At 49.1% G+C, this 60,948-nt stretch overlaps 2 protein-coding genes across 2 annotated transcripts; one reads left to right on the top strand and one right to left on the bottom strand.

The window, feature by feature from the left end:
- Positions 1–274: 274 nt before the first annotated feature.
- On the bottom strand, positions 275–33,206 carry LOC128848362 (zinc finger protein 883-like). Its single transcript, XM_054048343.1, has 4 exons — positions 33,108–33,206; positions 31,402–31,515; positions 26,116–27,179; positions 275–1,915 (listed from the first exon to the last, which is right to left on the bottom strand). Exons 2-4 carry the CDS (start codon positions 31,478–31,480, stop codon positions 1,148–1,150), a joined length of 1,911 nt encoding a protein of 636 aa, XP_053904318.1. The 5' UTR covers positions 31,481–31,515; positions 33,108–33,206; the 3' UTR covers positions 275–1,147.
- A 97-nt stretch (positions 33,207–33,303) lies between these two features.
- LOC128848321 (mediator of RNA polymerase II transcription subunit 15-like) lies at positions 33,304–36,188 on the top strand. Its single transcript, XM_054048276.1, has 2 exons — positions 33,304–34,664; positions 35,594–36,188. Exons 1-2 carry the CDS (start codon positions 34,118–34,120, stop codon positions 36,073–36,075), a joined length of 1,029 nt encoding a protein of 342 aa, XP_053904251.1. The 5' UTR covers positions 33,304–34,117; the 3' UTR covers positions 36,076–36,188.
- Positions 36,189–60,948: the final 24,760 nt, after the last annotated feature.

Here is a 60,948-nt window from a genome sequence, read left to right as displayed (position 1 = left end):
GGGCATCCAAATACTCTGTGCGGCTTTGAAACTCCCATCCGGCACTTCCTTTTTACAATTCATAGAGCTTAAGGCCAGAAGGGGCCATTCTGATCATCAAGTCTGATTTCTGGCATAACACAGACTGCAGAGTCTAACCCGACAATTCCTGCATCCAACCTATACCTTCTGATTGAGCCAGAAATCTTTTAGAAAGAGACACCTGATCTTGATATAAAGACTCCGGCTGATGGAGAATCAACTACATGCCTCGTTACATTGTTCTTCCAATGGCTAATAGTTTGTGTGTGCTTTAATAAAAGGATGAAATGCATTTCGTGATGGTCGTTACAATGGGTGTCTCCAGTCGTGACTTTAAGCAAACCACAATTAACCATTTAATGCTGTAACAGTAATACCAGGGTTCTATTAACCCCTTCAAGCCAATGCCAATACCACACAAAACCCACTCCTAGCGATGCAGGATCTTTAGAGTTACAAGCACAGTCTGTGGGGTTTGTAAACTCTTCTAGTTGAACCTGTAGGATTCAAGTAACTTGGGGAAGTATGTTTTTACATACTATTTTTCTTAAAATAGTAATAAAAAAAACAAGAAATTCCCATTTAAAACTTTGTTACAGTAGTTACTCTTGTGAATACGGTCCACTAATTGAAAACATAATGGTCAGAACTTGTTTGTTCTAATCAAGAAAGTTAGGTGAGGCATAGAAAACAGCTCTGGCCCTGCAATGCAGCATCATCAACCCAAAACGTTCAAAAATTATGAGTCAGGCCCCTTGCCCCCTCAAAAACTCAAGAGATTTGAAACAACAATACATTTGTGGTTCTTTTTTTTCCTTTGACTTCTGGTTCGTGAGCCCTCAAGAGTCATATTTTCTGGGTTTTCTCCACAACCATAAGGGTTAGAAACTCACTTTTTCTTTCTTTCTTTCTTTTTCCCCCTCTTTAAGTGAAAGTAGAGATTCTTGTGCAATGAACACAGGACTCTGTGAGCTGGGGCTTTATAAGAGAAACACCAAATATCAATAGAGCTGGTGACTCCAGGCAATGAGATCTCATGGGGGTTTCTTTTCTGCCTCCCTGCAGTCAGTCAGCTGAGGGGGGCAGCTGTTGCCCCGTGGCCCTGGGGCTGTGCCGAGCATTGTGGCTAGTAGATAGGTGCATCCTTGCCCAGGTGGGTCCTCTGGTGACGGGTGAGCGTGGAGCTCTCCCCGAAGCTCTTCCCACACTGGGCACACTGGAAGGGCCTGTCGCCAGTGTGGGTGCGGTGGTGCCGCAACAGGTCCGAGCTCTCGCCAAAGCGCTTGCCGCACTCGGTGCACTTGTAGGGCCGCTCACCCGTGTGCAGGGTGCGGTGCTTCACAAGGTAGGAGCTGAGGCTGAAGCTCTTGCCACAGTCGGCACAGCGGTAGGGCTTCTCTGCTGTGTGGGTGCGCTGGTGCCGCACGAAGGTGGAGCTGTCGATGAAGCCCTTCCCACAGGCAGGGCACTTGTAGGGGCGTTCGCCGCGGTGTATACGGTTGTGTGTGATGAGGTAGGAGCTGACGCTGAAGCTCTTGCCACAGTCGGGGCAGGTGTAGGGCTTCTCGCCGGTGTGGGTGCGCTGGTGGATGATGAAGGTGGAGTTCTGGCTGAAGCTCCTCCCGCAGTCCAGGCACTTGTAGGGCGTCTCCCCGGTGTGCAGCCGGTGGTGGGTCAGCAGCGTGGAGCTCTGGCTGAAGCTCCTCCCGCAGTCGGGGCAGGTGTAGGGCTTCTCGCCTGTGTGGGTGCGCTGGTGGCTGATCAATGTGGAGCTCTGGCTGAAGCGGCGCCCGCACTCGGAGCACTGGTAGGGCTTCTCACCTGTGTGGATGCGCTGGTGGATGATGAGGTGCGAGCGTCGGGAGAAGTGCTTCCCGCATTCGGCACAGATGTTCTGCTTCCCACCCACCTGCAGGGCCTGCTGGGCATCTCCAAGCTCTTGGTAGCTGCCCTCCCAGGGACTGGGCACAGCTAGTTTCTCCACCTGCTGCTCTTCTGACCTGTCCTCACTCTCACAGGCCTCTCCCTCGTCAGGGCTTTGGGAAACGTTCCCTTCACATTCTCCTGCTACCGACCTGTGCAGTTCCACTGGCTCGGGACTTTTCTGCTGAAGGTTCTCCTCCTCGTTCTCGCTCACCATCCCGTCACCTGCTGGGACAGAGAGAGAATCCAGACAGGAGTCAGTCCCTGTGCTGTGGGGAAGGAACCTCAGAAAGAGGAACAGGAGAGAAGGGAAAACAACAAAATAACTGATGGGGAGACTGAAAAACCACCCCCACCCTTCCCTCAAGGCAAGAGAAGAGGGAGTCAATTGGCTTCCACATCCCACCCGCACACTCAGAGGGGAAGGAGCTGGATGGGTGGGAATGCTGATTTTCAATAAGCCTTGGAGCACTGGGGAAGTTCCAGAAGATAGGAAGAAAGATAATGGTGGTAGTGTTGATGTAATATATTTAGACTTCTGTAAGGTGTTTGACTTGATACCACTCAACATTTTGATTAAAAAACTAGAACGGTATAAAATTAACATGGCACATTAAATGAATTAAAATCTAGCTAACTGATAGGTCTTAAAATGTAATTGTAAACAGGGAATCCTCATCAAGCAGCTGTGTTTCCAGTGAGGTCCCGCAGGGATTGGTTCTTGGGCCTGCACTATTTAACATTTTTATCAATGACCTGGAGGAAACCATAAAGAAATCACCGATGTTGTTTGTAGATCACACAAAAACTGGGGGAGTGGAAATAAAGAAGAGAACAGGTCACTGATATAGAGAGATCTGAACAGGTTCATAAACTGGGTGCAAACAGACAATATACATTTTAATGTGGCTAAATGTAACTATATCCATCCAGAATCAAAGAATGCAGGCCATACTTATGGGATGGGGGCTCTATTCTGGGAGCAGTGATTCTAAAAAAGTCTAAAAAGGGGTGGAGGTGAATGTGAGCTCTCAGTGTGACGCTGTGGCCAAAAGGGGTGCATAAACAAGGATATCTCAAGCAGGAACAGAGAGGTTATTTTACCTCTGTATTTGGTACTGGTGCCACCACTGCTGGAATCTTGTGTCCAGTTCTGGTGCCCTCAATTCAAAAAAATTAATGGAGATATCCCATCTCCTAGAACTGGAAGGGACCTTGAAAGGTCATCGAGTCCAGCCCCCTGCTTTCACTAGCAGGACCAAGTACTGATTTTGCCCCAGATCCCCAAGTGGCCCCCTCAAGGATTGAACTCACAACCCTGGGTTTAGCAGGCCAATGCTCAAACCACTGAGCTATCCCTCCCATCCTACAAGAAGGATGTAGATAAATAGGAGAGGGGTAAGAGAACAGTCACAAGAATGAGGGATAAAGAATTAGAAAACCTGCCTTATAATGACAGACTCAAAGAGTTCAGTCTATTTAGCTTAACAAAGGGAAGGTGAAGGGGTGACTTGATCACAGTCTATAATTACCTACATGGGGAACAAATGTTTGCTAGAGCTCATTATTAGAGAAAGGTCTAACACGATCCAATGGCTGGAAGTTGAAGCTAGACAAATTCAGACAGGAAATAAGGCACACATTTTTACTGATGACAGTAATTAACCACTGGAACAACCTACCAAGGGCTGTGGTGGATTCTCTATCACTGACAATGTTTACATCAGGATTGGATATTTTTCTAACAGATCTGCTCTAGGAACTGTCTAGCCTGTGTTATGCAAGAGGTCAGACTAGATGATCACAGTGGTCCCTTCTTGCCTTGGAATCTATGTAGCTAAGAGGAGCGATGTCTGCCATGAGGATCCAACCCGTGCTATTTGTCCTGAATGAGATGAGATAGAACCTGGGGAGCTCACAGGACTGTTGTGGAAATCACTCACCTGTGCTAGCATCACTTGGGATCTCCTCTTCCGAGGAGACCTGGAGATCCAGGACACATGGCTTTTCCTCTTGCTCCATCCAAGGGATCCTCTGAAGTTTAGGAAACTGAAACCCTGTTCATGGGAAGGACAATGGGTGAAGGTTCATTACATATTTCTGAGGATTCACTCCAAAAAAGTTCCTTGAAATGTAACCCATTCCTCTCTCATCACTGTGCTGATGCAGGAATGTTTCATCCTGAAACATGGACAAATGTTTACCAAGACCATAGCAAGAGTCACACTTGGGGTGTTTGTGCTATCAGACACAATTTCAGTAGGGAACAAAAGTGCAAAGACAAAGAAGAAATAGCAACCTAATAAGTTAGCATCATAACCTGAGTCACGCTCTGGACAAAGCTATACAGCTTGGTGCTGATGTGGTCCCATCACTGTAGCATCTGAGTGCCTCATACTCTGGCTAGGTCTTCTGGCCAGGTCTTCTGGCCCTGCAGTTTGGACTATGGGGCTGTGAACTGGAGAGGAGCAGTTTTAATAAACTGGTCACTTCATATATGTGACTAAATGGGAACTGAAAATACTGCAGCTTGCCCATGGACATGCTTGGCCAGGAGAGAATCCAGATCTCCGGAGACCCACTCCACAGGCTATTTTTGTCTCCTCTCATGCGCTCAGATCTGGATGATGAGCCAGTATGTCTTTGAAATAATTAGCCATGCCCCAAAGAGCACTGAGCATCAGTGATTTAGGCCCAGCACTAAGTGCTAAGAGTGACTTGAAGTATTCATCAACTTTATAATGAACTCTCTGACAACTTAAGTTTTGTTGAAAATAATCACCCTTGGAAACCTGGCCACCTTGATTACATTAGCCTCATTAGCACTACAAAAGTGATTTTTCCTCCCTTGGTATTCACCCCTTCTTGTCAACTGTTGAGACTAGCCCACTTCCACCTTAATTGAATTGGCTCGTTAGCACTGATCCCCCACTTGGTAAGGCAACTCCCATCTTTTCATGTGCTGTGTATTTATACCTGCCTCTGTATTTTCCACTCCATGCATCTGATGAAGTGGGTTTTAGCCCATGAAAGCTTATGCCCAAATAAATTTATTAGTCTCTAAGATGCCACACGGCATAAGTACCTGCTAAATACACTGTAAAAAGATCTAACTGGAAAGATGTCACCTGCACAGAAATGCATTTGAATCATCAAATTAGATTAATAAATTCATAGATTTTAAGGCCAGAAGGAAACATTATAGCCATCTGGTGTGCCCTGCGCAACGAGAATACTATCCACTGATTCCTGCATCAGGCTGGTATCTTCTGGCTGTGCTCTAGTTTTTTTGATAGACCCCCAGTCCTGATGGAAAGACACCATGTGATGGAGAAGCCACCACATCCCTAGTTTCAAGGGTTAATTTCCCTCAGTATTAAATATCTGCACCTCATTTCAGGTTCAAATTCCAGGCACTGGCTCTTGTTATACCCGTATCAGTTAAATCAAAAAGCCCACAAAGTACTGTACCTGCATGGAATGAAGGGGTCTGAATGTAGCTGGGACAAGGTCTGTCATTTACTGCAAGTTTGCTCAAAACAGTTGGTCCCTGGCCTAGGTGCTACCCCAATACAAAATAAATGATGTGTGTTCTCCCTGGCAGGGCTTTGGAGCGGAGCCCGGAGCTGGAGCGCAGAACAGCAGGTTTTTGCCTGGAGCTGGAGCGGAGCCAGAGCACAGCTCCAAAGCCCTGTACCCTGGGATTGCTTTTATACACTGACATAGGTAACTGGGGACAGGACTAGAAAGAGATTTTCTATAATACCTGAAAACTGGAAAACAAAATAGTGCCAATCTAAGGTCAAAGAAGCCAACAACTTAGGGGTGATCGGTCATGGCCTAGCGGATCTCCCCTCTTTGAAGTTACAGCTGATTACGAAGTTACAACTTTCTTCTCCAGTCGACCCCCGTTACACCGGGGTTAACTAATGGTCAGAGTTTCTGAAGCTTTGTCTATGTAAACAGCTTCCAGAAAAAAACAGTGTGAGAGTGAGAAAGAAACTGTCTGTATCATTCCCTAAGGTGGGATTTGGCACTTGTGCTCCCAAGTTGTCTGGACATTTGGCAAACCCGACTCCTATCCCCAGCTTTAGTTTCTGACTCCCCAACCCCTCCGGCAGGGAGACAGGGGGCATATTTCCAAGAGCTGAGCACCCAGAATTGGAGCCGGATTCGCCAAACCGCTCAGCTCCCACCGTGAACCCAACGCGCCGAGTTCTGAAAACTCTACCCGGGAGAGGTCCCTGGCTTGGCCCGGGTCGTTCGCTCTCCCGGAGCTGGTTCGGCTCCTGCAGGAGCTCAGGGGAGCAGAGCCTGGGGGGGTCAGGGAGGGCAGCAGCTCCGGGACTCGCAGACCCCGCCCGGGAGCGGAGCTCGGACGAGGAGGGGCCGTTGTTGCAGAGTCACTTTTCTGCCCGGCCCCAGCCCTTTCCCCCGGGTCTCTCCCCTCACCTGCAGGCTCCGGCTCAGGGGCTGGTGTCGGCAGAGCTCGGGGCTGCCCCAGGGGCTGGTTCCAGCCCCCGGAGAAAGTCCCCCCCGGCTGGGCACAGAGGGGCGCTAAGGAAGGACTCTCCCCGCTGGGGAGCAGCAGCTGTTTGTTACACAGATTCGGCAGCGTCTCTGACCCAGGAAGCTCAGCCCCCAATATCCGGAAAAAAAGAGGCAGATTATCTGGTCATAGAGAGAGTGGCCGCCCTCCCGTGGCCGTGGCCATGGCCCTCTGGTGGCCACAGCTGATGGACTCCCATCCCCAACCCCCGACCTGTGCTCCCCCTGGGACAGAAAGGGGGTTGGGGTATCGGCCAGGATCCTTCCCTCCTTTCTGAGCAGAGAGAAACCTCCAGAGAAACCTGTCCCTGCTGCCAGCCAGGGCTCTGGGCAGCCACTTGGCCAGGTGCCCTGTGCCCATCAGTCCTGGAGCTATTCACCGTATTGCCAGCTGCAGATGTTCAAAAATCATGAGTTGGGCTCACCAAAAACCATGAGATTCGGTAACAACAACAGCTTTGGGGTTCTTTTTATTTGCCTTCTGCTTTCTGAGCCTTTAGGGCAGGAGTGGGCAAACTTTTTGGGCCAAGGGCCATATCTGGGTGGAGAAATTGTATGCAGGGCCAGGGCAGGGGGTTGGGGTGTAGGAGGGAGTGAGGGGTGTGGGAGGAGGATGCGGTGTGCAGGAAGGGGCTCAGGGCAAGGGATTGGGGCAAAGGAGGGGTGCAGAGTGTATGAGGGGGCTCAGGGCAGGGGTGCAGACTGCAGGAGGAGGCACGGGGCAGGGGTTGGGGTGCAGGGTGTAGCGGGGGCTCAGGGAAGGGGGTTGGGGTGCACAGGGGTGCAGGGTGCAGCAGGAAGCTCAGTGCAGGGGGTTGGGGTTCAGGGTGTATGAGGGGACTCAGGGCAGGGGGTTGGGGTGTAGGAGAGGTGCGAGGTGCTGGAAGGGGGCTTAGGGCAGGGTGCAGGAGGGGTTCGAGCTCCAGCCCGGCACTGCTTACCTAAAGCGGCTCCGGGGTGGCAGCGGCGCGCACCGGTGCCAGGGCAGGCTCCCTGCCTGCCCTGTTCCCGGCCCCGCGCAACTCCAGAAACGCTGCAGCCCTGGGGGGGTGGAGGGCTCTGCATGCGCTGCCCTTGCCACACTTCCAGGTACCTCCCCCGAAGCTCCCATTGGCCGCGGTTCCCCATTCCTGGCCCATGGGAGCTGCAGGGGGCGGTGCCTGGAGGCAAGGGCAACGCATAGAGCCCTCTGCCCCCCCGCCTGGGGGGGCCGCTTCTGAGAGGGGGGCAGTCCGCGGGTCATTGTTTGCCCACCCCTGCTTTAGGAGTGCTGGGATGACATTTTGAAGCTTCCTCCACAGCCAGGAGGGCTAGAAACTTATTTTTTCTTTAAGAATGAAGGCTGAAATAATCATCACCTGACTCCAGGAGCTGGGGCTTTAAGGAAAACAATTATCACGAGACTCATGACAAAACCATGAGAGTTGGCAATGCTGCATTTATTTTGGGGACCCTCTGAGACAATCCCAAGTCCCCCAGAATCTCAGTCCCACCGCAGTCTCTGGAAGTCTCATTATTTTTATTGTTATTATTGGTGTTGGAGCACCTGGAGGCCCCACTCAGGGCCCAGTGTGCTCAGAACCACACACACAAAGAGATGGTGTCTGCCCCAAAGAACTTACCCAATCTAACTACAAGACTAGACACAACAGGATAATACAGACAGATGATGGAGGAGCACAAGGGAACAATGAGCCCATTCTGATCAGTGTGATAAGCAGCAGCTCCTAGCCATTGTCAGCACCAGCAGTAATGAGGTAACTTTTAGCAGGTGTTAGGGGAGCTGCTCCCCCTTCCCCATACTGGGGCAACATGGCAGGAAGCAGGGAGGTGCCAGTTGGGGGGGACAATGGAATACATGGGTGAGGAAGGCTGGTGTTACTGGCAGAGCAGATGCTGGGCTTGACCTTTCAATAGCATAGGAGGGTGATACATCAGCCAGGGAAGGGCCTTGCAATGAGTGATTTGTGTGTGATGCGGTGGAGAAGGGGAGCCAGCCAGGAGCTTGCAGAGAGGGGTGATGGGGTCACAGGAAAATGATCTTTGCAGCAGCAGGGTTCTGGACAGATGTAGGTGGGGTAAAAAGATGGGATCGGTCCTAGCCAGGGAGGAGGATGCTCAGTGATCAAGACGCAAGATGAAGGCCTGGATGAGAGGTTTAGCTGTGATGGAGGAGAGCTGGGTCTACCATAGAAAGGTGATGCAGGAAGCAGATTGAGACACAGCCAGGATGGGGCCACCAGCCATGTCAAAACAACACACACTTTGCTGGCCTATGTGACAGGGATGGTGGTTCACCCCAGTGACAGTGTATAGCAGACTGACTTGCCCCTTTATGGGTTTGCCTGGGCCCAGTCGACCCTGGTTACTAAGGAGGCACAGCTGAGCAGGAATCAACTTATTACTCCATTAAGAGCAGCAGGAAGCTGCAGGGTGAGTGTGTCTCAGGGAGAACAGAGCAGAGCGAAGAGGCAGTTGGGGGTGAATCTGCTCCAGCAGGGAAAGCTGGGACTTCAGGCAGGAAAGGCCTGAGCATGAACTGATAGAAGAGTAAATGGAGGGGCTTGGGAGGGACTTGAAAACGTTATCTTGCCAGTTTGTTATTTTAATAAAACCAGAACTTGAAACAGGCTATGAATGGACAACAGCCTGTGTGAATCATTGAAGAAGCTTCTTGAAAGGGGAAACTGAGGCAAGGGGCTGCTTGCAGGGCTGCCCTAAGGCTATGAGAGGGTGTATGGCAGTCAGCCCCCACTGACACTGGGAAAAGGACTCCATTTGGGGGAGAGGGTTGGTGAACCCAGCCACAGCTATCCCCTGTTTGACAGAACACCCTGCTGGAGGATGCAGTATGATGAGTGGAACTGGAGGACAGTCAGGTTTTGGGGGAATCTAATCTGGGATGACACCGAGGCTTGGCTTTGCCAATTGGTGGCCTGGCTACTGCTGGACAAAGCTTACCTAAGGTGCAGAAAAGTTCCCTCCATCCTGCATACAGAAGGGACAGACCCTGCCCCAGTGATGACAGTGGAGATAACTCTTCTGTCTGTAAAAAGAACAAGAGTACTGGTGGCACCTTAGAGACTAACAAATTTATTTCAGCATAAACTTTCGTGGGCTACAGCTCACTTCTTCAGATGCATAGAGTGAAACACACAGACAGAAGATATTTATACATACAGAGAACATGAAAAGGTGGAAGTACGCATACCAATTGTAAGAGGCCAATCAATTGAGATGAGCTATCAGTAGCAGCAGAAGAAAAAACTTTGAAGTGATAATCGAGATGACCCATAGAAGGTGTGAGGAGAACTTAACATGGGGGGAAAAAAAATTAAATTAGTGTAATGACCCAACCATTCCCAGTCTCTGTTTAGACCTAAGTTAATTGTGTCTAATTTGCATATTAATTTGAGTTCAGCAGGCTCTCTTTGGAGTCTGTTTTTGAAGTTTTTTTGTTGCAAAACTGACACCTTCAAGTCTGTCACTGAGTGATTAGAGAGGTTGAAGTGTTCTCCCACTGGTTTTTGAATGCTATGATTCCTGATGTCATATTTGCATCCATTTATTTTTTTGCTTAGAGACTGTCCAGTTTGGCCAATGTACATGGCAGAGGGGCATTGCTGGCACATGATGGCATATATCACGTTGGTAGATGTGCAGGTGAACGAGCCCCTGGTGGTGTGGCTGATGTGGTTAGGTCCTATGATGGTGTCACTTGAATAGATATGTGGACAGAGCTGGCATTGGGCTTTGTTGCAAGGATAGGTTCCTGGGTTAGTGTTTTTGTTGTATGGTGTGCGGTTGCTGGTGAGTATTTGCTTAAAGTTGGGAGGCTGTCTGTAAGCGAGGACTGGTCTGTCTCCCAAGATCTGTGAGAGTGAGGGATCATCTTTCAGGATAGGTTGTAGATCTTTGATGATGCGCTGGAGAGGTTTCAGTTGGGGGCTGAAGGTGGCGGCTAGAGGCGTTCTGTTATTTTCTTTGTTGGGCCTGTCCTGTAGTAGGTGGCTTCTGGGTACTCTTCTGGCTCTGTCAATCTGTTTTTTCACTTCAGCAGGTGGGTATTGTAGCTTTAAGAATGCTTGATAGAGATCTTGTAGGTGTTTATCTCTATCTTAGAGCTTGGCTGTAGACAATGGATCCTGTGGTGTGTCCTGGATGGAAGCTGAAGGCATGTAGGTAAGTATAGTAAGTATAGCGATCAGTGGGTTTCTGGTATAGGGTGGTGTTTATGTGACCATCTTCTGTCTGTGTGAGACATATGCAGTGTAGTTGCCAGGAGAGGTATGCAGTGTAGTTGTAGCCATGTGGGACCCAGGATATTAGAGGCAAAGAGGGTGAGGTAATATCTGTTATTGGCCCAACTTCTGTTGGTGCGAGAGACAAGCCTCCGGGCTGCACAGAGCTCTTCCTCAGGTCCTGATGAAAAGCTCTGTGTACGCTCGAAAGCTTCTCTCTCCCCAACAGAAGTTGGGCTAATAACAGATATTCCCCCCCCCCCCCCCCCCCCCGGTGTCTCTCTACAGCCAGGACAGACATTCTCTCGAATGGTGACAGCAGGAATATAACATGGCTGATGCTTGGAGCTGGTAGAATTTTTTAAAACAAAAACACTTAGTCCATCAAGGGCTTTTTAAAAATCCCCAGTTAGGTATTTCCAGCAGTTTTTAAAAGTTTTTCTATGGCAGTTTTTGATAGAGAAATTAGCCTTTTGGTTTTGAACAATGAATGAACTCTCCTGTTCCTGGCCGAGGGTTGCCGCCCCACTGCCAGCATGGCCTGGTGCCTTGGGCAACACACGTCGGCTATCCGATTGGGCTCCCCTGCAAAGCCGGGTGTGTGTCAGGGATGCAGGGAGCCCCAGGAACCTGCCAGATCTCCGTGTAGTCAGGGCTGGCTTTAGGCCGATTCCGGCGATTCCCCTGAATCGGGCCCTGCGCCTAAGAGGGCCCCGCACCCTTGCCGCCGCCTGTACGCAGTACCAGGGCGGGCAGCCGTCCAGGCTTCCCCAGGGGGCAATTTAAAGGGCCTGGGGCTCCCAGCAGCAGCTGGAGCCCCAGGCCCTTTAAATTGCCACCAGAGTTGAGCCCCATTTCTGGAGCCCTGGGGTAGGGCTGAGGGGCTCTGGGGGCTATTTAAAAAGTCCAGGGCTCCCCTTGCTTCTACCACCCCAGCCCTTTAAATAGCTGCAGGAGCCCCGCCGCTTCCCCAGGGCTCCCTCGGCTATTTAAAGGGCTGGGGCGGTAGAAGCAGGGGAGCCCCGGGCCCTTTAAATAGCCCCCAGAGCCCTGGGGTAGCGGGGGGCTCTATTTAAAGGGCCAGGGCTCCACCTGCCTCTGACACCCCGGTCATTTAAATAACCGCGGGAGCCCCGCTGCTTCCCCAAGGCTCCGGCAGCTATTTAAAGGGCCGGGGCAGTAAGGGAGCCCCTGCCCTGCCCACAGGCAGCCCCTGCTGCACCACCTGCCCGCATCAGCTCCGCACCCCGCACCTCCTGCCCTGCCTGCAGCAGCAGCCAGCCCCTGCTGCACCCCCTGCCCGCAACAACCCCGCACCCCCTGCCCTGCCCGCAGCCAGCCCGTCTCCAGCCAGCCCCGCACCCCCTGCACTGCCCACAGCCAGCCCGTCTCCAGCGCGGCTTCGGCTCCCCGGGGGCCGGACCAGGGCGGGGGGCCAGAGCCGAAGCTGCACTGCGGGGGCTGGGGGGCCGGAGCCAAAGCCGTGCCGCGGGCCGGCGCATTCAGCCGGAGCCCTTCTCGCGCCCCCCACCATCCCGGGTTATCTGGTGCTGTCTGCCCGCCCCTGCTTCTTTTCAGACTTCCCGCGAACCTCTGATTCGTGGGAAGCAGGGGAGGGGGTGGAGCAGGGGGCGGAGCATTCAGGGGAGGGGAAGAGGGGGAAGTGAGCTGGGGGCAGGGTGGAGAGCTGCGGCGCAGGGCCCTCTTAGCGCGGGGCCCAATTCAGCCAAATCAGCTGAATCGGCCTAAAGACGGCCCTGCTCACATCCAGCGCCAGCAGCCTGGTTCACAGCAAGCTGAAGGGCTTGTTGCAGAGTCCTAGCGCAGCATCAGATTGCATGGCCCCCGGAAGGTAGTTGGTCTGGCCCCAGAGGATGGATGGCCACGATGGGGAGCTGGTCTGGGTCATGGAGATTCAGGCCAAGCCCGGGAGGGTGCCATTTCAGGCATTGCTTCCCCTAACTGTGAATCCGGGGGAGGGAGGGTTAGTTATTTGGCTTTTGAGTCTTTATGGGGAAGCCACATACCTCCAAGTGTGTGTGAGCGTCTCAGTGTCAGAGTTCAACCTGCAATGCACATGCTGGCTGCTCTAGGGTGACCAGATGTCCCGATTTTATAGAGACAGTCCCGATATTTGGGGCTTTTTCTTGTATAGATGTCTATTACTCCCCACCCCCTGTCCCGATTTTTCACACTTGCTGTCTGGTCACCCTAGGCTGCTCAGAGGGGCTCTCTCCTAACCCCTGGGGTGGGGAACCTGCAATTTTACCCTTCTCCACTACCTTCATTGTCACTGCGCTGGCTCCCCCTGTACACACAACCCTGCACAGCACTGTGGGAACTCCAGGAGATTCCCCCTCCCACCAGGGCACTGCCCTAGGAGGCATTGGGCTAAATTTGGTTCCACATTCTGAGGCCTCATCTACATGACAAAGTTAAGTCACCATAAGTTGCACCGCATCGGCCTCTGTGTACATATGTCTACACTCAAATTTGTCTCCATCTGACATAAGTGCCCCATTATAGCAACACAGTCAAACCCGCCCCCCCCCCATGCCAAATGGCATCAACTCATAGTCGACCTGCTGAAGTTCGCACAGTGCATGTGTAGACATTGTGTTTGAGAGGCTTAAACCTCCTGAGACCCACCAGAGAGGTTAACCTCATGGAGAGGTTTGTTAACCTCTCCATGAGGTTAACAAACCAGGCAGGCTCAGCTCCCTGACTCCGCTGACATTGCTGACTCAGGCAGGTGTGGTGTTCACGCCCCATTGAGGTGAATGGCTGCAGAGCTCACTGCCCACTGGGAACCCCAAAAAGCAGCTAGCTAGCCTGGGGGCCTGGGACCTGGACAGCCTGGGCTGGGGCAGAGAGAAGTCATCATGTGTGACCCAGGGACCCCTTGGTGACAACTGACAGAGAGCACTGGGGGTACACAGGGATTACAGGGAGCCCTGGGTTGGATATACATATATGTAAGCAGAGTCAGGATGAGCCCTGACATCTGGTGGTGAATTATGGCGAGTGTGGAAAAGAACTCCAGGGGCTGATCTTGTTTGCATAGGCACACCCACTCGCCTGGCATGAAACAACAGCAACTCAAAGTGGTTACTTTGGCTGGTGTGGGATCCCCAGTTTTCTCTGTTATTGGGGCAGGAAGAATAAAGTTTTGTTACCCTGATTCTGTGAATCAAGGCCAGTGGAACTGTTGTATGACAGAAGGACCGAGTGAGTCCTTCACCATTACCTAAGTAGCACTTGCTTGACAAGGGGCATGGGTTACAAAATCCAGGGAATTGAGAAAGGAGGGGGGCAGGTATTTGTGTCTGATGGTATGGGCCCAAGCTGAGGGTTTGAAACACCAACCCTTCTCTTTCTACTGTTGAATGTCAGAGCTAACTTTGATTCCATTAGGAGTCTAGTTACAGGCTGCTGAGCTGAATTCACTTTGGACCACTGGTGCACTAGTACTGGGGCTCCCCTACTATGAGCTGAAATCACAAAAGAGCTAAAGTTATTAAGAGCTGGGATCACTGAGTGCTGTGTTAACTAGTGGGGGAGCCTGAAGCTATATTGCTAAGCAGCTGGTGGAGCAATTTGTGGGGACGACTGGAGGAGCGGTGTGGAGCCTTGTGGGGCCGGTTGGAGTGGCCCAAGGAACGGTGAGTGGAGCTGTTTGCAGGGACGGCTGGAGCGGCTCACAGCTTGTAGAGCGGAGCAGTTTGTGGGACGGCAGGAAGTGGACTGGCTCGTGGTGAAGGCTGTGGTGGAACCCCACGGAGAGATGGCCGCCGGCCTCGGATCACGTAAGGTGCCCCTTAACACCCTGCATGCCCCCCTTTTACTCTGGGGCTGCACTGACCAGGGACAGAGACTTTGGGGTCTGTGGGACCTTTGGGACTTTGGGTGGTTGCTGGACCCAAGAGACTTTGGGGTCTGTTGGACTTTTGGGACTTTGGGTGGTTTTTGGGTTGCTGGATTCAAGAACCAAAGGGAAAGGACACAGCCCAATTTGCTGGGGTGGGTTTTTTTTTTGCTCGTGGTTTGTGTTATGAATCCTGTTTGTGGTGTTTTTCCAATTTAATGCTGATGTCGTTTACCTCGTGTTATTAAAAATTTTCTGTTACACGCAGACTCCGTGCTTGCGAGAGGGGAAGTATTGCCTCTTAGAGGCACCCAGGGGGTGGTATGTAATTGTCCCAGGTCACTGGGTGGGGGCTCAAGCTGGTTTTGCATTGCGTTATTGAAACGGAACCCCTAGATACAGAACCCGGCCCTTGTTGTTGCCAACTTAGATGGGCAGAAGGGTTACATATACATAGTTCACCGAAAGCCATACCCACTAGTCGACATAATCACTGTGAGCTGTATGTACAGCTCTAGACTGACAATTATACTTTTGAGGTCTTGGTGTTAAGACAGGTCACCAGGAGGTGACAGACCTCGGGCATGTTCCGAGGCAGGAGGTAACACACACCTGTCTCCCTGTCTGGCCATTGGGGGGTTGTGTGCTGTGTGCCTCACACTGTAGGCCTGTTTGCACACTGAACTGGGTGTGGAAAGACAGACTACGAAGGCTACAAGAGGGGAATCTACAAGCTGAGACAAACAGCAGGGGGTGCCCTGTTCATGACTAAAGCCAAATTATGGGACTGGGGGGCAAGAAACACCCTGAATCCTTCACCACATTTGTCATATGAACGGTAGCTCACAGCCAGCTTGGCTGTAAAATGACTGGGTGACCCATAGTCTATATGACAGGGGAGTTGTTTGTTAGCCAGTCTGGGCTCTAGAATCCCCTTGTGGTTCCATTTGATACAGAACCATTTGTTTCCAGTATTTCAACTTGCTACTCCTGGAATCTCTGTGTCTTGTTACCTACCCTTAGCTCTGTGAAGAGTGAAATCAAGTGTGAGTGCAGGGAGCTGTGTGGGCGGTGATCTGAGTTGGAACCGGTCAGCTGGGGTGCACTGCTCCTCTGGAAGCAGAGACTTTATGAGTATTGTGAGTGTGGCTGGGCCCTGCAGGGAGCAGCTCGTAGGGATGGAGGGTAGCGTGCTCCTATCTAGAGGCACTGACTTTCTAGTGTGCCAGGGGCTGCTCAACCCCTGCTCTGCCCCAGACCCCAACTCCACTCCATCCCTTCCCCCAAATCCCCACCCATCTCTTCCTGCCCACGCTTCACCCCCCTGCCTCTTCCCGCCCTGTTCCGCCCCCTCCCCCAAGCATGCCCTGCACTCGCTCCGCCCCCCTCCCCCAGTGCCTCCTGCATGCTGCTAAACAACTGATCCATGGTGGGTGGAGGTGCTGGGAGGGAGGGGGAGGAGCTGATCAGTGGGATCACCGGTGGGCGGGAGGAGTTGATCAGGAGGGCTGCCCGTAGGTACTCAGCACCCACTATTTTTTTTCCCAGGTGCTCCAGGGCTGGAGCACCTATGGAGTCAGCACCTATGCTCTTATCACTCACCCATAACCACAGATTGTGTTGTCCATGGACAGTGGGATCGGAGAGCTGATCCTGGCAGGCCCAGGCCAGGCTCCCTCATGCACAGGGTAGGAACTAGGGAGGTGCCTCCGAGCTTTGGGTATCTCCGTCACACCAGGCCAGGAGCCTGAGTGACATGGCAGGCAACCACCAGCATCCCAAGATGAGCCTGCACCTGGGTGGGACTTCCCAGTGCACTGAACCCAGGTGCAGGGAGGTGGCTGCTGCCGAGATCACCAGCCTCCACTGACAGGAGACAGCTGTAAGCTGTGCAGGGAGGGAAGGTGGAAAGGAGCAGAATGAACCCAGGGCCCTTTGGTCCCTCAGTGGGACACTGAGGAGGGAGAGGTAAGGGGGGCACCACTCGGGGGGCGGTGCTCCAGGAAGGGGCTACCTGGGGATTCCCCCCTTCTAGACCCGGTAGAGGGCCCTTCCCACTTGTGATTTCACGCTCTAGTTACAAAGTGCCGACCAGGGGCCACAATCAGCCCTGCAGTGAGGCAGCCACCTGGGGTCTCTTTGCAGTTGCACCAGACAGGGGCTGCAGGGATACCTGCTGAGGCTTTGGGGAGGGCCGCTGCACCATGGGCAATGGCTGTGGAGGGGGATAAAATGGAGACGCTCTAAGGGGGGAATGGGTGGAACCTGCCCCTCTCCTGCTAAGCTTGTTCCAGCCCAGACAGTGCCAGACCCTCCCCCGGCTGCCTGGCTGGGGGCAAGGGAGGGGCAGCACCCTTGTTCCGTGCTGCAACACATTAATGCCTCCCAGAGGAGAGTGGGGAGTGCCGGGGCAGAGTTCTCTCCCTGGCTGGTGCCTCAAATAAAGGGGGAGGGTGAGAAACATTCTCATATTTTGTGCGTCTGTTGTCTCTGTTCCTCTTTGCACAACAGTGATAGGAAGGCAGGATCCCCAGTTCCAGGTCTTGTAGGCTCCACAGGGATGGCCGAGGGACTGAGGTCAGTGTGTGTGTGTCACAGGGACAGGTCTGGCTGTGGAGCTAGGGAGGGAAGTGGGAATGAAAAACGGAGTGTGGCCTAGTGGCTAGAGCACTGGACTGCAACTCAGGAAACTTGGATTCTATTGCCATCTGGCCTGCTGGGTGACCTTGGGCAAGTCACATCTGCACTCCATGGCTCAGTTTCCCCATCTGTACAATTGGGATAATGATACCGCCCTCCTGTGTAAAGTGCTTTCAGCTCTGGGGGTTGAAAAGTGGCAAGAAAAGAGGGAACAGTATTTCCCTCTCAGTTACTGTTCTCCCCTAGACCCAGCCTCGCCTCCTCCACCCCACTCATTCAGCATTTAGCCAGCTCAATCCCTCCTAGCTCAGAAACCACTCCCACTGTACATATCTCTCTCCTCCCAGGCTGAGAACTAACCCTCTTCTTACCTACCCATGGAGTTAAGAACTCTGCAGTATTCATCACCATATCATTTTGACAAGTTTCCAACCCTCCTTTTTTAGTTTATGTCCCATCCCCAGTCTCATACTTAGACATATACGCATTTGGCATAGTCAGCAATTTTGAAAAAGAAAATATTTTTCTATGGGGAACCTTAGGGCAGTTTGTGTGTGTCTTGTTATATCCCAGCGCTACCTCTAGGCAAATGCCGACAAGTCTCTGGCAAACCAGCCTCTTGGCTGGGCCAATCAGAAACTGTCCTATAGCTATGTCATAGAATTCATTTTCCTGAACCAATCAGAATGTCCCACATAACCACTGAGGTGTGGCTATTGACCACTGGTCTGTTTAAAAAACACAGCTCTTTAAACAACAAAGGAATGAATGGACAAACACTGTGCATAGCATAGCACAAGTTTTTGTAGAAATACACCAGCCTTTAAAAAACAGTGCTAGCTTGCTAGTTTTGCCTAAAGGACAGCTGCTGCCCTAAAAATTGCAAAGAAAGCTTTATGTTTACACACTTTATACAAATCACACAGGCTAATGTAAAAGGAATAGTAGCATATGTAAAAGAGTTAACACTTTTTAGCAACAATAAGAAGGCTATTTCTTCCGACACCGTTTTTCTTTCCTAACTTTTAAAAAAATCTAAATGCTGTTAAACCAAGTAAAGTTTTAACAAATACACACCAGCCTTTAAAGTTTTGGCTAAAGGAAAACTGTTCTAAAAACCTGCAATCTGTAAAGAAAGCTTCAGGTTTACACACTTTATACAAAACACATGCAGGCTAACATAAAAGAAAAACTAAAATGTAAAACAGTTAACACTTTTTACCATAGATAAGAAGGGTATTTTCCCCCATATGTTTTTAAAATCTAAATGCTGTTAAACCAAGTAAAGTTTTTTACAAACTTATAAAAGATCAAGCAAAAGGAGCATGTGTACAGGTTTCTTTAATTACAAAATGTATGTAAATTTAGCAGATATCCTTATTTGTTTTTAGTTTTGAGCAGAAATTAAATTACCTCTTTTTACATAAAGCCTTTAGCTTGGGTCTTTAAAAATGGTAGAAAGACTCTCATGAAACCTCATTATGTTTAACCTTTATATCAATTTCCCTTATTCCATTTGCTTAAAGGAATGTATTTTTAGAACCCTTGATTATTCTACCTCACCAGTTTTCAAAGAGCAGCCTCCTGCATGCCCCGTGTATTGGAAATTAAACTTTATACCTCAGTAATATTTTTTTTAAACAAAGGCTATTCTGTAAAAATAGTGCTTTTTAAAGTTTTGTCAGGGTGCAAAGCAACCCCAAACTGCTCTAAAGATGGAAAGACTAAAAGAGCTGACAACCCTTTTTACCAGAGATAAGATTTTGACTTTTTAAAAATGTCTTACCAAATTAACTTTTAAAAGATAGCATGGAAGCAGTTTTGTAGCTTTTAAAGGTAAAATAACCAAAATTCATGTTTTAGGGCTAATGAAATAAAATTGACATTTGTAAATTGTGGCGAAGCAAGCCCTTTTGCTAAAGAATTGAGCAACTTTAGTGAAGAAACATACCCCCCTTTTTTAAACTGTTAACTTTTGTAGCAAAAGAATTTTAACCACCCAGTACTGACATTAAACAAAGTGAGTATAAGCTATACTATCAGACATTTTAAAAATAATGTAAGCATGTTTTTACATTTTAAAAAGATGCTAATATTACTTAATTTCCATAAGTAAATAATTATCATCTCTGTGGCACAACTTAAATAAAGTATCAGAGGGGTAGCCGTGTTAGTCTGAATCTGTAAAAAGCAACAGAGGGTCCTGTAGCACCTTTGAGACTAACAGTTAGTCTCAAAGGTGCCACAAGGACCTTCTGTTGCAACTTAAATAAAGACTTCAGTAATTTTTTACCTAAATGACTTGCATAGTAAGAAAAAATCCTGAACAAATAGTTTACAAGAATATAAATTGTGAAGAAATAAGTTCCTGGGGAATAGCAATATTATGCAAAACCCTCATGTAAAGAAGGGTTTTACAATTTAAAAAAATGTAAAAAGACATGTCAGAGATTTCTAAGTTTGCTTTTTAGAATTTTGCCTAAATGAATTGACCAGAATATTAAAAAAATCAACAAAATAAAAACTGCTCTACTTGTAAATTGTAACAAAAGTTGTAAAATTTAGGATACAGTGTAAAACCCACAATTGATGATTTTTATAAATAAAAAAATAAAAATTTTAAAAGACAAAAGCCAGAGCTTTGTGACTGCAGGAAGTTCAGAGATAAAGCATCTGAAGAAATAGCCCCAACTCTCACCACTCTCCCTTCCCCCTCCTATCCTGTCTTTTTTCCCCCTCAGTTGGAAACAGTCATGTTCTTTTGCTAACATACAAATTTTAATCATATTAAGTAAAGTTTTTTTTAAACCTTTTAAAAGTTTAAGATGTAAAGCAGGCCATAGGGGATAAGAGAGCTGTTCTGGATTTTAGGGGAATGTTCATTACTGACTGAAATCTTCTTTAATGAAATAGTTTTGTAGGCAGACATTCTTTTTTAGTTGTCATATTTTGCCTCTAACCCCTGCCCCTCCCTCCTGCATCCCCAACCCCTGACCCTTCTGCGCCCCAACCCCTGCACTATGCCAACTTCGTCCCTAACCCCTGCACTCTCCTCCTGCGCCTATATGGGGCAACTGACCTGCATGCATGGAGCAATTGGAACTGCTGCTTGTTCCCCCCCTCAAGCACTGCTCCTCTGCACCCCCCATAGGAGGCATCTATGACACGGCCTGGGCAGTCCCGAAATTGTTTCTCTCTCAGGAAGTGCATGATGATTCTGTGCACAACTCATACAATTGCATGCGTGATGCTGGTAAACCAAGTGCCAACTCTGGCTAAGGCCATAGGTGTTAGCTAAGAATGGACACACTCATAGCTGGAAACCAGACCAGTTCACCTGTATGTTAATTTTGTTCAAAATAGGTATTAGTCTTGTAAGAATGTATTTCATGTTTAGATGCTATGAACTGCTTGTAAGTTGCTGCCTGCATTAATCTCACTTGTAATGTCGCTATTCCAGGCTATCAGGAAATATGTAAATTTTTCTTTAATATAACTTTGAAAATGTTTGCTCTGAACCTGTACATAACTCTCATTTCTTTTTCCTAGTTAATAAACCTTTAGATAGTTTATTACAGGACCGGCTACAGGCGTCCTTGGTGTAAGTGGTTCTCAAACTTTTTTTTCCCCACGGACCACGTGAAAATTGCTGAGGGTCTTGGCGGACCACTTAATGATCTTTCCAAATGTTGTTTGTACCGTTAGCTAACTATTGTAAAGTGCTTTGGATAAAAGCGCTATATTAAAAAAAACTTAATAATGTTTTTTGTTCTACAAATAAAAGCACACAACTCATATTTTAATATCAATAGTCTTACCTTTCTAATGTGATGGATATGCCCTCTCTCCCCCGCTGCAGCAGCCCCCGAGCTGGGGCTGGGAAGGAGGGGGGTCTCTCCCCTGCCACAGCAGCCACAGAGCTGAGGCTGGGAAGGAGGGCCATCTCTCACCCGCAGCTGCAGCCCTGGAGCTGGGGAAAGTCGCCTCTTTCTCTGGCCGCCACAGCCCTGCATGTCACAAGTTCCCCTCACCCCCTCTTCTCATCCCACTGCCTCCTCCCACCTACCCCCTATTCCCCCCAAGGCCACCACCTCACCTTACATGTGCATCTTCTCCAGGGTCCAGGCACCTAATTAGTGGAGCCATGCCTGCGCGGCTCCACTAATTAGGTGGGTGGCCCTTCATTCTCTAGTGTGCAGCCACCCAGGGAATGGAGGGAACTATCTGCAGACCACCTGAATGGAGCTCACGGACTGAGAACCTCTGATCTAGGATACCAATTGACTTGTGGTAAGTGACTGGGGTCTGGGAGCTACCTAAGTGCCGTGTGATTTTTGGTGTAAGTGTCCATTTATCACTAAGTCCAGTTTGTCTGGGTGGCAAAATAGGCTGGCGAGTCTAAGGGGACTATCCGTGACTCCATGGCAAGACTGATACAGTGATCCAGGAGTTCACATTTGTTACTGGCTTGGTGAAATCTAATTACAGAACAAACCATCAGTGGGTGTCTGCCCTGTTTTTGACAGTCTGCCCCGAGGCAGGCAGTCACAGCCGTGAGCCATGCCAGACAGCCTGACATAGCGATTAAAGAGTGATTAATGGGGAGGCAGGTTAATTCCCTTTAAGTTCATTGACCGATCTCTCTTCTCACAATGACCCTGTGACTCTCTTCCCCAGTGCATGTGACTCTGGATTCAGACACGGCTCATCCTGTCTGTGAATCAGAGACACGTGAGGCTCTGAGACACATGGTAGGACCGGCCCAACAATCCAGATCGAGTTGATCCTGGTGGCTATGACCTGGGCGCTGGGGGGTTCTTCAGCAGGTGGCATTACTGGAAGGTGAGGGTAGGAGACAAGAGTGAGAGGGGACTGGGGGCTTGTAGGGAACCTGTGAGCAGGAAGGGGGTGAGGGGGTCTATCACCTGAGCATGGGTACTGGCTCCTCTGGCTGAAGGGAGATTTTTGCCACCCCCTGGCTCCTTCCCACCAACCCAGCTTGGGGGTGGGATTTTCCTGGACTGTGGCATGGGCAAGATCTCATTGTGCAGTGTGACTGGTCAGTCCCATCTCTTCACTTTTACTGCCACCTTCTCTGGGTCGCCCTGTCCTTCCTTCATCGCTTGTGGTGAGTGGGAGGGGTTGGGATGGGGAATGCGGGTCCCTTGGCAATCTGCCTGGTTAGAGAGCAGGGCTGAGAGGCTCTGGCAGTGGGAGTCAGGGTCTTTCGTTTAGATGTGTGAGGGCAGTTCAGATGATCTCAGCTGACATCAGACACACAGGGAAGGGGGCAAGCTCTGTAATACTGAGGATCCACACTCCCATTTCTCTGAACAGGGAATGAAATGCAGTGATAAGGATGCACGGCTCAACACTGAGAAATGATGGATGGCCCCAGGAACCACTATATACCTTATATGTAGGGTCCTACCAAATTCACGGCCATGAAAAAACACGTCACCAACCGTGAAATCTGGTCTCCCCCATGAAATCTGGTCTTTTGTATACTTTTACTCTATACTATACTATAGGGTAAAAGTATACAAAAATTCACAGCGTTTCTCAAACTGGGGGTCCCGATCCAAAAGAGGGTTGCAAGGTTACTGTAGGGAGGAGTCACATTATTGCCACCCTTACTTCTGTGCTGCTGCTGGCATTGGCACTGTCTTCAGAGCTGGTGCCCAGCTCTGAAGGCAGTGCAGAAGGAAGGATGGCAATACTGTGAACCCCCTACAATAGCTTTGCGACCCCCTTTTGTGTCGGGACCCCCAGTTTGAGAAATGTTGAGTGTTAAGGGCTTTACATGTTTATATTTTGCCATTTTAAAATACAGATTCATGTTTTATTACACCCCCATGAAATTTAAGATTTAAATATCTGAAACTGTGAAATTCAAGATTTTAAAAATTTATGAAAATGGACAGTGAATTTGGTAGGGCGCTACTCATGCATATTCATTCCTGTACTGGCCTCTTGGCACTGAACACTACACTGGAGATGTGAGTGCACCATACAACACTACTGACTGACAGAACAATCATCTGCAGTCACATTATCTGGGCTAATGGAACCCTTCTGCCAGCCAGTGACAACAGCAACAAGGGCCGGATTCAATATCTCGGGTCCCTCTTAAACAATACAAAACAGAACCAGCTACAGCCTCCACCCAGGAATCTGGGAAAACTGAACACCACCTCTGGGTGCTTCTAAGAGGTAGTACTGCCCCACTTGCAAGCACTGAGTCAGTGTAGAACGAAAGAGAACTTTTATTAGAAGGGAAAAGGAACCAAGTGTTAAATTGGGAAAACACCACAACCACGTTCCAAGCATGTGACCGCAGTGTGTTGGGCAGTGTCTTTTACCTCAATTTCCCACATTGCAGTGGGAAAGTCCAATGAATGAATGTCCCTTTAACACATCTCACTCACCTCTCCCACTGCTGCACCTCCTCAGTTGCTGTCCTCAGTCAGCGAAGACCCAGAATTTTGAGGTACATTCATAAAGGTTCACCTCCTCGCCCACAGAAAGGGAGGGAGCATTGAGCTATGTCTCTGCAGTTGCTATGCTCCTCTGCAACTGGCTGCTTGCTACTGCCTCTGGTTGCTTCCTGCTGCTGTTGGAGGTTCACTACCACTTCTGTGACACCATGTTCTGAGGTTCCACCGCTTAAGTCAGGTGATTTCAGTGGGTCAGAGGGAACCTCACTGACAGTACAACTTCTGCATTGTCCTTCATTTCACCACTATCCCTGCACCAGGTCCAAGACATAACCCCTAGACTGGCTATCAGGGATTCAGCTGTGGTAATGGCTGAGCAGAAATGATAACTCTCAATTGAGTCTAATCAGCTATTTTTAAATCCTGGAGGAGGAGGAAGGATCAAATGGTGCCTAGAACTCTTTAAACAGAGTCCACACCACATACAAACCTCTCCCCTTCATAGGGATTTGACATCTCTAGCCCCTGCTTAGCAAGTGAGGTTCAGTTTAGGGTGACCCTTTCAATCAGGGCAGGCTAAGCACAGTTCTGCTGCCCGTTACTTGTCCAATCAGGATAACATTTCATTGCCCCTGCTTTCAAATACTAGAGTGATTTGTAACTCAAAACCATCCAGAACTGATCACTTTGGCAAAGCAGCTCCATCTGCTGCGCACCTAGGCAGAGTAGGCGTCAGTGTAAACACAGTCTGCTCCTGAAGTCTTTTCCCCGCAGCTCAGTTCTAGATGTCAGGGGAGAGTTCATTCAGACCCCATTTACATACAGCCTCTGGGTTGTGTTAAACCATCTCTGTGCCTTGAGAGGATGTTTACACTAAGCTGCCCAGAATGATCCCTCGGCCTTTTTCCTTTGTGGTTACAGTTTGTTTCGGGGTGTCTGCCTAACACAAAGTGTTCTTTCCAACATGCTTCACTTTGTTCCTCTCTATGCTGAACTTCATCTGCCTCTGTGCTGCCCAATCACCCAGTAGACTCAAATCCTTGTGATCAGTGAGAATTGTTTAATAGCACTGAAACCCCATCACTTCCTTGCTTCAAAGTGAAATGAGCCGAGATCAGGCATTTTGTGTAACACAGGATAAGTTGTTTGGGATTCATTTTCTCTGCATCTCATTGCTAAAGATGAACAATTAGCTCATACTGAAGAGATGAGCAATTAGCTCATAATGATGAATTTCTTCCAGGAATTGAGCATATTTGCCTGCAATGTAGATCTGCAAATAGATCATGATTCCCTCAGACGTACTGGTTGTTGGATGAGTATCTTTTCGAATTGCTTCGCTCTCTGGTTTAATTGCAAATACTCCATAGCTGAACTATCAAGTGTGTTCGTTAGTTGTACTGGGTCATGTAAGTCACATGGTATTGTTTGTTCTTGGATGGATGATTTTGGATTTAAAATCTGGTTTAACGGATTACTCACATGGGCAACTTGGAAATTCATTTCCACAAACACCTGAGCTAGTAAAGCACAATTGCTTGAGAGCAAATGATCACAAAGGGGCATGAACAGGGCCAAAGAAAACCCAGACACAAATTCAAATAATCTTTGTGGGAAATTGGTTGGCATTATTCTGAGCTCTGATCATTATGGACCAGAACCTCAGCTCTAAGGCACCCTGCTTCCTTCCCCCACTGATCCCCACCCACTGTCCATGTCCTCCACAGGCCCCAGCTAGTCTGCTGGATCTGCTGACACCAGCACTACAGCTGCTCTTCAAGAAAACATGTGAGTTTAAGGAATGAAACTTTTATGAACATGTGACAGGCACTGACCAGACCCAGCAGGAAACCAACAACCCAAGAATCCTGCTGGAGGGGAGAGGGTTTGTATGACCCCAGCCCTAAAGCACTGGAGTAGGTGCAGTGGGGATGGAAATGGGGAGACTTCACTCTAGGGAGCTGGCACCAGTAGTAGGTTTCTTCTCTCTCCCTTGCACCAGATCAGCAGGAGGCAGAGAGACTCAACAGCCCTGAGGAGAGCCAAACCACAAAGCCAAGGGGTCATTGGCCGCTGCCGCTTGCTATGCCATGAAAGGGCAGGCAAAAGGCTGGTGCCATGGGTGGGAATCAGCAGGCAGAGCTGCTGTTCCCATGGATGACCATGCTGGGGGTGGAGGATGGGCAGAGCTGCTGTTCCTGTGGCGTCAGTGCCGGGGGTCTCACAGGGATTTCCCGGGCTAGGGGATGGGCAGAGTTGCTGTTCCCGTGGCTGTGCTGGGCTCTCACAGGGATTTCCGAGGCTGGGGGTGGGGATGGGCAGAGCTGCTGTTCCCGTGGTGGCCATGCCAGGGGTCTCACAGGGATTTCCCGTGCTGGAGTCTCCAGTGGGTGATAACGTTTGAGCTCTGAGTGAAGCTTTTCCCACAGTCGGGGCAGACGTAGGGTCTCTCTCCCGTGTGGATTCTCTTGTGCTTGGTCAAGGCAGAGCTGGTGGTGAAGCTTTTCCCGCAGTCAGGGCAGATGTAGGGCCTCTCTCCTGTGTGCACTCTCTGGTGAGTGGTGAGGTGAGCGAACTGGCTGTATCCCCTGCCACACTCATCGCACCGATAGGGCTTCTCAGCCAGGTGGGTTCTCTGGTGCCTGGCCAGGTACGTGCTGGTGGAGAAGCTTTTCCCGCAGTCAGGGCAGTTAAAGCACTTCTCTGTCTGGTGCGTCCTCTGATGCTTGATGAGGAGGGAGCTGTCAGTGAAGCCTTTCCCGCAGTCAGGGCAGACATAGGGCCTCTCTCCTGTGTGTGCCCTCTGGTGGATCGTGAGGGATGAGCAGTCCCGGAAGCTTTCCCCACAGGCCTCGCACCGATAGGGTCTCTCACCCGTGTGCAGCCGCTGGTGCCTCGTGAGGTTGGAGCTGCTGCTGAATCGCCGCCCACACTCAGTGCAGGGGTAGGGCCTCTCGCCCGTGTGTGTTCGCTGGTGTTTAATCAGGTCTGAGTTCACATTGAAGCTCTTCCCACAGTCCCGGCACCGGTAGGGCCGCTCTCCCGTGTGCAGACGCTGGTGCGTGATGAGATGCGAGCTCTGGCTGAAGCAGCGCCCGCACTCTGGGCACTGGTAGGGTCTTTCCCCCAGGTGTAGTCTCTGATGGGTGATCAGATTTGACCTCAGGCTGAAGCTTTTCCCACAGTCCTCACACGTGTTGGGTTTCTCCCCGAGGCAGAGTCCCCTGTGGATTGTAGAGTCATTGTGTCTCCCCAAACGTTCTCCAGTGTGACCGGGATTCTCCTGTCTCTCTTCTGGGTGTCTTCCCTGCTCCTTCTCTGACCTGCCCTGACTCCCGCAGGCTTCACCCAGCTCGGGGGAAACATCCCCATCAGATCTCCCTGGTCCTGCCTCATGCGGTTCCACTTGCTCAGGACCTTCCTGCTCAGGGTTCTCCTCCTCGCTCTCACTCACCATCCCATCACCTGCTGGGACAGAGACAGAATCCAGACAGGAGTCATTCCCTGTGCCGGGGGAACAAACCAAAGTAACTACCGGGACTACTGTAAGATCAGTACACCAGAAGCTGAATTCCCCTCCCACCCCTTCCTGAGAGGAGGGGGCAAATTGAACCTACACATCCCATCCAAACACTCCGGGGAAACGCAGCTGTTGCCAGGTGTGAATCAGGGGGCAGGAAGCCGTGAGTGACATCTGCCATGAGGTTATGACACTGGCTGGGGACAATCCTGACCCCCCAGGAGCTCATGAGCCCTTCAAGGGAACCTGATTTTTCTTCACTTCCTGTTTTCCCCCAACCTGGTTTAACTGATTCCTCACCTGTGCAGGCCTCCTTTGCCCTGGAGATCAGACACCATAACTGTTCTCCTCATTCCAGATGGGAGACCACATTGCTTTTCCAAGACCAGGGTGAATTACCTCTTTGTAGGATATTTATCACAGAGAATGTTCCCAGATTTTAACCCCAGCCCATTTCAAAGCAGTGAAATACCTCTGCCAGCTCTCCAGGGTCTCAAAGTCCAGCCACTCTGCTAATGGGGAACTGGACTCCCACATCTCTGCTCAGAAGACACAGCCAGACACACATCATCAAAGGGGCCCCTCAAATACACAGATAGCACGTCTAGATCTCAGAAAGACGAGATCTAACCTGAGACGGAGCTGCATGGATCTGCTTCTCACTGCCAGAGCTGAGCCCAGTGAGAGTGTGAGGAGGGAATCTTGGGGCCCATGAGCACAAGTGCGAGGCTCAGCACAGTGATAATGGGAGGGTTTTGTCAGAGGATGCAGCAGGGCAGGGGAGTGAGATTTCAAGAAACTGCATTTTGGGGAATGAATGAACCTAGTGAGTCAGGTTTAGCAGCCACAATAGAAACCGTAACTGGTAACAATAATGAGAGGAAGCCCTAAAATCCCCAGGTTCTGTGCATGCTGGAGAAAATTACTCTCTAAATAGTATTAATTATGCATATAGGGCCCTACTGTGCTAGGCACACACACACATGCACGCAGCCAGGCACTGCATACACCCACACACAGAACTAGGCACTATGTGCACACGCACACATACAAAGCTAGGCACCATGTACACACACACACAGAGCTAGGCACCATGTACACACACACACACGCAGGTGGGCACCATGTACACACACACACACACACACACACAGTTAGGCACTGTGTACAAACACACTCATATACACACCCAGTCCCTTGCCCTGAAGCGCTTACCATGGCAGAGGTCAGTTTTAAGGAGGAATCTGAAGGGGAACAATGGAGTGGCTTTGTGTAGTTTACAGTGAGCTCCTCTCATGCTCAGAGGACAGCGGGAGTGGGTGGGGGCAGGAAACTTGAGGGCAGTGCAGACTGATGGGCAACATGGCTAGTACAGCTGGCAGAGCAGAGGCGGGGTTCTGCCTCTCAGTAACACATCGGAGATGGTGGGTAGGGCAGGGCGAGGCTGAAAGGCCTTAAAAGTGACACAAGTCGTTTATATTTGATGCACTGAAGGGAGGTCCCAGGAGGATATGGGAGGTTCGGGGGGGCGGGGGGAGTTACCATAGTGACAGTACAAGCCAGGAAGATGATCTTTGTAGCAGTTTTCTGAATGGATGTAATGGACCCAGGATGGCGTTGGTCATGGCCAGAAGGGAGTAGGCTGCAGGCCAGGAACCTCAAGGACATGGCAGCTGAATTGAGGAAGTGCAAGTGTTCCCAAACCAACTCAGCAGGGCTGGTGCCGGCACCCTGGGTCATTTCAATACAACCAGCCTAATTACAAACCAATTAAGTCTCTAATGCAGACAAGGCCACAGGCTCTGGGAGGGGAGGGGATGTGGGCAATAGAGTTATTATTATTCATAGTCAGGTCGTGCTCAGAGACCCCAAGCAGAATCGGGGCCCTGTTGTGCTCAGTACTCCACAAACACAGACAGAGACGCTATCCCTGCCCTGAGGAGCAGCTCAGAGTCCAGTTTAAAGCCTGTCTGCTCTGGGGAATTTCAGACTTGCTTACAGCAGGGGTGATCAACACAGCTCTGAAACCAGCTGCTGCTGAGTCCTCTGCACCAGCAATGCCAGTGGGGTGGCTGATCCAGGCACAGCACCATGACACAAGAGATGTTTCAGCTGCTGTGTTCTCTGTAAGAAATACAGCACTAAGGCTTCTGCACTGCCACCACTAGCTGAAGTGGGGAGAGATTGAAATTAAACTTGTTTAAAATAATAAAAAACAGAGTGGTGACAGTGAATCGTAGTGTTAGAGTATACTTAGATGTGGGCAGTTGTTTATAATTACAGAGGTTTAATAATGAATAAAGATAGTTTTAGGCAGGGTCGCCCAGAGGATTCAGGGGGCTTGGGGCAGAAGGACCCCCCACCGCCGAATTGCCGCGGAAGACCCAGAGCGGAAGAAGCTCCAGGGGCCCGGACGCCGCGAGAGTTTTTCGGGGCCCCCGGAGCGAGTGAAGGACCCAGCTCCAGGGGCCCCGAAAAACTCTCATGGGGGCCCCTGTGGGGTCCGGGGCAAATTGCCCCACTTGCCCCCCCCCCCAGGCAGCCCTGGTTTTAGGTGGTTATGGCTAGCAATAACAAGATAGTGGTCACAAGCAGTCACAGTCAGAGAAATCCAAAATGGAGGTCTGGGAGAAATTTGGCCAATAGCAAGCAGGCAGGCTGAGCAGAAATAAAGGTCACTCCAAAACCTGAAGGGAGTGGTCAGTCAGACAAGAGGCAAGTCTTCAAGCAGGTCAGTCAAAAAAGGCACAAGTTTTCAATTTGGTCCGGCTTTGATTGACAGATAGGTTAGCACCCATGATGGGGCCTTTCCTTTTTATAAACCAATCAGAGAAGGCTAGAATCTGTATTTAAGACAGAAAACTGGCAGATTTCACTCAGTATGAGGCAAGTAGAAGGTACTAGTGTGTGAGTGAACAGAGGGAAAATCAAGAAGAAGAAGAAAAGAGTTAAAATCACTTAAGAAGAGATAAGCAGTAGCAACACTGATAACAGTAACAGAACAGAAGGAGCTGTCAGAGAGAAAAGAAGACAGCAGAGAAAGTAAGCAGGATAATCCTCCTATAAAGAATAATTAAACTGTGTGAATGTGTATGCATAGGGTAATAAAGCTGGATGTTTGTTATGATTTAAATGTGTAAGGATTTGCTATCGGCAGTCTATATGTTTCTGGCCATCACATGTGGAACATAACCACTTGAAGCTATTTTCAGTTGTATGGTATTGCAATTTTCAATACTTTGAAGTGTATCTGTGCTAATAGAGTTTATGCCTTGTTAAGAAAATTTATGGATTCTTTATTCTTTTAACAAATTTGTATTAAGGAATATTGTACTAAATAAAGAATATTTTTGTCTTCAAAGAATACTGCCTGAGTGTCAATCCTTTGAGAGGAAGCCTGTATCAGTTTCTTTCCAAGGGTCAACAGAGCTAATCTGTTCTGGGGAGTCCTCCAAAGTTTGGAGAGAAACCCCCTGGTAAAACCCTGGCAATGCTCTAGGGTGGGCCATCCCCTTTTACCTACCAAAACAGATAAATTAACAGAATTATTGGGGTAGGCAGGCCATTATGGGGTGCCTCTAATTTTGGAGCTAACAGCCCCACATAGACACAAGACAATGAGTGAGTGTAACTAACAGATTGTTTTAGTCTGAAAACCCAAATCCCGCTTTACAATCAGATGTTTTAACTTCAATAAAGATAAACGAACAAACTGATGCTCCAGCTGCATTTACTTGCACAGTATTTTGGAAAAAGCAAACTTGCAGTGAGGGAGGGATGGGAGATTAATGCCCTCAGAGATCAGACAGTTAAATGGACAGCATCAACTTAAAATCACACTCCTGTCTGAAAATCTCTAACCTGCTGCAGGTGACACCTAATGTCGTGTCAATGAAGGGTTTAGAGAGCATTTTCTATTTCACCCCAGTCTGCTTTGTGCTAGTGCCAGCACTTGGCATGGAAGTTTCGCTATCTCTTCTGTAGTGTTAGATGTCCTCAAACAGTTATGGGGGGGAGAAAAGCCTTCTGGTTTAAAAAATGGGAAAACAAGGTTGTACAACCACAAAAGTTGGCTGCAGGACTCTAGGCAGGGGCAGTGCCTGGAACTATATGTAACTCATTGTTTGGAAATGGACTCGAGTCCAGGCTGACAGGCCCCAGGGAAATGCCACAGAGATTTCAGAGTTTGTTTAGCCAATTCCTCACCTGCCCATGAGCCTCTTGGACTCTCCCTTTCCTCAGCACCCTGGAGATTTGGGACCCACAGCTCTTCCCCTTGTTCCATCTGGAGACCACGCTGGGTTTTGAGAATCAGAAATCCTGCCAAGGGGGAAAGAAACCAGATGAGATCAGGGTGAATTAAACAGCCATGGAATATTTGTTACCAAGAACATTTCATGACTTCAAGCCAGCCCCTTCCTGCACTGAAGGCAGGTGGGATCCAAATGGATCAGAACATGTTTGTGGAGGCATTTGGGGAGCCAGATATCTAGGGAATGTGTTACACCCCCGGTAGGAGCCTTAGGCATCTCAAAGCACCCACTCTTCTGCAAGGATGCAAACAGCTGTCTGTTCCATGTCCTCCTCAAGCCACCAGCTCACATCAAGGCAGCCTGGCTCAGGTGTGACTTTCATCTGCTCTGTCTAGGGCTGAGTTAACATTTGCTCAAGTATCAGAGGGGTAGCTGTGTTAGTCTGAATCTGTAAAAAGTAACAGAGGGTCCTGTGGCACCTTTAAGACTAACAGAAGTATTGGGAGCATAAGCTTTCATGGGTAAGAACCTCACTTCCTCAGATGCAAGTCAAGGGGGAGTTTACCCTAAGACATTTCATACACTAGGCCTGGAGTCTGCAATTGCTCATACACATGCTTAACTTTGAGCCCAGTGAGGATTTAGTATTCCCAGGAGAAGGGCCTATGTCAGAGTTGCCAATTCTCACACTGTTACTGTGACTCATGGGATAGCTCACATTTTTCTTAAAGCTGCACCCCACCTCCTGGATTCAAGTGATCAGGTGAGAAACTTGTTTTTTTTTATTTTGGTGAAAACCAAGTTTCTAGCCATTGTGGCTAAGAGAAAAGCTTAAAAACACAAAGTTGGTACACCCTAAAGGTACAGAATCCAGAGGGCAAAGAGAAAAGAAGCAGAATTTCAGTTTTTCAAAAAACCTCATGATTTGTAAGCCAATCTCCTGATTTGGGGGGACTGAGTCATGATTTTTCAACTGCTGGGGCTAGCAATACTGTTTTCTGGCCTTTTTTTGTTGTTATTGACACTGACAGATGTGTCAGCCCTTTGTCTGCAAAGGGACAATTTCTGCTTTATGCTGAAATAGAAATTAAATTTAGAAAACATGAGTAAACCTCAGCGCTGGGTTAGTGTCAGGCCTGCTAGAGTACTTTTCGGGAGCAATATCAAACCGTTTGCAGTGAAGTGCAGCTCCCTGGCAGCGTCTTAGCTCATGGGGGGCTGCCTCTACCTTGCCCTTCCTGCCGGGGCCTTGGCCTCTAACTCCAGCTGCTCTGCTACAGGAAAGGCTGTTACTGTCACAGTGTTAAAGACTTTCTCCTCCTTTAGGTCCTTTCCAGTCAGGACCCGGAAGCCCTGAACAGACCTCGCTAGGTTGGCAGGGCTGGTGCCTCTGACCTCCCTCCCCACTGATTGTTCCTTCTGGCCCTTCCAGTCTCTCCCCTTGTCTCCCCTCGGAATGGGAGACTCGATCCCTGGCCCGGCCCGGGGCGTTCGCTCTCCCGGAGCTGGCTCGGCTCCTGCAGGCGCTTAGGGGGGCAGCACCTCTGGGACTCGCAGACCCCCACCCCCCGGGAGCAGAGCTGGGGCGAGGAGGGGCGGTTGGTGCAGAGTCACTTTCCTGCCCGGCCCCAGCCCTTTCCCCCGGGTCTTTCCACTCACCTGGAGTTTGCGGCTCAAGAGCTGGTGTCGGCAGAGCCCGGGGCTGCCCCAGGGGCTGGTTCCAGCCCCCGGAGAAAGCCACGGTCCCGGAGCGCTGCAGCCCGGGCTGCTGATACAGGGGACAGGAAGGGGTTGGAGTAGCTGCGCGCGGTAGCTGCTGGGTGCTGGGGCGGGGGAGGAAGGGGACAGCGAAGCACTGGAGAGCTGAGCCTGTGCAGCTCCGGCCCGCACTGAAACCTGTTACCAGCTCCTGCCGCCTCTATTGTGAGCCGGGAGCCCAGGTTGAGCCGCTGCTCCTCCCGTGCGGGGTCTGTGCGGGGAGAGCCCTTCCCTAGCGTCCCTCTGTGCCGGGGTGGGAAGGAAAATATCTGTCTGTTCTGATTCAACATCCCCACCTGCAGTGTGAGAATTCTGCCAACACACATGGGGGTTTGTAATCCCCCGGTCCTCCAGCTACCGGGATGGTGGGGGGAGAGAGACAACACAATCTTTGGGAAGAAGAAAACAAGCAAAACTGTGTCTTTGTTTTTAGGAAGGAAACACTCCGCAGTATTCTTAGGCCTCCCCCATACCCCCTGGAGAAGCACAAAAGCGCACAGGCCCTGAGTCGCCTTCCCCTCTCATAGGCCTGGTCTACACTACGAGTTTAGGTCGACTTTAGCAGGGTTAAATCGAATTAAGCCTGGACACGTCCACACGACGAAGCCCTTTCTTTCGACTTAAAGGGCCCTTTAAACCGGTTTCTTTACTCCACCTCCGACAAGGGGATTAGCGCTAAAATCGGCCTTTGCGGGTCGGATTTGGGGTAGTGTGGACGGAATTCAACGTTATTGGCCTCCGGGAGCTATCCCACAGTGCTTCATTGTGACCGCTCTGGACAGCACTCTCAACTCAGATGCACTGACCAGGTAGACAGGAAAAGCCCCGCGAACTTTTGAATTTCATTTCCTGTTTGCCCAGCGTGGAGAGCACAGGTGACCACGCAGAGCTCATCAGCACAGGTAACCATAATGGAGTCCCAGAATTGCAAAAGAGCTCTAGCATGGACAGAACGGGAGGTATGGGATCTGCTCACCATATGGGGAGACGAATCAGTGCTAGCTGAACTCCGTAGCAGTAAACAAAATGGCAAAATATTAGAAAAGGTCTCAAAGGCCATGAAGGACAGAGGCCATAACAGGGACGCACAGCAGTGCCACGTGAAAATTAAGGAGCTAAGGCAAGCCTACCACAAAGCCAGAGAGGCAAACGGAAGGTCTGGGGCAGAGCCGCAAACATGCCGCTTCTACGCAGAGCTGCATGCCATTCTAGGGGGTGCAGCTACCACTACCCCAACCATGTGCTTTGACTCCGTCAATGGAGAAACACGCAACAGGGAAGCGGGTTCGGGGTATGCAGAAGATGATGATGATGATGAAGATAGCTCACAGCAAGGAAGTGGAGAAACTGGTTTCCCCAACAGCCAGGATATGTTTATCACCCTGAACCTGGAACCAGTAACCCCCGAACTCACCCAAGGCATGCTCCCAGACCCTGAGGGCACACAAGGGACCTCTAGTGAGTGTACCTTTGTAAATATCACACATGGTTTAAAAGCAAGCGTGTTTAATGATTAATGATTAATTTGCCCTGGCAAATTCCAGTACAGCTACTGGAAAAGTCTGTTAACGTATATGGGGATGGAGCGGAAATCCTCCAGGGACATCTCCAGAAAGCTCTCCTTCATGTACTCCCAAAGCCTTTGCAAAAGGTTTTTGGGGAGGGCTGCCTTATCCCGTCCGCCATGGTAGGACACTTTACCATGCCAGGCCAGTAGCATGTAGTCTGGAATCATTGCATAACAAAGCATGGCAGTCTGTGGTCCCGGTCTTTGCTGGCATGCAGACAACATCCATTCCTTATCTCTCTTTGTTATCGTCAGGAGAGTGATATCATTCACGGTCACCTGGTTGAAATGGGGTGATTTTATTAAGGGGGCATTCAGAGGTGCCCGTTCTTGCTCGGCTGAACAGAAATGTTCCCCACTGTTAGCCACGTGGTGGGGGGGGGGAGGGGTGAAGGGATCATCCCAGAGAACTGGGGGTATGTGTGTGGAGGGGGTAGTTGGGTTTGTGCTGCATGTTAACCCGGAAATCCCAGCCCCTCCTTTTACATTGCAAATCCATTTTAAATGGCCAACCCAATGGGTCCTTGGTACGGGAAAGGAGGGCGCTACTGTTTGAAACCATTCCCACATGTTATGAGGGTTAAAAAAGCCAAAAGACTGTGGCTTACCATGGCTGCCTGCACGCCAAATTCTGTTGCCTGGCACTGCGTGAGTGATCTCTCACACCAAACCGGCAGGCCCTCAATATAAGAGGAAAAATGCGACCTTGTAACGAAAGCACATGTGCTGTTTAATGTGAACAGCAAAATTTAACGTGAGTGTACCCATTGTTCTCTAAAATGTGTCTTTTTTTAACCACCTCTCCTCTGTCCTCCACCAGCTGCAAATGTTTCTCCTTCGCAGAGGCTAGCGAAGATTAGAAGGAGAAAACGGCGGGCTCGGGATGATATGTTCACGGAGCTCCAGATGTCCTCCCACACTGAAAGAGCACAGCAGAATGCGTGGAGGCAGTCAGTGTCAGACTACAGAAAAGCACAATATGAACGAGAGGAGAGGTGGCGGGCTGAATCGCGGGCTGAAGATGATAGATGGCGTCAGCTTGCAGACAGAAGGCAAGAGTCGATGCTCCGGGTGCTGGAGCATCAAACTGATATGCTCCAGCATATGGTTGAGCTGCAGGAAAGGCAGCAGGAGCAGAGACCGCCGCTACAGCCCCTGTGTAACCAACAGCCCTCCTCCCCAAGTCCCATTGCCTCCTCACCCAGACACCCAAGAACATGGTGGGGGGGTCTCCGGTCACCTAGTCACTCCACCCCAGATGATTGCCCGAGCATCGGAAGGCTGGCCTTCAATAAGTGTTAAAGTTTTAAACTGCAGTATGTCCTTTTCCTTCCTTCCTCCCCCACCCCTCTTGGGCTACCTTGGCAATTATCCCCATAGTTGTGTCATGAATTAATAAAGAATGCATGAATGTGCAGTAACAATGACTCTGCAAGCGGTGCTCGAAGGGGGAGGGGAGGGTGGGGTGGTTGGTTTACAGGGAAGTAGAGTGAACCGGGTGCGGGGGGGCGGAGGGTTCATCAAGGAGAAACAAACAGAAGTTTCACACCGTAACCTGGCCAGTCACAAAACTCGTTTTCAAAGCTTTTCTGATGCGCACCGCACCCTGCTGTACTCTTCTAACGGCCCTGGTGTCTGGCTGCGCATAATCAGCAGCCAGGCGATTTGCCTCAACCTCCCACCCCGCCATAAATGTCTCCCTCTTACTCTCACAGATATTGTGGAGTGCACAGCAAGCAGCAATAACAATGGGGATATTCTTTTTGCTGAGGTCTGAGCGAGTCAATAAGCTGCGCCAGTGTGCTTTTAAACGTCCAAATGCACATTCCACCACCATTCGGCACTTGCTCAGCCTGTAGTTGAGCAGGTCCTGACTACTGTCCAGGCTGCCTGTGTACGGCTTCATGAGCCATGGCATTAAGGGGTAGGCTGGGTCCCCAAGGATCACAATAGGCATTTCAACATTCCCAACGGTTATTTTCTGGTCCGGGAAGAAATTTCCTTCCTCCAGCTTTCGAAACAGATCAGAGTTCCTGAAGACGCGAGCATCATGTACCTTTCCCGGCCATCCCACGTTGATGTTGGTGAAACGTCCCTTGTGATCCACCAGGGCTTACAGCAGCATTGAAAAGTACCCCTTGCAGTTTATGTACTTGGTGGCTTGGTGCTCTGGTGCCAAGATAGGGATATGGGTTCCGTCTATTGCCCCACCACAGTTTGGGAATCCCATTGCAGCAAAGCCATCCACTATGGCCTGCACGTTTCCCAGAGTCACTACCCTTGATATCAGCAGGACTTTGATTGCCCTGTCAACTTGGATCACAGCAGCCCCCACAGTAGATTTGCCCACTCCAAATTGATTCCCGACTGACCGGTAGCTGTCTGGTGTTGCAAGCTTCCACAGGGGTATCACCACTCGCTTCTCAACTGTGAGGGCTGCTCTCATCCTGGTATTCTGGTGCTTCAGGGCAGGGCAAAGCAAGTCACAAAGTTACATGAAATTGCCCTTACGCATGCGAAAGTTTCGCAGCCACTGGGAATCGTCCCAGACCTGCAACACGATGCGGTCCCACCAGTCTGTGCTTGTTTCCCAGGCCCAGAATCTGTGTTCCACGGCATGAATCTGACCCAGTAACACCATGATTTGCACATTGCTGGGGCCTGTACCTTCTGTGAGGTCTATGTCCATGTCAATTTCCTCATCACTCTCGTCGCCGCACTGCAATCGCCTCATCGGCTGGTCCTGGTTTTGCTTTGGCATGTCCTGGCTCTGTATATACTCCAGGACAATGCGTGTGGTGTTCATAGTGCTCATAATTGCCGCGGTGATCTGAGCGGGCTCCATGATCCCAGTGCTATGACGTCTGGTCTGAAAAAAGGCGCGAAACTATTGTCTGACGGAAGGAGGAAGGGAGGGGCGAGTGACGACATGGCATACAGGTACAGGGAATTAAAATCAAGAAAGGTGGCTGTGCATCAGGGAGAAACACAAACAACTGTCACACAGAATGGCCCCCCGAAAGATTGAACTCAAAACCCTGGGTTTAGCAGGCTGTTGATTTCACGGAGGGAGGGAGAAGCAAATGAATACAGAACAAATCTATTTTTTACATCTTAAACTGGCAGCCGATGGTGCAGCATGACTGATAGCCCTCGGCATCTTCTGGGTACTTGGCAGAAAATAGTGTACTACAACTGATAGCCGCCATAATCATTGGGAAGGCAGCAGAATATGACTGGGGGACATACCGAGTTTCAGCCATCATCTGATCAAACTGCAGTATGACAACGACGGATACCAGTCGTAATACACCATCTACTGCCAAAAGGCAATGGGCTGCTGCTGTGTAGCAATGCAGCCCCACGTCTTCCAGCACCCAGATCGCCGATGACGGCTACCAGTCATACTGCACCATCTACTGCCAAAAGGCAATTAGCTGCTGCTGTGTAGCAATGCAGTGCCACGTCTGCCGGCACCCAGATGACATATGGTGACGGTGAGCTGAGCTGAGCGGGCTCCATGCTTGCCGTGGTATGTTGTCTGCACAGGTAACCCAGGTAAAAAGGCGCAAATCGATTGTCTGCCGTTGCTCTGACGGAGGGGGAGGGGCCTGACGACATGTACCCAGAACCCCCCACAACACTGTTTTGCATCATTCAGGCATTGGGCTCTCAACCCAGAATTCCAATGGGTGGCAGAGACTGCGGGAACTGTGGGATAGCTACCCACAGTGCAACGCTCCGGAAGTCGACGCTAGCCTCGGTACTGTGGATGCGGTCCGCCGACTTAATGCACTTAGAGCATTTTATGTGGGGACACACACAATCGGCTGTATACAACCGATTTCTATAAAACCGGCTTCTATAAATTCGACCTAATTTCGTAGTGTAAACATACCCTAAGTCTATAATTTATAACTAAGCTATTGTTGTTTGTAAAGTAAATAAGGTTTTTAAAATGTTTAAGAAGCTTCATTTAAAATTAAATTAAAATGCAGACCCCCCTGGACGGTGACCAGGACCCAGGCAGTGTGAGTGCCACTGAAAATCAGCTCGCGTGCCGCCTTCGTTGCCATAGGTTGCATACCCCTGTTTTAGCCAGATCATTCCGAGACTAATGCAATTCCAAACCTTTCACCATCCAGAGAGGAAATGGCCCTGATGTGAAGAAAGTCTTGGATACAACATAGGAGAAAACCATTGAAGAGTTTTTCAAAGAGTTTGACTAAGTGACATGGATACTGATTTTTTCTCCTTTTCTCTGTTTAGGATGTGCAAAGTGTATTGAGTAGTATGTGCATGCTTCTCTGTTCCATTTACCATTCTATTCCTCATGGAGGCTTTGCAGAATTACGTCTATTGCAGAGCGAGGCAGAGAGCTAGCAGGGGATATGATTTTTTTAGGACTGAAGAAAGGTTAAACCCCCTGAAACTGGAGGAACTTCCAGAGTATGTGAGAGGTAAGCGCATGCCAAACTGTGTACAATGGGTGAAATCCTGACCTGCTGAAGTCACTGTCGAGTCTCCGTTGGCTTCACTGGGTCTACATTTCACCCAGTGTAATTTGCGATCTTGGCCTGTCTCTGTGACGGAGTTGGGGTGGAGGTCAGGTGGGGCTCGGAAGGTGGCTCTAATCGCCTCACTTCCGTGGGTTTTCCAGCTGCTCGGTTCTGGCAGTGCTGATTTGAAAGGAAGCCCCTGGATTTACCCCTGAGTTCCCTGCTCAGAGGTTTGCCCGGGGTCTCTGTGGAGTGTGCAGGGGCTCCAGGGCAGCTGGTTGTGGCTCTTTCTGGAGGTCTCTAAACCCTGGGGGACAGCAGGAACTTTGGGGGTCTGCAGCATCCTTCCTGCTCCCCATCTCCTTCCTCATTGCTGAGCCCCAGAACTGCTGCTGTCTGGCATTGAGTAGGGTGGGTTGGGGAGGTGGGTCAGCTGTTGTCTGCTGCCTGCTCCATCCTGATCGGACTGGGAGCAGAGGTGAAAGTAAGCCGGTAAGATACAGTATGGCAAGAGCCAGTACGCCGTGCCTGACTGAACCGGCTTCTCCGGTGATGATTTAAAGGGCCCAGGGTGCCAGCTGCTGCGGGGAGCCCCAGGGCCTTTAAATCAGTAAAGGTCCTACCTCTTCCGGTTGAGGCCACGCCCCGTGCTCAGGACTCCGGCGGCGTACCGGTAAGTCCTTTAAATTACTGCTGGTGGGGCTATTCCTGCTGGGCAGTGGTGTCTACCCCAGGCTCCTCCCATTCCTTTGGTCTGCAGTGTCCCCTCTGGGCTCCTCCCAGTTGTGGACAGAGTCCTCTCCTGCTGTCTCCTCCTCCTGTCCCCATGCTGAGCAGTGTACTCATGTCTTTCATCAGTGCTTCTTTCTCCTTCTAGCGCCTGGCACTCAGAGGGGCTCTCCCCCAGGGGCCTCTCCACCTCTCACCCCTGCCCAGGTTGGGCTTTGCTCTGATGCTCTGACTCCCTCCTTCCCCACACCTTGGCTCTGCCCTGATGCTCTGGATCTCTCTGCAGAGGACATGACCCTGGACCTGTACACGGTGTATCCTTGGCTTGTGGTGGATCCAGATCAGAAATCCATGGACTGGGATTCTGAGTAGAAGAACCTACCAGAAAGTCACAAGAAATTTGATTCGGAGCCCTGCGTGCTGGGCTCTGAGGGGTTCACCTCAAGGACACGGTACTGGGAGGTGGAGATGGGTGTGAGAGGACCCTGGGCCATGGGGGTGGCCAGGGAGTATGTGAAGAGGAAAGAACGGATCAGCCTTAAACCTGAGGCAGGGATCTGGACTTTTCAGAAGTGGAGGTGTCTGTCCTGGACTCCCACCTCCCAAAAGAACCCCTGTCTCTGCATAGAACCCAAGGAAGGTCAGGGTGTATCTGGACTATGATGCGGGGCAATTGGTGTTTTACAGTTCTGAGACTGGGGACTTGATCTGCCATTCCCCACCAGCCCCTTTCACTGGGGAGAAAATATTCCCTTTCTTCTGGGTATTGTCCAGGCTCACACTGTGCCCCCATGATGTGGGGAGTGAGAGCCAGGGGCGTTGGAACAGAGTGGGCTATAATAGCGAGTAATGGGGGGAGGAGACGGAGAGGAGTAACTTATGGGTGGAGTCTCAGTGGGAGAGGTGAGAGCAGGGGGTGGGGCAATGGTTTGGGTGCTGATGATTCTCCCCCCCCCCCAGTTTTAGGGACCTGCCATTGCCCTGGGTGAGAGCAGGAAATAATTGCAGTAAGGCCCTGTCAAATAGCATGGAAACAATGAGTCTGATGCAAGAAAAAAGTGCTGATTTAAATAATAATAATACAATAGGTTTTCCTTAGCCTGCCTTCTAATTACCAAACCTTCAAGAGGACTTCCGTCCGCTCCTCCCCTGCAGTGTCTCCCAGGCTTCTCCCTGCTCAGGGCTCTGGGAAACTTCCCCTTCAGCTCTTCCCAATACTGTCCCATGCAGTTCCACTGGCTCAGCACCTTTCTGCTGAGGGTTCTCCTCCTCATTCTCATTCATCGTCCCATCACCTACTGGGACAGAGAGAGAACCCAGACAGGAGTCAGTCCCTGTGGCTGTGGGAACCGGAACCCCGGAAAGGGAAATTAATCACAATATCTGCTAGAGAGATGGAAAACTGACAAGACCTATTTCCCACAATCACCTCCTCAGAGGAATGAGGGGAGGGTCTACAGCCAGAAGTTAGATTAGATTGGTCAGCAATTTAAAATCTACTGGGGGTGTATGCAAATATATATATATTTATGCAAATATATTAATATTTAAATTATACTGGGCTTCTGTGAATTGAAGTGGATTGACAGCTGAGAGTCTGGTCTCTGCCCCCTGGCGATGCTGCCCCCTGCCATTCTCCCAGCCCTGCCCGCTGCATGTATGCTACACCAACCTCAGCTATGCCCCACTCTGGCTGTCACAGAGTTTGTCAGATGGGACCACCAGATCATCCAGTCTCCCTTGCCGCATATCACAAGGCCCCCAGCACTACCCAGCGCCTACACACCAAGCCGAACAACCAGAATTAGACCAAAATATCACAGCCCACAGGAGACTAGACTATTGTGTGCCACAGGCAAAGACACAAGGGTCTGAGGTGCACCAGTACCCAAGGCCCCCACCAATGGCAGGGGAATGTCAAAGGGTACGTCTATACTTACCTCCGGGTTCAGCAGTAAGCAATTGATCTTCTGGGATCGATTTATCGCGTCTTGTCTAGACGCGATAAATCGATCCCGGAAGTGCTCGCCTTCGACGCCGGTACTCCTGCTCCGCGAGAGGAGTACGCGGAGTCGATGGGGGAGCCTGCCTGCCACATGTGAACCCGCGGTAAGTTCGAACTAAGATACTTCGACTTCAGCTACTTGAATAACATAGCTGAATTTGCGTATCTTAGTTCGAAGTGGGGGGTTAGTGTGGACCAGCCCAAAGTGAGATATCCTGGCATGTGACACCCACACTGCAGAGAAAGGTGTGAAAACCTAAAGTCACTGCCAATCTGACCTGGGGGGAAATTCTTTCCTAGCCCCACATATGGCGACCAGACAGACCCTGAGCATGGGAGCAGGAACCAGCCACCTAGCACGTGAGAGAGAGAATGCTCAATGCCACCTCAGAGCAGGGGTGAAAGTAAGCCAGGCCATACTGGACCAACTTCTCCGGCGGCGATTTAAAGGGCCCAGGGCTCCAGCCGCTGCGGGGAGCCCCTGGCCCTTTAAATCACCACTGGAGCTCCAGCAGCAGCACTTTAAAGCACTGGCAGTACTTTAAAGGGCCCGGGCTCTCCACAGCGGCCGGAGCCTCTCTCTGGCCCTTTAAATCGCTGCCGTAGTGTAGTACATGAAACTGCTTCCTGTAGTGTAGTACATGAATCTGCTACTTCTGGTGTACTGAGCATGCGCAGTAACATCTGCAGAAGCCGCTGTCCTTCATTCTGCCTTTATTAGCCATAAGATTCTGCTGACTGCTTTTTACCGAGGTTAAAAAGGGGTAAAGGGGACAAATTGGAGGAGGGGAGTGACCAGGGTCTTGAGCAGGCGAAAATTGACTGGTCGCCCGGGGTGGGGGGGGGCAAGCAGCTGGATAGGGGCTGAAGGCAAAATGTGGGATGGGGGAGGAGATGGAGTTAAGTCCAGGGATGAGGCGGTGGCAGATAGTAAAACCCCGGCACAAGGAGGAGCAGAGGGAGTAACAGTTACCCCGGTGGTCAAACTAGTAACAACAGTGTTGCCAATTTTGTCATTGGTTGGAAATTTGAATTGAAATTGAAACATTAATACACACTTTAAAAGCGTATACAATGTATGATCAAATACTTGTACCTGAAAAAGTATAATAGGTTTGAAAAGTATGAACAAAGACTAGCTTCCTCACACAGCTGTTGTTTTTTCTGACAATGTTCCACAGGTTGACTGTGTGTTGTGTGAAGCAGTACTTCCTTTTGTTTATTTTAAACCTGCTGCCTATTAATGTCATTGGGTGACCCCTCCTAGGTCTTGTATGTTATGTGAGGGAGCTTTTAACTTTCTCCACAGTCAAGATTTTATAGCTCTCTATCATAACCCCCCCCCCTTAGTAGTCACTTGTCCAAGCCAGAAAGTCCAGCAGTCTTTTTAATCTATCTTCATATAGAAACTGTTCATACGCCTAATAATTTTAGTTGCCCTTCTCGGTACCTTTTCCAACTCCAATATTTTTTTTTTTTTGAGATGGGGCAACCAGACTGCATGCAGTATTCAAGATGTGAATATACCATGGATTTATGTAGTAAAAGTGGAGGAGCTTAGTTTGTTGGCAAACTATGTGAAAAGGCTGCAAAACACCAATCCTCTGGAGTGCATTGACATGCAGAAAGCCTTATAAGCCAGTCATTGTAAAAGCGAATTTTAGAAGTACTTAATGATGCTGTTAAGAATGCTGAAGACATAGTTTATACGAAGAAACATGACTGTCACATCATACTTTCTCTTTAAGCAAGAGATACCACACACAACAAACTGGAGGCCAATGTAAAGTGCATTGTCATTTTGTTAATGCGGAAGCTGGACACTGGTTCCAAGAACCAAGACCAGCCAATGCTCACTATCTTTCTGCAAGAAACTCAACTGACTGGTTAGAAGTATGCAGTGCCACAGTGGAAGACTCAGTCGTTGAAAAAGTGAAGAACTCTCTCACTGCATTCAGAAAATGTGTATACATGGCTGATGAATGCACCGATGCAAATGGGTGTCAAGTGTTAAGTCACTGCCTATATTATCTTGATACTAGTGGTAGATCAATAGATGAATTTCTAGATGTTCAGGTTATAGAAAACATATTGGCTGCACCTCTGAAACCCACATCTTAGAAGAGTTAAATGCTTGTCAATTGAACTACAGATGGAGCTGCAAATGTCTTTGGAAGATATAGTAGCGAACAAGCTTTGCTCAGAGAAACGTGTAACTCTAATTCCCTCCAATATACACTACAGAGGCCCTCTGCGCCAACTAGGACTAGTACAATCTGCAGAATCTTCAAAAGGCATTTAAAAAACTATAACTTTAATCATCAGAGGGGTAGCCGTGTTAGTCTGAAGCTGTAAAAAGCAACAGAGAGTCCTGTGGCACCTTTAAGACTAACAGAAGTATTGGGAGCATAAGCTTTCGTGGATAAGAACCTCACTTCTTCAGATGCAAGTAATGGAAATTTCCAGAGGCAGGTATAAATCAGTATGGAGATAACGAGGTTAGTTCAATCAGGGAGGGTGAGGTGCTCTGCTAGCAGTTGAGGTGTGAACACCAAGGGAGGAGAAACTGCTTCTGTAGTTGGATAGCCATTCACAGTCTTTGTTTAATCCTGATCTGATGGTGTCAAATTTGCAAATGAACTGGAGCTCAGCAGTTTCTGTTCGGAGAAACTGATGATCTACAACCCATCCTGGACAATGATCCCTCACTTTCACAGACCTTGGGAGACAGGCCAGTCCTCGCCCACAGACAACCCGCCAACCTTAAGCATATTCTCACCAGCAACCACGCACCGCACCATAACAACTCTAACTCAGGAACCAACCCATGCAACAAACCTTGATGCCAACTCTGCCCACATATCTACACCAGCAACACCATCACAGGACCTACCAGATCAGCTACAACATCACCGGCTCATTCACCTGCACATCCACCAATGTTATATATGTCATCATGTGCCAGCAATGCCCCTCTGCTATGTACATTGGCCAAACTGGACAGTCACTACGCAAGAGGATAAATGGACACAAGTCAGATATCAGGAATGGTAATATACAAAAACCTGTAGGAGAACACTTCAACCTCCCTGGCCACACAATAGCAGATGTAAAGGTAGCCATCTTACAGCAAAAAAACTTCAGGACCAGACTCTGGCTTCCACATGCATGGGAGAGTTTGAGGAAGGGAAAGGACTTTTTGGCTGTCTTCTTACTTTCAGCACCACTAATGCCTCTGTGTGATGGCAGCCATATTTCGACCCTGTACTAAATAAGTAGGAACTCCTTCTGCCAGGAAAAGTTTCAGTTGAGCATAAGGGAAACTACTTCTCTCTCTCCTTTTTACCCAGCCCCCTAGAGAATAAAATACACCTGCATACAGACAAACCCATCTGGCTCATCTTTACCCTACGGATTTAAAAATCTCTTTCTGAACAATCCCTTTCCTCTCCAATGAGATATTACCCCAGGAGCTTACAGGTATCTACACGCCCTTTGATCAGAAACCTTTCTCAGTCAAGGCAACAGGACAAGCGCATGAACTGTAATGGTCAGAGATCGCACCAGCATAGTACATTGAAGGCAGACCCTAAGGAAATTAAGAGTTAAAATTATCCTCCACATGTCCCACGTCCCACTAACATGAATCTAGGCAAGGTCATTTGGAAGATAAACACTTTATGCTTCCATCCCACACCACTGTCAAGTTTTAACAAAGAAGGACAAATCAGCAAATAAGAACAACCTTATGTTCTTTGTGGTGATGGGGGATTTCAACTACCCAGACATCTGTTGGGAAAATAACACAGCAGGGCACAGATTATCCAACAAATTATTGGAATGTATTGTAGACAATTTTTTATTTCAGTAGGTGGCGAAAGCTACTAGGGGAGAGGCTGTTCTAGATTTGATTTTGACAATTTGAGAATTTGAAAGTGGAAGGCAGCTTTGGTGGACATGATCATGAAATGATAGAGTTCAAGATTCTAAGGAATGGTAGGAGGAAGAAGAGCAAAAGAAAGATGATGGAGTTCAAGAAGGCAGACTTTAGCAAAAGCAGGGAGTTGGTAGGTAAGATTCCCGTGAGAAGCAAGTCTAGCCTTGTCTACACTGCCACTTTATAATGTGCAACTTTCTCGCTCAGTGGTGTGAAAAAACACACACACACCCCAGAGCGCTGCAAGTTTCAGCCCTGTAATGTGATAGAGTACACAGTGCTACATTGCTGGGAGCCGTGCTCCCAGTGCTGGGAGGTATTCCCCTCATGGGCGTGGTTTTTTTACAGTGCTAGGAGAGCTCTCTCCCAGCGTTGGTGCCATGACTACACAGCCAAGTTAAAGCGCTGCTGCGGCAGTGCATTAACATCGCCAGTGAAGACATACCCAAAGGGAAAAGCAATTGACGACAACTGGCAGTTTTTCAAAGGGACATTATTAAGGATGCAAGAGCAAACTATACCACTGAGTAGGAAAGATAGGAAGTATGGCAAGAGTCCAACCTGGCTTAACCAGGCAATCTTCAATGATCTAAAAATCAAGAAAGAGTCCTAGAAAAAGTGGAAACAAGGTCAAATTACAAAGGATGAATATAAACAAATAACACAAATGTGGGGACAAAATTAGACAGGCCAAGGCACAAAACGAGATCAAACAAGTTAGAGACATAAAAGGTAAGAAAACAGTCTACAAAAAGATTAGCATCAAGAGGAAGACTAAGGACAGGGTAGGCCCATTACTGAACAAAGGGGGAAAAAGACAATAACAGAAAATGTGGAAATGGAAGAGGAGCTTACTTAGGGCTGGTCTACACTGGGGGATCGATCCAAGATACGCAACTTTAGCTACACGAATAGCGTAGCTGAAGTTGAAGTATCTTGGATCGAATTACCTGGGGTCCAGACGGTGCGGGATCGATGGCCGCGGCTCCCCCATCAACTGCGCTACTGCCGCTTGCTCTGGTGGAGTTCTGGAGTCGACAGTGAGCACGTTCGGGGATCGATATATCGCGTCTTAACGAAACGTGGTATATCGATCCCAGATAAATCGATTGCTACCCACTGATACGGCGGGTAGTGAAGACATACCCTTAGGGCTGGTCTACACTGGGGGGGATCGATCCAAGATACACAATTTCAGCTATCCGAATAGCGTAGCTGAAGTCGAAGTATCTTGGATTGAATTACCTGGGATCCAGATGGCACGGGATTGATGGTGCGGCTCCCCCGTCGACTGCGCTACCGCTGCTCGCTCTGGTGGAGTTCCGGAGTCGACGGTGAGTGCGTTCAGGGAGCGATATATCGCATCTTAATGAGACATGATATATCGATCCCGGATAAATCGATTGCTACCCGCCGATATGGCAGGTAGTGAAGACATACCCTTAGACAAGTTAGATGTCTTCAAATCACCAGGGCCTGATGAAATACATCCTAGAATACTCAAGGAGCTGACTGAGGAGATATCTGAGCCATTAGCGAGTATCTTTGAAAAATAATGGAAGACAGCTGAGATTCCAGAAGAGTGCGAAAGCGCAAATATAGTGCCAATCTATAAAAAGGAAAATAAGGACAAACCAAGGAATTACAGACCAGTCAGCTCAACTTGTGCACCCAGAAAGATAATGGAGCAAATAATTATGCAATCAGTCTACAAAATCTAGAAGATAATAAGGTGATAAGTAACAGTCAACATGCATTTGTCAAGAACAAATCATGTCAAAACAACCTGATAGCTTTCTTTGACAGGATAACAAGTCTTGTGGATATGGGGGAAGTCTTTTGATACAGTCTTGCATTACCTCATAAACAAACTAGGGAAATATAATGTAGATGGCGCTACTATAAGATGGGTGCAAAACTGGTTGGAAAATATTTCCCAGAGAGTAGCTATCATTGGTTCACAGTCAGGCTGGAAGGGCAAAGCGAGTAAGGTCCTGCACTGATCAGTTCTGGATACGTTTCTGTTCAATATCTTCATCAATGATTTAGATAATGGCATAGAGTTTATAAAGTTTCCGGAAGATACCAAGCTGGTAGGGTTTGTAAGTGCTTTGGAGGATAGGATTACAATTCAAAATGATCTGGACAAACTGGAGAAATGGTCTGAAGTAAATAAGATGAAATTCAATAATGACAAATGCAAAATACTCCTTTTAAGAAAGAACATTCAGTTCCATGCATACAAAATAGGAAATGACTTCCTAGGAAGGAGTACTGCAGAAAGGGATCTGGGGCGGAGGGGTGGGGGTCATAGTGGATCACAAGCGAAATATGAGTCAAGAGTGTAACACTGCTACAAAAAAAGGGAACATAATTCTGGGCTGTATTAGCAGGAGAAAAATAATTCTTCCTGAAGTTGTGCATCTCAGGCCTGCACTGAAACCTGTTACCAGCTGCTGCCACTTCCATTGTGAGCCGGGAGCCTGGGCTGATCCGCTGCTACTTCCCTGCGGGATGTGTGCGGGGAGAGCCCTTTCCTAGAGCCCCCTGTCTGCAGCCAGGGGGAGGTGGAATGGAGAGGAAAATATCTGTTTGTGCATCAACATTCCCCCCACATGCAGTGTGATAAATCTCAAAGCACACATGGGGGCTTGTCATCCCCTGGCCCACCAGCTAAACGGTGGGGCGGGGTGTGTGTGAAAACAGAACAGTCCTGGTGGTTGGGAAGAAGAAAACAAACAAAATTGTGTCTTTGTGTTGAGGAAGAAAACACGCCACAGTGTTCTCAGGTTTCCTCCATGCCCCTTGGTGAAGCACAAAAGAGCAGCACCCCCGCCCTGAGTCTTCCCCTTTCACAGATCCATAGAGGTTAAGGCCGGAAGGGACCATCTTGCCTGTGTATCGCACACCAGTACATTTCACTCAGTCACCCCTGTTTCCAGCCCAGTCACCTGTGTTTGCCGAACACATCCTCTAGGAAGGGAGGCAGGCTGGATTTGAAGACATCCAGAGATGGAACTCCTATGCAGATCACCTTAAAGAAAAAATATTTCCAACTTCAGGTTTTGTCATTTTATCACTGTTTCTGCCCAATTTTATCACTTTTCTCTCTATTTATCAAACACCGATGTAAAATCCATTCAGCTACCCACTGTGATGGTGCACTCCATATGATGTTATGAAAATATGCTGAGTGTGAATATAATGTAACTGGAATATGCTTCATCCAAAAGGTCTTGTATAGGATATCATTACAAAGTTCATAATCTACTGAGTGTGATCATCCTGTTTGTATAACTGTGTAATTCTTGTACCTGAAACTAGAAATCTGAAATATAACTCCTATTGTAATTATGCAAAAGATGGGCAATTAATGATGGCTTGGAATCTTGATGACTCCCATTAACCAGGAAAGTAAGTCTTCCTGTACACCTTTGTGCTGGCAAGTGGGTAATGCAGTCTAACAGAGATATGTTATCGTGTCACGTGAAGTGGAATCCATCTTTTACCTGGTGCTTTTCCATTTAGAAGAAGGGGGTGGGAACCCAGAGAGGGACAAAGGATTCCCGCCATGTCTAAAAGATATATAAGGGGTGGAGCAGAACAAAGGGGGCTGCAATCATGAGAAATCCTCTAGCTACCACCAGAGCTGGAACAAGGACAGTACCAGGGGAAAGGATTGTACCCAGACTAAGAAGGAGTCTAGTCTGAGAAAGAAGCTTATTGAAACATCTATAGGGTGAGATTTTATCTGTATTCAATTTTCTTACTGTATTAGGCTTAGACTTGCATGTTTTATTTTATTTTGCTTGGTAATTCACTTTCTACTGTCTATTACTTGGACCCACTTAAATCCTACTTTTTATTTTTAATAAAATCACTTTTTACTTATTCATTAACCCAGAGCAAATACTAATTCCTGGGGGAAGCAAAGAGCTGTGCATAGTTCTCTATCAGTGTTATAGAGGGTGAACAATTTATGAGTTTACTCTGTATAAGTTTTATACAGAGTAAAACGGATTTATTTGGTTTTTGGACCCCACTGGGTACGAGAGTGCTGGAGACAGAAGCACTTCTTAAGCTGTTTACAGTTAACCCTGCAGCTTGTGGGGGATGTGGTTCAGACTTGGATCTGTATTTGCAGCAGGTAAGCGTGTCTGGCTCAAAAAAGGCAGGGTACTGAAGTCCCAAGCTGGGAGGGAAAACCTAGCCATCGACCTAGCTTTATCTACATCAGATCTTAGGTCAACTTCACTATGGAGCTCAGGTCATAACATTTCAAGTGGGTTACTCCTGATTTACACTTCGGCATGTGGGAGGGGAACCAACCCCAGTGACTCCGATGGGGTTACTCTTGGTTTATACTGGAGTTCACAAAAGCGGAATCAGGCCCACATTTTTAAGTGACCTGCTCTTTTGCAAAGAGCATCAGGAAACACTGTAAATGGAAAATCAAAACGACACCAGCATAGAGCATCCCCAAACCTTTAAATGAAAACGAGAAGACTCATTCCAAAATTACCACCCACCGCCTTTCCAGTTAAACCTGAGATAAGAAGGCTTTGTAAGCAATTGGCACCATATACTGGACATTGGCAGAAGTGGCTCAGTAATTGAAGAAACAGAAATTTGAGACCAGTGAGCCCCCACCCTCTCCCATTGCTTCCAGAATCAGAAGTTGAACTATTGAGGCCTGGTCTGAACTAAAATGCCAGGGGCATGGGCACAAGGTTTGTATAATATTTAGTGGTGCCCAGAATGGGTCCACATCCTGCCCCCCACCACCTGCCTTGTAAGCCAATATATATATTTTTAAATGATGTAAAAATGGATTGGAAACAGTAAGCATTTAACAGTTTCCCTATATTGTGCAATGGGGGCTCTCGCTGGGACTGAGGGCTCTGAAGTGGGGCTGGGATGCGGGATTTGGGTTGTGGGAGGGGACTCGGGGCTGGGGCAGAGGGTTGGGGTGTGGGGGGATGAGGGCTCTGGCTGGGGATGAGGGGTTTGGGGTGTGGGAGAGGCTCAGGAAAAGTCTGTTAATGTGTCTGGGGATGCAGCGGGAATCCTCCAGGGACCTCTCTTTGAAGCTCTCCTGGAGGTACTCTGAAAGCATTTTCAGAAGGTTTCTGGGAAGGGCTACCTTATTTCGTCCTCCACGATAGGACACTTTACCATGCCAAGCCAGTAACAAGTATTCTGGAATCATTGCACAAAAGAGCCTGGAAGCGAATGGTCCTGGGTTTGGGTCGCAATCATGCAACATTCGGTCTTTATCTTTCTGGGTCAGCCTCAGGAGAGTGATATCATCCATAGTCACCTGGTTGAAATAGGGGAATTTTTGTAAGGGAGTAAAAGGACCCCGTTTATGCTGGGCTGTTTGCGCTTGGTTAAAAGGGATCATCCCAGACAATAGCCACACGGTGAGGAGAGGGATGTGCTGCACATCCACCCCAAAACTCCAGCCCAATTGCTTGCTATGGGAAAGGAGGGCGCTGCAGTTTGAAACAATTCGCACATGTTATGAAGGCAGAAGAAGCCAACCCCATGTACTCTTTGGCTTACCATGGCTGCGTGGAAACTGAATTATGTTGCCCAGCCTTGTGTGATGTGTCATCATACCGGCAGGAGGTCAATTGGGGTGTAGTGGGAGGATGCACGGAGCCTCCCCCCCCTGCGTTCTTACACGTCTGGGTGAGGAGGCTATAGAACATGGTGAGGGGGAGGGAGGTTATACAGCGGCTGCAGCGGCACTCTGTTATCCTGCTGCCATTCCTGAAGCTCCACCAGACACCGGAGCATGTCCGTTTGATCATGCAGCAGCCCCAGCGTTGCAGCCTGCTACCTCTCATCTCGAGCGTCCCTCATGACTTCACGTTCACTGGCATCTTTCCTGTACTTAGATACCGTGTCCTTCCACTCATTCAAATGAGCTCTTTCATAGCGGGTGCATTCCATTATTTCCGAGAACATCTCATCTCGCGTCCTCTTTCTCCACTGCCTTATCTGAGAGAGCCTTCGGGATGGAGGAGGGAGCCTTGAAAAATTTGCAGCTGCTGGAGGGATGGAAAAAAGGAGAGAAGTTTTTAAAAAGATACATTTTACAGACCAATGCTTATACTCTTTCACAGTGAAAAACACTATTCACATTACATAGCAAATATGATTTCAGTACAGGGTCGCATTTTCCATCTTAATATTGAGTGCCTGTGGCTTTGGTGTTAGAGATCAAAGACGCAGGTCCGGGCAACAGAATTCGGCTTGCATGCGGCCATGGTAAGCCATTGTCTTTCAGCTTCTGCGCCCTCCTTTCCCACATACCAAGCAAAGCCCGTTGACTGCTGCAGTTTTCCTGTTAACCTTCAGCAGCAGAAAACAAACTAACCCCCCCCATCCAATTCTCTGGGATGATCGCTGTATCCCTCCCCCCACCGTGTGGCTGGTATCAGGGAAGATTCCCTGCTAGCCAAAGGCGAAATGCTCAGCGCCAATTCCCCCTCCCCCCCCCGCTTGGCTAACTGCAGGGAAGGATTTCTTTTCAGCCACAGGCAAACAGCCCAGTAGGAACGGCCACCTCTGTCCCCTTAATTAAATTCCCATATTTCAACCAGGTTACCATGAGCGATATCACTCTCCTAAGGATTACACAGCGAGATAAAGAACGGATGTTGCTTGAATGCCAGCAGACACCGGGACCATACGCTGCCAGGCTTTGTCAGGCACTGATACCAGATTACTTGCTACTAGCATGGCGTGGTCAAGTGTCCTACCATGGAGGACAGAATAAGGCTGCACTGCCCAGAAACCTTCTGCAAAGGCTTTTGGAGTACCTTCAGGAGAGATTCATGGAGATGTCCCTGGAGGATTTCCACTCCATCCCCAGACACGTTAACAGACTTTTCCAGTAGCTGTACTGGCCGCGAATGCATCCCAAGTCGTCAGGGCAAATTAATCATTAAAAAAACGCTTGCTTTTAAACCATATTTTATATTTTAAAAGGTAAACTCACCTGTGGTCCCTTCCATGGGGTCATGGTCTTGGGTACTGGCTTGGGAGGCTTGGGAGGGTACTTCAGTCAGGCTGAGAAAAAGATCCTGGCTGTTGGGGTGAATGGAGTGCTGTGTGCTTTCCGCAAGCTCGTCCTCCTCCTCCTCTTCCCTGTCCGCAGAATCCTCAGATGTGGCTGATGAGATTACCCCCGCCTCGGAAGCCATGGTCAGAGGTGGGGTAGTGGTGGTGGCCCCCCTGCCAGAATTGCATGCAGCTCAGCGTAGAAGCGGCATGTCCGCGGCTCTGACCCAGAGCGACCGTTTGCCTCCTTTGTTTTCTTATAGGCTTGTCTGAGCTCCTTGACTTTCACGCGGCACTGCTCTGAGTCCCTGTTGTGGCCTCTCTCCTTCATGCCCTTGGAGATTTTTTCAAAAGTTTTGGCATTTCATCTTTTCGAACGAAGTTCTGCTAGCACTGAATACTCTCCCCATATAGCGATCAGATCCAGTACCTCCCGTACGGTCCATGCTGGTGCTCTTTTTCGATTATCAGCGTGCATGGTTATCTGTGCTGATGAGCTCTCTGTGGTCACCCATGCTGGGAAAACAAAATGAAATTCAAATGTTCGCGGGGCTTTTCCTGTCTACCTGGCCAGTGCATCTGAGTTCAGATTGCTGTCCAGAGTGGTCACAATGGTGCACTGTGGGATAGCTCCCAAAGGGCAATACCATCGAATTGTGGCCACACTAACCCTAATTCGAAATGACAATATCGATTTTGGTGCTACTCCGCTCGTTGGTACAGAAATCGATTTTAAGAGCCCTTTATTTCGAAATAAATGGCTTCGTTGTGTGGACCGGTGCAGGGTTAATTCAATTTAACACTGCTAAATTCGAATTAAACACATAGTATGGCTACACTACGGGTACGTCTATACTTACCTCCGGGTCCAGCGGTAAGCAATCGATCTTCTGGGATCGATTTATCGCGTCTTGTCTAGACGCGATAAATTGATCCCAGATCGAACCCGGAAGTGCTCGCCGTCGACGCCGGTACTCCTGCTCGGTGAGAGGGGTATGCGGAGTCGACGGGGGAGCCTGCCTGCCGCGTGTGGACCCACGGTAAGTTCGAACTAAGCTATTTCGACTTCAGCTACGTGAATAACGTAGCTGAAGTTGCGTATCTTAGTTCGAAGTGGGGGGTTAGTGTGGACCAGCCCTATGAAATTATGAGGGGGAATTTTCATGTGCTTATGCTATATAGATCTTTATATAGCTCAAGACAATATAATTTTGGGTTTACAGTCCAGCAGGTGTGTGCATAGGAGTGCTGGGTAATTCCCCGAACTGAGTCCTCCCAAACAGAGCTTATTGCAGCTGCTGTGTGATTCTAAAGCTGGGTGTGTCCCTATCTGTGTGTGGAAAGGGGCTTGGGAGCCTGTGACAGCAACACAGAGTTAGGGGAACCCAGGCTGGTGGGACAGGCGGGATCAGTGTGACCCGTAGCACCCCTAAAGGTCGGGTCTTTACCACCACAATCCAGCCTCAAGCCCCTACCCCAACCTTCACACCTGGGCTGCAGCTCTCCATCGTGCCCGATAGGCCATTGACCCAGGATTGTACACTAGATGTGTGGAACTGGTCTTGCAAGTCCTGTACCCGACAGGAAATGATTTCAGTATGCTTTTGAAAGAAGACATCTAGACAGCATTCTTGAAGGGGACTATAAGGTGGATATAAAGCTGGCTAAATGATCGGGCTCAACGGGTAGTGATCAATGGCTCCATGTCTAGTTGGCAGCTGGTATCAAGCGGAGTGCCCTAAGGGTCGGTCCTGCGGCCTGTTTCATTCAATATCTTTATTAATGATCTGGAGGATGGCATGGACTGCACCCTTTGCAGATGACATTAAACTGGGAGGAGTGGTAGATATGCTAGAGGGTAGGGATAGAATACAGAGGGACCTAGACAAATTAGAGGTCTGGGCCAAAAGAAATCTGTTGAGGTTCAACAAGGACAAGTGCAGAGTCCTGCACTTAGGATGGAAGACTCCCATGCAGCACTAAAGACTAGGGACATGATCGTTCCCCTCTATTCGGCATTGGTGAGGCCTCATCCGGAGTACAGTGTCCAGTTTTGGGCCCCACACAACAAGAAGGATGTGGATAAACTGGAAAGAGTTTACCAGAGGGCCACAAAAATGATTAGCAATCTGGAACACATAACTTATGAGGAGAGGCTGAGGGAACTGGGCTTGTTTAGTCTGCAGAAGAGAAGAATGAGGAGGGATTTGATAACTGCTTTCAGCTACCTGAAAGGGGGTGGGTTCCAAAGAGGATGGATCTAGCCTTTTCTCAATGGTAGCAGATGACAGAAAAAGGAGTAATGGTCTCAAGTTGTAGTGGGGGAGGTTTAGGTTGGATATTAGGAAAAACTTTTTCACTAGGGTGATGAAGAACTGGATTGGATTACCTAGGGAGGTGGTGGAATCTCCTTCCTTAGAAGTTTTTAAGGTCAGGCTTGACAAAGCCCTAGCTGGGATGATTTAGTTGGAAGTGGTCCAGCTTTGAGAAGGGGGGTTGGACTAGATGACTTCCTGAGGTCCCTTCCAACCCTGATTCTATTATTCTAAAGGCAACAATGGGAATATTGGTTTGGCTGAGGTCTGAGTGAGTCAGTAATGTGCACCAGTGACCTTTTAAACATCCAAATGTACATTCTACCACCATTCTGCACTTGCTCAGCCTATAGTTGAATAGCTCCTGACTACTGTCCAGACTGCCTGTGTATGGCTTCATGAGCCATGGCATTAAGGGGTAGGCTGGGTCCCCAAGGATAACTATAGGCATTTCAACATCCCCAACTGTTATTTTCTGGTCTGGGAAGTAAATCCCTTGCTGCAGCCATTTAAACAGAGTAGTATTCCTGAAGACGCGAGCGTCATGAACCTTTCCCGGCCAGCCCACGTTGATGTTGGTGAAACGTCCCTTGTCATCCACCAGTGCTTGCAGCACCATTGAAAAGTACCCCTTGCAGTTTATGTACTGGCTGCCCTGGTGCTCCGGTGCCAAGATAGGGATATGGGTTCCATCTATCGTCCCACCACAGTTAGGAAATCCCATTGCAGCAAAGCCATCCACTATGGCCTGCACGTTTCCCAGAGTCACTACCTATCATAGCAGCAGCTCAGTGATTGCTTTGGCTACTTGCATCACAGCAGCCCCCACAGTAGATTTGCCCACTCCAAATTGATTCCCGCCTGACCGGTAGCTGTCTGGTATTGCAAGCTTCCACAGGGTTATCGCCACTCACTTCTCAACTGTGAGGGCTGCTCTCATCTTGGTATTCTGGCGCTTCAGGGCAGGGGAAAGCGAGTCACAAAGTTCCATGAAAGTGCCCTTACGCATGCGAAAGTTTCGCAGTCACTGGGAATCGTCCCAGACCTGCAACACTATGCGGTCCCAGCAGTCTGTGCTTGTTTCCTGGGCCCAGAATCGGCGTTCCACGGCTAGAACCTGCCCCATTAACAACATGATCTCCAAAGCGCCGGGGCCTGTGGTTTGATAGAATCCTGTGTCTATGTCCTCATCACTCTTGTTGCCACGCTGCTGTCGCCGCCTCCTCCTTGCCTGTTTTTTCTGGTCCTGGTTCTGCATAAACTGCACGATAACGTGCGAGGTGTTTACAGTGTTCATGACTGCTGTCTTGAGATGAGCGGGCTCCATCCTTGCCGTGGTATGGCGTCTGCAGTGTTCACCCAGGAAAAAAAGGCGCAAAACGGTTGTCTGCCATTGCTTTCGTGGAGGGAGGGGTTAGGTTGTACCAAGAACCACCAGCGATAATGTTTCTTTGCCCCATCAGGCACTGGGATCTCAACCCAGAATTCCAATGGGCGGCAGAGACTGCGGGAACTATGGGATAGCTATGGGATAACTACCCACAGTGCAATGCTCCGGAAGTCGACGCTAGCCTCGGAACATGTATGCACACCGCCGGATTAATGTGTTTAGTGTGGCCACATACACTCGACTTTATAAAATCGGTTACCAAAAATCGAATTCTGTACATTCGGAGTAATCCCATAGTTTAGACATACCCTAAGACCAGACCTTTCAATTGGGGTAATTGTTGTTAAAATCGCAAACCAATAGGATAGCACAGTCATCAGCATACTGAAGATCAGAAATGGACAACCTAAGGACTTTAGACTTCGAGCAGAGATGTCGAAGATTAGAAAGCCGCTCATACATTGTATAGTGAATGTCAACTCTATTGGGGAGGTGGAGCTGGACAAAAATGACTGCTAAATGGATGAAGAATAGGTTTTGGGCAAGAGGGGTGGGGTGTCCTTGCTTAACCCCAGGTTTGATGGCGAAAGGTTCTGTCTCCGGAACATTACAGGAAACAGTGGCCATCTGCTCATGAAGAACCCTTAGGGCCTTAATACATTTTGGAGGGAAGCCAAATCTGGCGAGCACCTTCTATAAGCTTCACGACTGACCAAGTCAAAGGCCTTTGTTCAATCGATGAAAGCCATGTACAGGTCCTGATTTTGCTCCTGAGATTTTTCCTGGATTTGTCAGGCAATAAAGATCATGTGAGTTTTCCTACAGGATGGTCTAAAACCACACTGATATGCTGACAGTATTTCCTCAGCAAGGGGAAGTAATCGCTTTAAGAGGCTACGGACAAGAATTTTCCTTAGAATCATAGAATCATAGAATATCAGGGTTGGAAGGGACCTCAAGAGGTCATCTAGTCCAACCCCCTGCTCAAAGCAGGACCAATTCCCAACTAAATCATCCCAGCCAGGGCTTTGTCAAGCCGGGCCTTAAAAACCTCCAAGGAAGGAGACTCCACCACCTCCCTAGGTAACACATTCCAGTGCTTCACCACCCTCCTAGTAAAATAGTGTTTCCTAATATCCAACCTGGACCTCCCCCACTGCAACTTGAGACCATTGCTCCTTGTTCTGTCATCTGCCACCACTGAGAACAGCCAAGCTCCATCCTCTTAGGAACCCCCCTTCAGGTAGTTGAAGGCTGCTATCAAATCCCCCCTCATTCTTCTCTTCTGGAGACTAAACAATCCCAGTTCCCTCAGCCTCTACTCATAAGTCATGTGCTCCAGACCCCTAATCATTTTTGTTGCCCTCCGCTGGACTCTTTCCAATTTTTCCACATTCTTCTTGCAGTGTGGGGCCCAAAACTGGACACAGTATTCCAGATGAGGCCTCACCAATGTCGAATAAAGGGGAACGATCATGTTCCTCGATCTGCTGGCAATGCCCCTATTTATACAGCCCAAAATGCCGTTAGCCTTCTTGGCAACAAGAGCACACTGTTGACTCATATCCAGCTTCTCATCCACTGTGACCCCCAGGTCCTTTTCTGCAGAACTGCTACCTAGCCATTCGGTCCCTAGTCTGTAGCAGTGCATGGGATTCTTCCGTCCTAAGTGCAGGACTCTGCACTTGTCCTTGTTGAATCTCATCAGGTTTTTTTTGGCCCAATCCTCTAATTTGTCTAGGTCCCTCTGTATCCGATCCCTACCCTCTAGTGTATCTACCACACCTCCTAGTTTAATGTCATCTGCAAACTTGCTGAGAGTGCAGTCCACACCATCCTCCAGATCATTAATAAAGATATTAAACAAAAACGGCCCCAGGACCGACCCTTGGGGCACTCCGCTTGAAACCGGCTGCCAACTAGACATGGAGCCATTGATCACTACCTGTTGAGCCTGATGATCTAGCCAGCTTTCTATCCACCTTCTAGTCCATTCATCCAGCCCATACTTCTTTAACTTGGTGGCAATAATACTGTGGGAGACCATATCAAAAGCTTTGCTAAAGTCAAGGAATAACACATCCACTGCTTTCCCCTCATCCACAGAGCCAGTTATCTCATCATAGAAGGCAATTAGGTTAGTCAGGCATGACTTCCCCTTGGTGAATCCATGCTGACTGTTCCTGATCACTTTCCTCTCCTCTAAGTGTTTCATAATTGATTCCTTGAGGACCTGCTCCATGATTTTTCCAGGGACTGAGGTGAGGCTGACTGGCCTGTAGTTCCCCGGATCCTCTTTCTTCCCTTTTTTAAAGACGGGCACAACATTAGCCTTTTTCCAGTCATCTGGGACCTCCCCTGATCACCATGAGTTTTCAAAAATAATGGCTAATGGCTCTGCAATCTCATCCGCCAACTCCTTTAGCACCCTCGGATGCAGCGCATCCGGCCCCATGGACTTGTGCACGTCCAGTTTTTCTAAATAGTCCCAAACCACTTCTTTCTCCACAGAGGGCTGGTCACCTTCTCCCCATATTGTGCTGCCCAGTGCAGCAGTCTGGGAGCTGACCTTGTTCGTGAAGACAGAGGCAAAAAAAGCACTGAGTACATTAGCTTTTTCTACATCCTCTGTTACTAGGTTGCCTCCCTCATTCAGTAAGGGGCCCAAACTTTCCTTGACTTTCTTCTTGTTGCTAACATACCTGAAGAAACCCTTCTTGTTACTCTTAACATCTCTTGCTAGCTGCAACTCCAAGTGTGATTTGGCCTTCCTGATTTCACTCCTGCATGCCTGAGCAATATTTTTATACTCCTCCCTGGTCATTTGTCCAATCTTCCACTTCTTGTAAGCTTCTTTTTTGCGTTTAAGGTCAGCAAGGATTTCACTGTTTAGCCAAGCTGGTGGCCTGCCATATTTACTATTCTTTCTACACATCGGGATGGTTTGTTCCTGCAACCGCAATAAGGATTCTTTAAAATACAGCCAACTCTCCTGGACCCCTTTGCCCTTCATGTTATTCTCCCAGGGGATCCTGCCCATCTGTTCCCTGAGGGAGTCAAAGTCTGCTTTTCTGAAGTCCAGGGTCCGTATTCTGCTGCTCTCCTTTCTTCCTTGTGTCAGGATCCTGAACTCGACCATCTCATGAGTCACTGCCTCCCAGGTTCCCATTCACTTTTGCTTCCCCTACTAATTCTTCCCTGTTTGTGAGCAGCAGGTCAAGAAAAGCTCTGCCCCTAGTTGGTTCCTCCAGCACTTGCACCAGGAAATTGTCCCCTACACTTTCCAAAAACTTCCTGGATTGTCTGTGCACCGCTGTATTGCTCTCCCAGCAGATATCAGGGTGATTAAAGTCTCCCATGAGAATCAGTGCCTGCGATCTAGCAACTTCTGCTAGTTGCCAGAAGAAAGCCTCGTCCACCTCATCCCCCTGGTCTGGTGGTCTATAGCAGACTCCAACCATGACATCACCCTTGTTGCTCACACTTCTCAACTTTATCCAGAGACTCTCAGGTTTTTCTGCAGTTTCATACAGGAGCTCTGAGCAGTCATACTCCTCTCTTAGGCCTGGTCTACACTATGGGTTTAGGTCGACTTTAGCAGCGTTAAACCGAATTAAGCCTGGACACGTCCACACAACGAGGCCCTTTCTTTCGACTTAAAGGGCCCTTTAAACCGGTTTCTTTACACCACCTCCGACGAGGGGATTAGCGATAAAACCGGCCTTTGCGGGTCGGAATTGGGGTAGTGTGGACGGAATTCGATGTTATTGGCCTCCGGGAGCTATCCCACAGTGCTTCATTGTGACCGCTCTGGACAGCGCTCTCAACTCAGATGCACTGACCAGGTAGACAGGAAAAGACCCGCGAAGGTTTGAATTTCATTTCCTGTTTGCCCAGCGTGGAGAGCACAGGTGACCACGCAGAGCTCATCAGCACAGGTAACCGTCATGGAGTCCTCCCAGGATCGCAAAAGAGCTCCAGCATGGACCGAACGGGAGGTACGAGATCTGCTCGCCATATGGGGAGATGAAGCAGTGATAGCTGAACTCCGTAGCAGTAAAAGAAATGGAAAAGTATTAGAAAAGATCTCCAAGGCCATGAAGGACCGAGGCCATAACAGGGACACACAGCAGTGCCGCGTGAAAATTAAGGAGCTACGGCAAGCCTACCACAAAGCCAGAGAAGCAAACGGAAGGTCCGGGGCAGAGCCGCAAACTTGCCGCTACTAC

Source organism: Malaclemys terrapin, chromosome 13, assembly GCF_027887155.1.
Source record: "Malaclemys terrapin pileata isolate rMalTer1 chromosome 13, rMalTer1.hap1, whole genome shotgun sequence".
Lineage (NCBI taxonomy): Eukaryota > Metazoa > Chordata > Testudines > Emydidae > Malaclemys > Malaclemys terrapin.
Note: the sequence above shows the minus strand (reverse complement) of the source record. Positions and strands in the feature narration are given on the sequence as shown.

Bases quoted from the DNA above. Each gene is read 5' to 3' on its own strand.
- LOC128848362 (XM_054048343.1), bottom strand. From the start codon at position 31,480: ATGGAACAAGGGGAAGAGCTGTGGGTCCCAAATCTCCAGGGTGCTGAG. The intron at 27,180-31,401 runs GTGAGGAATTGG...CCCCCGGCACAG, and splicing joins TCCAAGAGGCTCATGGGCAG to GGAATGACTCCTGTCTGGAT. The intron at 1,916-26,115 runs GTCTGCCCCGAC...GGTGGGAAGCAG, and splicing joins ACACGGGAGAGAGACCCTAC to AACATCTGTGCCGAATGCGG.
- LOC128848321 (XM_054048276.1), top strand. From the start codon at position 34,118: ATGGAGTCCCAGAATTGCAAAAGAGCTCTAGCATGGACAGAACGGGAG. The intron at 34,665-35,593 runs GTGAGTGTACCT...GTCCTCCACCAG, and splicing joins GGGCACACAAGGGACCTCTA to CTGCAAATGTTTCTCCTTCG.